Source organism: Hyaena hyaena, unplaced genomic scaffold (assembly GCF_003009895.1).
Source record: "Hyaena hyaena isolate Hyena2069 unplaced genomic scaffold, ASM300989v1 scaffold_229, whole genome shotgun sequence".
Classification (NCBI taxonomy): domain Eukaryota; kingdom Metazoa; phylum Chordata; class Mammalia; order Carnivora; family Hyaenidae; genus Hyaena; species Hyaena hyaena.
The window spans coordinates 2,179,716-2,240,663 of record NW_024080861.1 but is presented as its reverse complement, the minus strand read 5'-3'; the positions used below and the strand labels follow the sequence as shown (position 1 = coordinate 2,240,663).

Below are 60,948 nucleotides of genomic sequence, written 5' to 3'. Positions count from 1 at the left end.
TTCCCTATAGCCAGAATAATTTTACACTATTCTTATGGAACCAACCTTGTTATTTTATTGCACAGGTCGGTTACATGCGACACACCACCATCAAACAGCTTTGTAAATTCGAAGTTTTCCTCAGCTGCCAACGGGGATTGTGGGATGGCTACCTGAGCAGTGAGCAAAGCCCCAGAAGGTCCTCCCTATTATCTTTGCTGATCAAACAACCCCAAACTCGAAAACCTTGAATCCCAAATAAAGTGACACACCGAAGAGAGATACAATGTTAGTTTCTGAAATTTTATTGTTTTTAATACATACATGTCACAAACAGAAACCTTCAAACACCACACACGATTCCATAACCAAATGTTTCAGGTTTATCAACATTCTCGAACTATTTACACCTTCTTCCCTCAACAAAAGTGCAATCCAAGACATCTTGACAAGAAGTGTTTACTGACGAGAATATATTTTTGAGCTGGTTTTAATGATGCCCATCCGTGATTCTTCCTTTCAATTAACCTGGAATAATAACAAAGTCAACAGGACACAGAGATGAGCTGGGTTAGGCAGCATCCTATGAAAGGAACAAAAACACTGAACAGGGGCGCTTACTCCTCAAGTCCTCCCCAAACCTCCGACCAAAATTGCTCTAGCGCTGCAACCAGGAGACCAGAGGGGAGAGCCACGTGGAGGTCCTGACCCGGGAAAGCAGGACAGGCTGTACATGAAGCGTTGGGTCTTATGGGACAAGACATAAGACTGCAGCAAGTCAGGTCTCACGGTCTGAGAAGTTATGCATCAGCCTATCTGTTAGTTCTAGTATTTCAACACCAAATAATATTCTTCCTTAAGATGAGTCCATTTCCCCCCAAACAGATATGAAAATACTTTTTACTCTGAAAATAAGCTTCTTTTGCAAAAACGGGAAAGCAAAGCCCAGGGAGTGCTCTTTCTCAGAGTGGAATAATTTATCCCACTCCGCAATGGCATGGCCAAGGTCTAGTTTTTAATCAAGGAGCTGATAAACTCAGTATTATCTATTACTTGCTTTCAGATGCAACCAGAAGAGAGTGGACAACTGAGTCAGCCTGAAGAGGAAGTAATAAAACCATCAGAAAGAGTTTCTCACTAGAATGAAGCAGTTAAAATGTTATTTGTTCCAAGTATAGAACACTTAAACTAAATGACAAAAACAAAAGTGAGCACAGACGAAAAATCACTTTGAAATTACTAATCAGTGGAAGTGGTTCATTTTACTGAGCGCTACGTGTATCAGAAAAAAAGAAAATGGATCTGTGGTGTGACTAATATCCTTTAACATCCAAACTACAACAAAAATAGTCCTCTTTTTTGACATACTCCAACTTCCACCAAGGAATTCAGAGCAAAGTACTTTGAGAAAGTGTGGCAAAAGTACCAAGGTCAGCAGATCTCCAAAATGAGATTTACTCTCCACATTGTTGCAAACTCAATTATATTTTATTCTCAAATAAGCCAGATTCTCTACTTTGGAGGAGAACGTGATGACTTCAAAGCAAAAGATACTCTCAGATGAGACCTGTGCCTCGACTTTTATATATCTGCAGCAGCCACAGAATCCTAACTTTGTCATCCAAATAAGGACCAAAAGCAAATTGCATCTAATTACAGGGAAAACTCCCCATCCTATTTTTCAGAGAGTAGAAAACAAATATAAGGCGAAAACACTGAATACATCAGACACTACACTCACAGTAGTTTCAGCCCAAGGACCTTGTGAATGTGTAAATGTGGAAGTTTTAAGATCCAGAACAACGATGTAAGCAGGTTTCTCTACAAAATTTTAGGTGGATTAAAAAATAGCATTACCAACATGTATTTTACTATTTGTTTTAAATTCAGAACTGAAATCCAAATGCTACTCTTAGGACAAGAGAAACCAATTTTTTTACTTGGATACATGAGAGAATCAACGGGGAACCAGTTAATTCACAATTACAGCTCTGTGTATTAAAGACAAATTTGCAAGGGCTATGTCTTATAGTCCTTTTACAGTCGCATCAAGTACCATCAGACCAATACCGATTTGCCGCTTCTTAAAGGCATTGAGCATTTCATTTCCCCCTACTGTGAAATATTTCTCAGATCATCAAACAGTAAACCAGATGCAGTAAACCGAATTACAATCATCCAAACTGAAAGATAAGGACATTAGTCAATATACTGGTTCTTTAATGCTCTGTTATTTCAAACAAAACATCAAATATGTCACACAGCAGAACTGAAACTTGTTTGCAATAATAGCTAAACAATTCTGAGAGGGAAAACGCTGTCTTTCTGAGAGGGGGAAAAAAGGTATAAACCAAATGAATAATACAAAATGTTCACATAACCCCAATTTGGTTACCCATGAAACGATTGTATTCTTAGCATTTTATTAGCATACGTGTAGTACTTGAAACTACCAAATCCATTTTTGAGAAATCAGACTCCAATTACAATTCTATATGGGTATGAGGTGTCAGTCTGTTTAAATCATCAAGTCTGTATTTAGGAAAGCCCAATGCTCTGACTAATCGAGGCACACAAATTATCATCTTTTTTCACTGATGGTGAAGTACTACCATGGAGGGCTTCAGAATGACCTCTTCTCAAGCATACTGTTTTACATTACAACACATAATGTTCTGAAAAACGAAACACATTTTAAAAAGAAATATTACCATTATTTTTCCTCAAATCCCCAAAAGCAATTTTTTCCCTTTCCTTCCTAGGGTCAAACCTATGATTTAGGAAACTCAGCATTAAATGGGTAAAATGTGGCCATAAAAATTTTGTGGAAGGCAGAGCATGGTAATAATGGTGGCTCCGAAATTCACCAGTAAGGGTCTACGGCTGTGAGATTTACCTGTAAGAAGGATCTGACATTCAATGACACTTCGACAGTGCAGCCTACATAAATCGGCACCACCCGGATCACGTTATTCATGCATTCTCCTTCAGAGCTCATCTGACCAACCTCAAAGACACAATTCAAATGACAAGGTTCTTTCTGCCTGTTCTTGCCGTCTTAGAGTCACTGGGTATCGCTTCCAAATTCATTTAGCATTGTCTCTCCACTACAGGTTGGCTTACCCACAAATCTCTGCAACACCATTAGTTTTCATAGGTCTTACAATTTGGATATAATTTTCAGTAGGAAAACTGCTAAATCACAACAGTGATAGAAAGAGCACTCGTGTCTACTTTCAAATAGTCTGCAGGCCAGTGCGCGCTGCACATCACTAAACCAAGACAGAGTAGCCCACTATCAGCTCTCCAGGTGCAGGCTTACAGTCACACATCACGTGTTTTTCCCAAGGCCAGGGAAGATCTAAAAGTGGGTCTTGAGACAGTTAACATCTTAACGAGAGTTTCCTTCCAACTCCTACCATGCTTGTCGTTTATAACCAGCTGATCCCTTTGCTAATTTCACCCTATCTCCCCCCCCACCTTCAAAGCTGCATGAGAGAGATACTGGCCCAGACTCACAGGGTTATCCATCTGGGCTCTGGCCATGACCACAGACTAACACTCAGGACTCAAGAGAGGGCCAGGGGCCAACCCCGTGTCAGTGACACATGTACACAAAGGAACTCTCCTTTAAATTAGAAAAGAAAGTAACGTCACAGATGTTTCCCTATAAAAGATATGTCATAAAGAAATAATGTCAATAAAATAGCTATTACTAAAGCAAAGCTTTCATCAATAAGCTTCGAGAACTTTGAAGGAGGAAAATGGCTTCACGAAATGGTAGTCCAGGTTCCCACAGTGCGGACACTGCTGGACATTGCTGTACTCGGAGAAGTACTGCATCCCGATGCGCACGTCTATCACAGGCTTCCCGCAGTGCTTACAGTTCAGGCGGGCCTGGGGGGGAAACACAGACGCGTGAGCCACGATGCCCTTTTGTCTCAGAGCAAGGTCAAAGTCACCCAAACCGCAACGCGACATTGCTATGTCAGAGAAATGGATCAAGAGTTTAGCGAAGCATCCCTTTTATTACCAAAAGCAGGTTATGCAAAGCCTAAGATATATATTCAAATACTCATCACCAGTCCGACACACTGACTCTTACATCTCTCTGGAGGTGCACACCACTAGCAGTTCCACCTCCTGGTAGAAAGCAAGCTCCAAACTTGTACTGCCTGAACATCTCCACTAACACTCCCCAAACCACAGGAAACCCCCCTCCCCTGGACTGTAAAGAGTGGCTGAAGCCGACTTCCTTCATTCAAAGCCTCATGAAACTTCTGGGAACATGCTGAGTTTATTTTAAAACTTCATATACATCTCTCATTCTGCTCCTTACTACACTTGTTTTCTTTGATGCAAAAATAAAATGCCCCTAAAATACTCAAGGAAAATGAACAATCCAGGAAGAAGTGCTATGTTTATCCTGAGGCTTCTGGGAAACCACCGCACAGATCTTCATTCCTGCCTGGGCCTCTGATAGCACAAGACTAGAGTCGTTTCAGCAAAAGGTCCAAGAACTTAAGTGAAAAACCAGAAATGATAAATACAACAGACTCTCAATTTAGATTCATTCTAAAAGTGTAATAGAAAGTGTGGTCTCATTTTGTGCTCAACATACTCTGGTGAGGTATGTGGTAGTATGTAAATTTTAGATGAGGAAACTGAGGAACACAGTGAGAGTGCAACATGCCTAAGACCGCAGTTAGGAAGCAGGAAGGCTGAGAACTGAGCAAAGTGGTTTACTCCAGAGCCCCCATTCTTAGCCGTGACATGGACGACCTTCCTGGAGCCTAAGATAAATTCTCTTCTAGCTGATTAATCTTTCTGAACAACAAAAGCGAAATTCTGGGCAAACCTCTCTCTTTAAACACTCTCTTTCATCTGCCATTCCTTTCAAATAACTAACCATTGCTTATTTTTGGCTCCAAGTCTTCTTAGAAGACTTCCCTTGATTACTTAATAATGTCTAACACTTGTACCTTCACAGTGAATAAACAGTTGACCCTTGAACAACACAGGTTGAACTACACAGGTCCAGTTATAAGGAGTTTTTTAAATAAATACAGTACAGTACTGTAAGTGTATTCTCTTTCCCTTATTACTTTCTTAATAATGTTATCTTTTCTCTACCTTGCTTCATCGTAAGAATACAGTATATAATACATATAATATATAAAATACGCCTTAATCAACTATTTATGTTATCGTAAGGTTTTCGGTCAATAGGAGACTATTTGTAGTTACGTGTTTAGGGAGTCAAAAGTTATAAGCAGATTTCCAACTGTGCAGGGGATCAGTGCCCTTAACCCCGATGTTGTTCAAGAGTGAACTATAGTTAACTGATATATTTTTTTTAAGCCAAAGAGTAATCAAACATATTTTCCATTTCCATAAAATAAAGGTCTGGGCTTACACTGTTTTAAGGAAGAAATACCTAGTGAGTACCCATAGGCTGGGTATGCAGGATGCCATTCTGCTTCCTCCCTAAGGATCAGGAAATAATCCCAGTGCCTTCCAGTCTGTAGAAAGAACACCAGACTGGCTGTGACACGTTTGTAAAGACCTGAGTAAAAGGACTTCTACTCTGTGTGTGGAAAGTGAGGAGGCTAAACAAGATCTCCCAGGTCCTTTCCAGCACCAACATTCTATGGGGTACAGGCCCCAAATTCTTTTATTTCCTTAATTCTTTAAAAGAGAACCCTCTCTCATGTGAGTAAAGAGAGAGGAGCCACCCGCTCCTGTTTCTCCCGTCTCAAAGGCCTGCATCACAGCCCAGTGAGTGTTACAAAACGCTACAGTGCAGAACAAAAAGGCTAGGAGATCTCATTTCCAAGCCTAATGGAATTTTAAGATGGAAATGTGGTCAATGTATCAGAATAGCATAAAAGTGATCAGTCCTATCCGGAATTAAGTGACAGGCCATGCATGGCCATTTAGGTCTCTCATGACCGTACTTCTCTTTTGAGAATACTAGGAGAGACACAGTATGGCTGAAATACCCACTCTGCAAACCTTTCCATTCAACTGGCACAGGCTGCCACTGGGCACTCGCTTTATAAAATCAAGCCATCACGCTAAAGATACAAAACTATGTCATCGCCAATAAAGTGTTTATTAGTTATTTATATTAAAAGCCAGGGTTGGCCACCATAGAGTTAAGGAAAATTCTCCCCTACCCACGAATATCAAGGAATCCTAAAACGACGCTTTCTTTTCTCCAAGCACTTGGAAATAAACCACGATACTTCCAAGAAATTTCTCTGGTCTCTGGTGTTTCCATGTACTTATTAATGTGTTGTTGGAAGCTACCGCTTCTCTTTCTCCTGATGGTGGCTAAGTTTTGGAAAATGCTTTCTCTTACCAGTGATTTACGGATTACAAATCTTTTATGTCGACCTCACTGTACAAAGCAGGCAGCTTCTGGGTAACTACACTATCCCACAGAAGGAAAGGAAAAAGAAAATCCTATCAAAGAATGTAAAAGTTTCTTCTTCCTTTTAAATAGTAACTTTTTCTTTTTTCTTCATTTTCTTTAATGTTTGTTTATTTTTGAGAGAGAGAGAGAGAGAGAGAGAGAGGGAGGGAGACAGAGCGTGAGCAGGGAAAGGGCAGAGAGAGAGAGAGAGAGGGAGACACAGAATCCAAAGCAGGTTCCAGGCTCTGAGCTGTTAGCACAGAGCCTGACGTGGGGTTTGAACTCATGGACTGTGAGATCATGACCTGAGCTGAAGCTTAACTGACTGAGCCACACAGGCGCCCCTATATAATAACTTTTTTCTTACCAGAACCTAAGTATATGTTAGTCATACAAACACAAGAAAATACAGCAAAAAGAAAACTTAAGAAACCACTTAGCACCCCAGCATCCAGAAACAACCTCTGGTTAAAGGTCAGCAGCTCCCTGTCCATATTCACTTTTACAAATGGAAGCATACTATTTTGCTGTTCTATAAACTACCTTTTTGACTTGAAACTACAACTCTTCTCCATGGATTACACATCAGTCTACATCCCCCTGCGAAGGGCTGCAGAGTATTCCAGCAACAGCTCCCTCACACTGTGGTACATCCACCTTCATCTCTGGACTCTGGGGAAGTCTCGGGATTGCTTGCAATCTTCCTCGTCCTCTCCCACACTAACCGCAGCGCCGCCTCTAACTCCCTGCACTCACTGTGGCCAGAAGCCTGCGATCATGCGCAGCTCGCTCTGTGGGGCCAATACCAACCTGACAGCAAGGAGAGGCGGCCAGGATGTCGTAGGTGTACATGGTACCCAGCTGGTGCCAGCTGCCGTCCCACCGCGACTTACACTTGATGCAGATGATCTTGTGAACCCCCTCCAGGCAGTCCACACACACGGCGTACAGGTGCATGAGCCTCCCTGTGCACAGAAGACATAATGCTGAGAGGGGCCGTTAGAGGAGATACAGAAAATGGGTTACCTACCAATTATACAAAAACACGTTACCATGCAGATAAAATACAAAGCAAAATAGGTCATGTTTATCACATATCCCCAAACTGTCCGTTTAGAAAAATGATGAATACTAACGATTATCAATGGGACATATGTACTTGAAGTTCTATTTTAGTAAATATTGCCTCAATTCACTTTTCTAAAAAGAACTGACAGGTTTACAATATGGGCATCCAAACTCAAAGGATCAAGCCACAGATGCAAAAAATCACCCAGTGATCAGAGGACTTTCTGCTCAGAAGTCTGTGTATGGCGTGGGGACTGAACCAGCAACTTTAGTCTGCAGTCAAGGGCTTTCGTCCACTGACAAGTCCCATCATAAAAAAGGCAAGTCTGTCTTGGTATTGGTGGCCCAGAATTAAACCACAGCTACGAGTACTACGTTAACTGTCTTTGTCTCCAAAACTGCTCAGCCATCACCATATTTAATTTAGGAACCAGAATTATATCTTACTTCTAAGTGGTTATTTAAAAGGATGTCAATGATTTGTTACTTACTGGGCTCTTAAAAGACACAACCCCATTCCTCCATTGCCTTTTAATATCTAGTACTTGAGAAAGAAGTCACCACCCTTGTTTACACAGAAGGATTAGGATTCGAATCATTGGGAAAGACTGGGAATGTCCAGCGTCAGCCTAGACAGTGTAAAATAGCAACACTGTTGCTCTCACAGGGCGCTCTGCTGTGCCCAAAGCTACTGTAAGAGGTACAGTAATCCTCCAAAATGTGCTGCACCCTGCCATCCACCAGTCAGCCCATGGCTCTGCACCTGTCAGTGGTTAGGGCCAGCCTGCTCCTTACCCACTGGGGTACTTACAGTACTGTACATTTACATTGCATTTGCTTACAAGGCTCTCTTTCCTCTGGGAGGGTAGGAACATGTTTTAACACACACACACACACACACACACACACACACACACACACACACTGTTCTCAGGACTAATTTTCACCTTTCTCTGCCCATTCCCTTCAGATGTGGTGCTGGGCTCTGCCAATACTTTTCCTTTACTTTCTCTTTTTTCCCTATTCAAGAGTTCTTCCAGTCTTAAGATCTGAACCACCACTGTTCTAAAAGAAGCTCCCCTAATGCTTATTTCTAATGGCACTTGCTACAGAGACCTCACCACCGTAGAGTCCCAACACCCCTTCAAACCAAATACACACCAATGCCCTCATCTTCTTCCCCCTAAGACAAGTCCCTTTCCCAATGTTCCCCACTCCTATCCAAGACAGCATCATTTATCTGGTCTAGAGTTGAAGTAAGCCAACAAGGATGCATTTTCTTCCCTGTAGGCTCCGTGTCTAGAACAATGTCTGCAATGTAGAAAGCACTGCATACTGGTTGTTGGTTAAATGGATGAGATATAGTCATAGCCAAAGATATTATAACCCTGGAGGCCTCTAAGGCGAAAAGAAAAAAAGGGAGTGGGGGGGGTGGAAGGTGACAAGAGCTTCTTGTAATACTGCCCATCTCCGCTCTAGAGCACTGAGAATAAAAAAGTCCCACGTTCCTTGCCCACGTGGAGTGGCCTGACAAGATTTCGTGATATCAATTCAAGTATCCAAGATCACTAGAAAATACTTCATTGCCAGTCTCCCTCCTAGATTTACCACTGGGAAATCTCAAACATTCAAAGACGGCCAGTGGGCTGCCAGGAAGGGCGGGAGAAGGGACAGACACAGAGGTGAGGTGTTAGTGGCAATGACCATGATGACAGAGCCAACAGGGAACCATTACTGAGTGTCCACCAAGGGTCTGGCACGTGCTCTAAGGAAGCCCCGTGAATCATTTCACTTAACCCTCAAAGCAACACCATGAAGCAGGCTGTACTGTTATTCCCACTCCAAACTGGAGGGACTGAAGTTCAGTGAGCTGACTTAACTTACCCAGGCTGGTGAAGGTAATAAGTAGCAAAGTCCAGACTTAAATTCAGGTCTGTCCCACTCTCAACCTCCAGGAAAGCTCCAGGGAACACCGGGCCTAGAACTTCTTGATTTGTTTCAGTTACTATTACACGTTGTCCTAAATACAGAGATTTTTACATTTCTAAACCGTAGGGCTGTGAGTTCAAACAAAAAGTAGACTCCTAAAAGAACAGTCACCTGTGGTTCCAAGTGGTAAAAAAGCACAGCGAGAACTTCCTAATCAGATCAATCTTAATAAATTATTCAAACCAAACCAAACCAAACCAAACCATCTTCTCAGAGGAAGAGTCAGAGAACAGAGGCTGGAGATGGAGGCTGCGGCGGGCAGCGATGGGTAAAGGGCAAGCTGGGGAACAACAATCCACATGGCCCACCCCTGGAAATAACCAGTTGTTCTGGCAGCATATAATAAACTGCAGCCTGGATTCCTGTGGCCTGGACCACGGCCTTTCCATTGTAGTTGGAAATGCTTTTAAGCCATACATGGGTGGGACTCTGTGACAGAAGAAATGATTGCCACTAGCTAGCAATAAAAAAAAAGAGTGGATGGACTTGTATGACATGTGGCAACAAAAACAATGACACAACATCAAGGCCTCACCTGTGACACAGACTGGGTCTGGTCCTAATCTTCAGATTTTATCAGCAGTCAAACTTCTTAAGACCTTTGTAGTATGTGCCTAACTAACACATCCGTTAGCTGTTTGTGGATATATACGTACTTATGTGTATTAAGTGTACACACACACACACACACACACACACACAGTTCTCAGGACTATCTAATTTTCACCTTTCTCCACCCATTCTCTGATAGGCACCCTTCAGACATGGTGCTGGGCTCTGCCACATGCTCTTTCTCTACTTTCTCTTTTCTCCCTATTCAAGAGTTCTTCCAATCTTAAGATCTGAACCACCACTGTTATTAAAAAAAAAAAAAAAAAAAAAAGCTCCCCTAATGCTTATTTCTAATAGTACTTGCAGGGGCGCCTGGGTGGCTCAGTCGGTTAAGCATCTGACTTTGGTTCAGGTCATGATCTCAAGGTTTGTGGGTTTGAGCCCCGCGTTGGGCTCTGTGCTGAAAGATCAGACCCTGGAGCATGCTTTGGATTCACTGTCTCCCTCGTTCCTTGCCCCTCCCCCACCCACACTGTGTGTCTCTCTCTCCCTCTCTCTCTCAAAAATAAACATTTAAAAAAAGAGCTCCTGGAAATTATAATTTATGTATTTACAGAACAGAAAATCTTAAACTCAGTAAAAATACTGGAATATAAAGTTAAAGAAATCTTCCAGAAGACAAGATAAAGAGATAAACAATAGGCTCAATACATATATAAGATCCCTCCATCTCAAAAAAAAGGGGGGGGATCAATTTTAAGAGGTACAATACCTGACTAACAGTTGCATAGTTTTTTTTTTTTGAGTGAAAGAAAAAATCTTCAGAGAAATAAATTAGAAGACCATTCGCCCAAAGTGAAGACCATAAGTTTACAGTCGAAAACCCAAGAGACTATCTTTTCCCATTCTGTCAGTTGCCTATTAGTTTTATTGATTATTTCCTTTGTGTGCAGAAGCTTTTTAACTTGATGAAGTCCCAACCAACAGAATGGGAAAACATAGTTGCAAATGACATATCGGATAAAGGGCTAGTATCCAAAATCTATAAGGAACTCATGAAACTCAACACCTGAAAAACAAATAATCCAGTGATGAAATGGGCAGAAGACATGAACAGACACTTCTCCAAAGACATCTAGATGGCTAAGAGACACATGAAACGATGCTCAGCATCCCTCATCATCAGGGAAATACAAATCAAAACCATACTGAGATACCACCTCACGCCAGTCAGAGTGGCTAAAATGAACAAATCAGGAGACTCTAGATGCTGGTGAGGATATGGAGAAACGGGCACCTTCCTACACTGTTGGTGGGAATGTAAACTGGTGCAGCCCCTCTGGAAAACTGGAGATTCCTCAAAAATTTAACAATAGAACTCCCCTATGACCCAGCAATAGCACTGCTAGGGATACAGGAGTGCTGATGCATAGGGGCACATGTACCCCAATGTTCATAGCAGCACTCTCAACAATACCCAGATCATGGAAAGAGCCTAAATGTCCATCAGCTGACAAATGGATCATGAAGATGTGGTTCATCTATACAATAGAATACTACATAGCAATGAGAAAGAATGAAATCTGGCCATTTGTAGCAATGTGGATGGAACTCAAGGGTGTTATGCTGAGTGAAATAAGTCAGGCAGAGAAGGACAGATACCATATGTTTTCACTCATAAGTGGAACAGGAGAAACTTAACAGAGGACCATGGGGGGAGGGGAAGGGGAAAATAACTAAGGAGAGGGAGAGAGGCAAACCATAAGAAATTCTTAAATACTGAGAACAAACTGAGGGTTGATGGGGGATGGGGGAGAGGAGAAGGGGGTGATGGGCATGGAGAAGGGCACTTGTTGGGATAAGCACTGGGTGTTATATGGAAACCAACTTGACAATAAACTATAAATTAAATTAAATTAAATTAAATTGAAATGAATGAATGAATGAATAAGAAACCAAGCAAGCATGCTTCACAGTGAAGGAGGTAGGGGGGTGGGGCCAAGTCATGGTGAAACTTCAGAACACTAGAGATAAAGAGGAAATCTTAAAACCTTCAGGGGATAGGAGGGGAGAACAAAGGGACAGGAATAAGAATAACATTTGACTTCTCAACAGTGACACTGGAAGACAGGAGACAGTGAAGAAAGGCCTTCAGCATCCTAAGGGGAAAATATTTATAACTTGGAAATATTTATAACTTCATACCCAGTCAAACAGCAATCAAGTATGAAGACAGAATCAAGATCTTATCACACTTGCAAGGTCTGAAAATACCTATTCCCACGCCTGCTTTCTCAGAAAGCTCCTGGGGATGTTTCTTAATAAACTGGGGGAATAAAGCAAGAAAAAAGGAAATATGGGATCTAGGAAACAGAAGACAATGAAAAGAAAAGCAATTATAGAATTCCTGGAAGGGCAGCTATGTGGTACAGCCAGTAATGAGCGCACCAGGACGGACAGGGGCAGGGAGACATAAGGCTCCATGAAGGGGATTTCTGCAAAAAGAAATTCATAAAAAGTATGAGAGGTATATGCAAACACTTCTGAAAGCTTTGTGAGAGCTGCTGGAGAGTGAGAATAACCAGCCGCTGTTTCCGAAAAGACTAAGCCAATGAAATTGTGAAGCAGCTATTACCTTGAAGGAAAACAAAAGATGTCCTAGAATATACTGTACTCTATACAGGAAATGCACCTACACTTCTTGCTCAACCCTAAATATTTACATAATCTAACAATAAAACATAAAGGATTTAACCAAGAGCTGTAATAGATTATCCTGATAGAAAGCGGAAGACTTAAGTCATTGACCTCAAAAGTAAGTCAACAGACAGTATCTAAATTTGGATATGAAGATAGCAGTTTTTTAAATGATGATGGTAAAACCTGACAATCAGTTACAGTTGAAAAGTGCTCATCTCTGGGAAATGAAACAGCAGGCGTTGATGGGAAGAAGGCAGGTGGGGATATATCGTTTCTACTACAGGCTTTTTTAGCACACTTTTTTTAGTTTATTGTTGTTTCTTTTTTTAAGTTTATTTATTTACTTGGAGAGAGAGAGAGAGTGTGTGTACAGGAGAAGCAGAAAGCAGAATCCCAAGCAGGCTCTGCATTGTCACAGGTGCCCCCTTTTTTATCACACTTTTAAAGTTACAAATGTGTTATACATCATGTATCTCATCTACATATAAATTCAGTAATTTAGGGCGTCTGAGTGGCTCAGTGGGGTATTGATCTCACACCACATTGCTGGTGTGGAGTCTGCTTGGGATATTTTCTTTCTCTCTCTCTCTCTCTCTCTCTCTCTCTCTCTCTCTCTCTGCCTCTCCGACCCCCTGCCCTCCACACACATCTATGTGCACTCACTCTCTCTTAAAACAAATAACTTCTTTTAAAAAATTCAGTAATTTTACACGAATTGATAGGTTTCTCACATACACTGACCAACCCCCATCATTTAAGTTATGGCTGAACTACCCCTGCTTTCCTGATCGTCATCCCCGGCGCTAAGCTTCCCCCACTTCACCACCAGGGCAATGTCTCAGCTTTCAGTAAGTAACCCTCCATTTTCCATTTGCTGCTATCCAGAGAGCCTTACCTTCGGTAAACTTTAAGATTAATTCAATTAATCTAAAAACATGCTGGCCCTCTCTGACCCCTACTTTCCCTTACTCCATCATCTTTACAAGGATCACACAGAATATACAGCATGCTGGGCACATTAACACAGGTTTCAAAGGCAACCGATTTATACCAAGTGACATAATTATGCAATTCCAACTCTAAATTCCCTCCCAGTTACGAAAAACTACACACCAGGAATCCTCCCTTCAAATTACAGCAGAACAAACATAGAATTACCCACCAGGACAACTGTAGTTGGTCCAGTGACATCAGGGTAGAGGGGGAAAAAAAAAAAACCCAACCCCACCTCCACCACTCAATGGGCAAAGATGAAACACTCAACCATCACCTAACACCTGACTAAAAAACCAAGAAAGCACCAACAGTTAAAATCAAGCCGGACCAGGGCCATCCCATCGCGTTTGCTTTTCAGCTTGTAACACACAGAAAGCAGGCAAGGTGAACGACCACCTGTACCTTGAAGATGACACGGAACGTCATACTCGATCTCATCGTGTCTCGACGGGCTCAAGAACAGAGTTCCGTCCACCAGAGGGAACTGTTCGAACACCGGGAGCGCCCTGTGGCACAGAGCGCAGTTGACGACGTTCCTGTGGCTGGCGCTGAGGGCCGCCAGGATGAACTTCCGCAGGTCCTCGCCCTGGCCCATCTGGGCGTCGTCTTCCATCCGCACGTGGAAAGTGTTCAGTTTATGCCTGGGGATGTGAGTGAGCAGCTCGGACAGGTCCAGCCGCCGCAGGAACTGCACGGGCGCGTCGAAGTGGCCGCCCCGGTGCACGGATAAGCCAGCCGGACTGTACTCGAAGTGCGTGTTCCGGAACACGTGGCCCCCGGCCATGGCCTTTTTGTGCGGCTCCAGATGGATGGCGTTCTTTAAGAATTCCCCGAGGTACCTGGAGGAGCGGGGGCCGCTGAAGTGGGCGGGGGAGAGGATGGAGTAGCCGGTGGGCGGGGACTGGCCCGGGGAGCCGCCGGGAGAGCGGGCCCCATAGGCCGCCGCGCCCACCGCCTTCTCCTGGGAGTTCTGCCGGTCCATGGAGTGCCGCCGCGGGAGGTCATGGCTCAGGCCCTTCTGGGGCTTGCTGGGCGGCCTGCACTTTTTGGCCTCGTCCCCTGCTTCGCCCGGGGGCCTCCCTGTGTTCTTATCCGACCCAGACTTCTTCTTTTTCTCATCCTGCATCCGCTTCACCTGGTACCAGTCTGTGTCCTTCTTTAAGTGGCCCTGCCCGCAGCGGCAGGAGCAGAAGCGGAAAGCCAGGTCGTAGCCCTTCTTTGTCCACATGTTCTGGCGGCACTGCTTCTCGTTCCAGCTGCGGGCCCGGCCGATGCAGTTGAACTGCACGAGGATGCTGCTCTCCCACTCGTAGAAGCACTGCAGGTGCATCCAGGTGCTGCAGGGGCAGTGCTCGTTGTTGCACAGCACCTTCTGGTAGTCGTCCTTGTCCAGGTCCACCGGCCTGCCGAAGCTGCAGATCAGGGGCGTGGCACAGGGGGCTTCTGGGGGGGGAGAGAGAGAGAGAGGGAGAGGTTCAGCACGCAGGAGCCGGGATCCCAGCGGGAACCTGGTCAGAGAGCAAAGCTACCGTCCCCACGTTAGCCCATTCATGCCAACAGGGCAATTTTCTGGTGCCGAGACTCCCACCGCTGCAGTAACACGAGACAGGATTAGAAGACATGTGCTACTCTCTTCTGGCATTTTGTTGGGCCAAGGGAATTTATTTTCAGGTATCTGTTATCTGTGGAAAAACACACCACTAAGCTTCAAAAAGTCCAAATCCTTCACAGTGCAATTAACCGCATGTCAGTACTAACAACAGTACAGTGTAGCACGAGGTTTTCGTAAGATATGGGTATAATGACAGGCAGCTCCAAGGTTCTTTTAAAAAAAGAATCACTCCAATGAACTAGGAAGTAATCTAATGAAGCCACTTAGCCAACGAGTTCAGATGACCACTCCAAAAGGGCCCGCAGAGCCCTTTATCACTAACTTTAGGTTATCCTGAATACCACAGAAAAGCTAGAAAGCAGACTTACCTCTCCCCAACTCTCCTAGAATGGTCTGATACCTAAGGGAAGAATGCTTGGTCAAACTAATTGTTGGTCTACACAGAATCACACTGCCAGGTCATGAAGGAGAAAACCAGAACTCTCCTCAAGCTATCAAGACAGAAAGCAGGAACGCCAAGATATTTCTACCCTATTTAACCACATGCCCCACCCGCACCCAAAAAGCCAATCAGGCTCCCCAAAAGGAGGGAAAACTTGGTGACACAGAGTAGAATCTATTTCCTAAGAAGTAAATAGGATTTAGAGAGACGGGAATCCCACTGGGTTCTGGTTATTTCAACATCTGTAACATTTTCAAAAGGCCCTTCTGGAAAGCAGTAATACTGCTAGTCAGGAAGCTGGGCTTGATCAGGGAGGTTCTACGTGCCAAGCTTAGTTTCAGCTTTGCCTTTTGTAGCTGAGAACCCTCAGGTTCTGTTTTAGAAACCTTACCCTGGTGGCAGTGTGGGACATGAGGCGGGGAAGATAGGGGGCACTCGTCTGGATGAAAGATGAGTGTCTGTGCCACAGGCACAGCAGCAGAGTAAGATGGTGCTCGCTGTTAGGGATGAGCCAACTCTGGTGGACAGCGAACATGAGAGGGGCAGGTTTGGACGAAGACAACTTGGGGCGGGCCTCACTCTAGACCTGCTGAACGAGAAGCCTGTGTACCAGAGGTGGAGAAAGACAAGCCTGGAGCTAAGAAGACCTGGAGCCCAAATACAGATGTGCAGCCACACACCCAGAGGTGCAGGATAAATCCGTGGACTGAGGAGTTAGCCCAGCAGGAATGTGAGGAGAAGAAAAGAATCCTGAGAAGCAATATTAAAAGGCTGAGAAGACTCCTCCACAGAGGCTGGTAAGGAATGAACTGAGAATTCACTGAAAGACAAGTCAGAAGCGAATTATATCAAGGCAGTTGGAAATTTGTAAGAACAGAGAACGAAGAAATGCACCCAGAGACCACCAGGTCTCAACCTCTGCACTACTGACACTTGGGGCTGGGTACTTCTTTGTTGTACGCAGCGGCCTGTGTACTACAGACGTTAGGAGCATTTCTGCAAGATGCCAGCAATACCACCTTCCTCAACTGTGACACCCAAGAATGTCTTCAGACATTGCCAGCTATCCCCTGGGTGGGGAGAGGGAGCAAAACTGCCTGCCCTCACTGGAAAGTACTGGGTACGTTAAAGACTGAAAAGTCCTCACCAGAATGATCAGTGAGCCAGTCAGTGACACCTTAGTAAGAACAGTTCCAGTGGAATGACAGGAGACAGATCAGAGGTGGATGGTGAAGAGTAGATGGTGAGGTAAAAAAGTAGTAGTACAGATGACCTTCCAGAAAACTCTTCCCAGAAGTACAACTGTGGAAGAAAGGAAAAAGAATGGGAAGAGGCCAGTAAGACCGGAGACCAGCACATGTTTATCTACTCAGGGAACGAACGCCAAAATTTTAGGATAGCTTGAAGAGTAGGAGAGGCAATGAGCTCTGCAACTGCATTACTCAAAGCCCTTCCCAACCTCACCCCTGCCCACTGGATCACAAATAACGCTCCACCAGCACAGGTGATGGCACCCACAAAGCCTATGGTACTCATAGGTTACAATCATTCCCTTCAGTGTGGGACTCCAGAGCATCAGTCAAAGGCCCTAAACCAACTGGTCTACCTCCATTCCTTTGATCACTGTGGCTCTCCCACCTACCACCAAGGAGCCCACAATCCTTAATCTTCCTTTGTCCAAATCCCACTAGCCTCGTGTAGCAATTCACAGCATGGGCTCTCAACCAGACTGCCCGAGCCAGAATCCCAGCAGTGCCACTGCTGAGCTGTGTGTTCTCGGACGAGTCACTTCTCTTTATCTTAATTCCCTGTACAATGCAGGCAACAACTGAATGTACTTTATATGGTTCTTTTAAGGACAAAATATACCAACACATAAGTGGTACTTAGAGCGGGGCCTGGCACGTAGGAAACCTTCTGCCCTGGCTCCCATCCTTCAAGGCCCACCTCTAGACACTGATTTCACCAGAACCGCCCCCTCCCAACCATAGTCTGGTCTGAACCTTGAGTCCCCACTGTGGTCCCACCAGGTGATGACTTCAGAGAGAGGATGCCTCTTACTTATCTTTGTGCTCCTGGCACCCCTGGGCCTAGGCCCTGCACACATCCTGTGCTAATGAAGCTGAATTAAAATGACACTGGCAAAAGAAACCCAACGTGACAAGCTGAGCAGAAGAGAGCAAGCTGAAATCCTACGCAGAGAGAAAGGCCTACGTGTACTGAAGCACACTGAAATGAAGTAGAAAAATGGTCTGTAAACTGAGTAAAATTAACTGCAGTCATCTGGGCTGTGACCTTTAGTCTCCTTTAAAATGTTAATTAGTCAATTAAACCAAGTTCAGTTGCTTTTATCTTCACTCCTACAGAGAAGCAGGCTTGGAGAGAATACCTCTGAAACGTAATGGCAGTAGCCAAAGTGATATCAACCCAGGACTAAAGAAATCAAAGAATGGCCTAACTATACCTTGGCATTCACAACATCCAAAATTTTACATCTTAAATGCTGAGTTGGCTTGGTATTTCTTTTTTTAAAGTAGTTTCACATTAAAGAAGGTAGATTAAAAGGGGGAAAGTCCTATTTATATCTTTGTCAAAAAGCTGCAAATCCATCACGGAAGCAATTTTGAGCATTTCCTATGTGCTGGGTCTTCGGAGCTGCAAGAATCAGCAACTCGTGCGAGGTGCTCTGACAGAAGCGTGTGTGGCTCCGAGCAGGCCAGACAGCTCCAGGCCCTTCTCCGTCACGGCCACCCCGACCACAGCCATGCTCACACGCAGTCTCCCCTCCACAGCTCTGCCACCAAGAGCCCCCACTCCAACCTGCCAGCCTGCTCGTTTCCATCTTGGCCACTGATGTGGTCTTTGTAGCTAGGCCTCCAACACAAAGACGGGCTTGAGACCAAACATACGTGCAACCACCACCTCAGCCTGTTACACACCTCCAGCCTGACGGCGAGGCTCCAAGGATCAGGGTGAGTAACGGGGTGAGACTCGGGTCCCACACGAGGACTCCTGACAAGGCTTCTCCCATCTCACCAGCCTTCTGATGAAGCCACAGAGGGCCGACATCTGCAGCCAGACATGACTGTCTTCTAGGCTTGGCTCAAACTTGCCCTCTCCCTCCCACTGTCCACACTGGAAAGGCAGCTGGGAATAACGCTCGAGGAGTTTGGGTGACTAGCTGTTTGATGTGGGGCAGTTTCCTGCTTCCTCGTCTGTAAAGAGAACAAAAATGCTTACCCTCATTCACAGGAAAGTGCATGTGGGAGTGCGCCAGGCAGTTCTGTAACAACCCTCCCCTGCTACCTCCACGGCCACAGGATACCTGTGTGTCTGGCTCCACAACTCAAGGCAAACTGCTTCAATATATTGCCTACTTTCTCCACCTAATGTCTTGGACACACAAAAGGGGTTCAGAAAGTAAGCAAAAGACAAATGAGGCCATGTCTCTTTTTCAATCTCCTAAGTCTTACGGTAACTAAAACAAACAGGGAAAGATTTTAGAACGCTAAGAAATAGCACAAACGGCTTTCAAATTGCACCCATAACAAATTACAGTATTACAGACATGCATTGGACTCCTTCCTGAAAGTGGTCTCTAAAGTTACAAAATTCCTAGCTCTTAAGAATTAGAGTTCCACAAAGGTGAAGGTACAGAATATAGACTGATGTGATACAACTAAACCTTTAATGGGAGAGAGGGAAGAAGGGAATCCCCTGTTCAGGAAGGGCCCGTGTCACGTACATTCCTCAGGACATCGGTCTAAAGCTGTGATAGTCTTACGGACAAGCAATATGGGGAGCTGTTCCTTCATGCAGTGAGCGTTGCTCTTACACATGTATATAAACCCTCTGGTGCGTTTTTCCGCTTCATCATCAGCTCCTCAGGACTCAGCGGCAATTTCTCCTTGCCTGAGCGAAAATAATTAGGGATCCCTCATTCTGGGCAAAAATCTCAAGTAGTTTCAAGTCTCAACAATGACCTAGGTAGGTGACATCACTTGGGCAAAAGTCTGTCACTGTCCCCACCCCTCCACCCGTGGCAGGTCTCTGTGCTCCCACACCTATTAGAAGGCAAGGGTCTGACAGCAGTCATCTACGCAGGCTGCCCAACAAACCCAAACCCCTCGACACACCCATTGACACTAACTGGAGCCCCATAAACCAGACAGACATTGCCACTGTCAGCTTTTTGACTGTAAAGTTGAATCCTTCACCCCTCTTAAAATAGTCGCCAAGCATCACAAGCAGGTGGGGAGCTCAGCGGGGTGGAGGGGTGAGGAGGGTTTTCTGAAGTCACAGGCTTTCCAGGCAAAATCTGAGGTAGGGACTTGGTCACACGCATCCTTGTAAACCCACTACGTGAAAATGACACTGTTTAATAAACGTCTTGCTGAAGGAAAGCACAGCCCTACTCTGTGGTGACGGAAGAGCTGAAGGACAGGGAAAGGGTGAGGGGTGAACCCTTTGGGAGCACTGTTCTCAACAGGCCTTCCAGTCTCATCCCGGAACTCCAAGTTCAGGGTACAGTGTGGCCCTCCCCCTCACTTCCACAAACTTCCCATCCCTTCCTCCGGTATGCAGTTACCACATACAAACCGCAGGGCTTCCGAACCACAATTTAACTACACGTCTCTTTTCCATACAGTAATTCCTCTTACAAGGGAGCACATCCTGGGTTTTTGGAGCAAATCCCCCTCAGGGTATGAGGTTTCTGACAAGAGGAGCCTCCTCTTCCAGCTTCCTGAGAGGCCACAAAGATCGGTCAATGAGGACAGAGACTGTGGAGACAGCCAGCCTCGATCTGACTTTCCGCTCTGCAACTTACCAGTTTTAAGATCTCTGGCACATCACTTAACCTCCCTGGGCTTCTGTCTTCCCTATAGAATGGCACAAATAACAGTACCAATCTCGAAGGGGTGCTGTGAGGATTAAATGAGTTATTAAAGTAGTTCACAATAGTGCCTGGCACAGATTAACCACCATTTAAATTTAAGGAATTATTATTACAAGCCCTGTCACTTTATATTCTTTGCTATAAAAACCACAGGACTTTGAAAGTATTTAGTGCAAAGCTACAACCAGCTTGCTCCACACATAAGAACGAACAAGAAATGCACTTCTTCCCCACGACAAAGCAGGTGGCAGGCATAAAATAATTCAATAAATGTTTACTGGCAAGTCTTGAAAAACTAGATGCAAAATTTTCTTCTTCTAATCATTTAAAGATGTTCTACTCAGTGTCAGACAAATAAGTGCCTTGCTAAATGCATCTTTTCGACCTAAGCAATCTTTTCCAAGCCCAGCTAACAGGGATTCATAAAGCATGGCTACATTTGATTCATGGGATGTGTCCCTGAAGAACTCACATAACTTCAAGACTGATTACCCCACAGGCTAAGGGAAAGGTGTGGGGAATGCAGCCCCAGAACATATAAATCTGCAGTCATTGTGTTCTATTTTTCTTTACTGTTGCTTTTTAATATCAGCATTCTCCCTAATATTTCTCAGCTGTAGCTCATAAATTAACAGCATGACCTATCACAGTGTGTTTTATCACATTTCTGTTCAAAAGTTACCGATTTTCAGGGTGTTTTCCAGCACCAGAATTAGAACACCTGGATGTTTTGAAAGACAGACTTAAATTGTAATAATCATTTTTAAGATAATATAAATATCATCAAAGTTCTTCAAGAAGTTTTTTTAAGTAGGCTCCATGCCCAATGTGGGGCTTGAACTCACAATCCTGAGACCAAAAGTCACATGCTCTACCAACTAAGCCAGGTGCCCAAAAGCAGTTGTATGAATAAAAAGTCCACATTAAAAGAAAAAAAAGTCTACATAATACTGCCAAGGGTTGGTAGGTATTTCTCTTTATAAGGGGCGCCTGGGTGGCTCAGTCAGTTAAGCGTCCGACTTTGGCTCAGGTCATGATCTTGCAGTTCGTGGGTTCATGCCCTGTGCTGGGCTCTGTGCTGACAGCTCAGAGCCTGGAGCCTGCTTCAGATGCTGTGTCTCCTTCTCTCTCTGCTCCTCCCCCACTCGCACTCTGTCTCTCCAAAATAAACATTAAAAAAAACCTTTATAAGAAAAGGTAATGCCACTGGGTATCAAAGCAGTTTGATTTTATTTATTTATTTATTTATTTATTTATTAATTATAACAGCAACTTTTTTTTAAGTTCTTTTATTTTGAGAGAGAGAGAGAGAGCGAGAGCACGCGCAGAAGGAGCAGAGAGAAAGAAAGAGAGGGAGAGAGAATTCCAAGCAGGCTCTGCACTGTCAGAACTGCAATGTGGGGCTTGAACCCACGAACTGTAAGATCTTGACCTGAGCAGAAACCAAGAGTCAGAAGTTTAACTAAGCCATCCAGGTGCTCCAAAGCATTTTGATAATTCAGCTGAACTGCTAGCTTAAAAATGGCATTGCTTGATACAGTGGGGGAATGGGTCCACTGAAATTTTGCACATCAAATGAAGCTTTTATTGATATTATTTATGTGTCATTAGTTGGAATTTACTTAATTTGCATATAATGGGATCACAGCATACTAGGAAATAAATGAGCAGGCTGCCTTCTCTTGTGCTCAGATCATAGAGGGAGCTGGTCCACAGAGAACTACACAGCATTACATGTACTGCCTGCGCTTACCCTGAAGGAAGATAGGTTCACGAGCTCTTGGAACTCAATCACAGTATCCTAAGATGGGAACACAACTCCAGGTTATGTATGTATGTACATGCATGTGTATTTGTATGTAACTGCAGAGAAACTGTCCAAGTGTTAAACTATCCCATTTCTTTGATTATTGAGGAATACTTAACATACAATGTTTCTCTTAGTTTCAAGTGCACAACATAGGAATTCAACAACTGTATATAATTCTCAATGCTCTCACCACCATGGTACGTATAGTAACCATCTGTCACCATACAAAGTTATTACAATATTATCTATAATATTATCGACTATGCTATATACTTGTCATTCCCATGACATATTTATAACTGCAAGTCTGTACCTCTTAATTCTCTTTGCCTACTATACCCATTCCTTCACCCACTTCCCTTCTGGCTATCAGTTTGTTCTGGGGTTTTAAAAGTCTATTTGTTCCTTTGATTCATTTAGTCATTCATGTTTTAGAGTCCACATATAAGTGAAATTATATGGCATTTATCTTTCTCTAATTTACTTTACTTAGCATAATACCCTATAGGTCCACCCATGTTGTTGCGAATGGCAAGATCTTACCTTTTCTTATGACTAGGACTCCATTGTATATATAATGCCACATCTTCTTTATCTATTCCTCTATGAATAGACACTTGGGTTGCTTGCACATCTTGGCTATTGTAAATAACGCTTCAATGAACATAGGGGTTCAGGTTATTTTTTTCAACTAGTGTTTTCATTTCCTTTGGTAAATACCCAATAGTGGACTTAATGGACCATATGCTATTTCTATTTTTAATTTTGTGAGGAACCTCCATATTGTTTTGCACAGTCATTGCACCAATTTACATTCCCATCAAAAGGACAGGAAGGTTCCCTTTTCTCCACATCCTTGCCAACACTTGTATTTCTTGTTTTCCTGACTAGCCACTCTGAAAAGCATCCAGTGATATTCTCATTTTATTGTGGTCTTGGTTTGCATTTCTATGATGATTAGTGATGTTGAGCATCTTTTCATATGTCTGTTGGCTCTTTGTAGGTCTTCTTTGGAAAAAATGTCTATTCAGGTCCTCTGCATTTTTTAATCAGATGGTTTATTTTTTTAGTGTTAGCTTGTGTAAATTCTTTATATAGTTTGGGTATTAACCCTTTATTAGATATATCATTTGTAATATCTTCTCCCATTCAGAAGACTGCTTTTAAACAATCCCATTTTTAAAAGACCTCATGTCATCCTTCAGTACTATATTCCAATTTTAAGAAATTTTCTTGCTCTTCTGAAACATCACAGAACTTAGATGGTCTTTGTCAATGTCCTCTCCTTTGCCAGCACAAATATTCAAAATGTGGCCATAATCAAAACTCTTAATTTTTATTTATATGTGATACCCATTTACCACCTAAGTCATATCATGGCATCCCCAAAATGATGGACTACCTCTTTTCTCTTGGGTGGGCCCAAAATGGTGCCTGGAGATCAAAGGCCATAGTAGAATTGGCTATCTCCCCTTACCTCTAGATTCCGATGTGGTTCAAGGCAGGCCACTCCAGAGCTTAAGACAATCAAGGCCAAACAGATTCAAGAAGAGCTTTTTACCTTCCTCCACTTAAAAATTCAGACAGGGAGCCAGTACCAGGAGAGGGATTACCAAAGATAAAGATGACTTCCACCACCCCCCTCCCCCACATAAGAAAGACCTTGCTTACCAAACATTTGCTCTCCCCATCTTCCTGTAAATTGTCTTCCTCCCCTCTGAAGTCCCTGACTCCTCCATCTACTCCTCTTTAACTCATGGTGGCATATAAACGTCAATTGCCTGTCAGAAAGCCTCTCATATCTTTGTGTGGCTCTCATACATATATAATTAAATTTGTTTTTCTCCTGTCAATCTGTCTTATGTCAATTTAATTATTAGGTCAGTCAGAGAACCTAGAAGGGAAAGAAGGGACAAGTTTTCCTCCCCTACGATTCCCAGTGGCCTCAGCTAAAAAGACAAATGGCTTCACCTCCTTCCTAGCCTGTCCAACAAGTAACACATACAGCTGCATGATTAACTGGCAGCCTGGGTCACTGCAAACCAGGCGCCTGTCAGAGAACACGACCCACAACTCCCTGCTGCTCGATATCTTCCGAAAGCTCAACTGAAAGAAACCATTTTTAGGAAAGTTTTCGTAGATGGTGTCCACGCACGCGTCCAGATCAGAGTTCCCATGGTGTGTTCTGGCCTGCGGCGTGACTTCTGAACCCCGTACAGGGGGTTCTGTTATGGACTATGCGCCCAAACGCCTTGTGGTGCCTCTCTCCAGGTCTTCGGGGCTCCGCCCCGCCCCACTCACACTTCACGCCAGGACCCTGGACGCGTCTGGCTACGTGACTCCCGTACCAGACAAAAGTTAGCACCGCTCAGGTAAGCCAGGTATCACAGAGTTGGTTACCTAGACCACACTGTTTCACTCTCTGGACAGACTGTGTTTAATGATGTCAACAAGCCTAGGAATTTCTTTTTAATTTGTAAAAGGATAATTGTCATGGACATTTCTAAGTATTTTATACTGAGTATCTTATGGACCCAGTGTTTATACTTTACATATTTTATTTATTTTATACTTATTTATATTTTATTCATTTTATATATACTCAGTATTTTATACTTTATAAACGGCTGAGTGACTGTTTTTGTTTTTCTTGAATCTGATGGACACTGTAGCGAACAGCCCTGCTTCTGTTTGCTTCCTCCTGTGCGAAAAATATGAAAGCCAAATCTGTGACCTACCTCTTGTAATGACTCAGGACATCCACTATTTTTCCTAATAGCATGGTCCCTAATACTAATACTCCCATTTATTATTTATCTTCTAGTATTACAAGCATTTTTGAGAAACACTTTGTTTTAGGAAGAATACATATTCATTCGCCACCTCTTTCTTAACTTTCCAATTAGTTTTGCCTAATATATATTAAAATCTGTACCTGACAGGTGCCAGGGCACCCTCTTCCCCCCTCACTTGCCAAGGCCAACCAGAGAAAGGTGCAAAAGGAGAGGGGAGGCCTGGGTGACCCACTGACCCCAGAGGTCCCACATTTCAGGAGGGCCACCCTCTCTGCCATGGCCTGGATCAAACTCCTAGGAAAAGACCCTGTGGACAAGCTCTCTGTCCTTGAACCACTCACCTCATCCACTGCACACCTCTCCTCCTTCCCCTTGGCTCAGCTCCTGCTGCTTCAGCCTCTGCTATCCACACTCGCCTCCAGCCATTCCCATCATCACTTCTCTTCTCTCAGACACAGGCTGGTCTGCTCCCGTCACTCTATTCTGCCAGCCAACCCAGGCCTCGGTCTGCCTGGTCCATGTGTGTGCCTCCCCCCACCTCCATCCACCTGCTCCCAGCCTCACTGGGGAAGTTGAGACAGTGGTGAAATGGGCTCAGACTGCTCCAATCTCTTCCCTGCCCAGTCTTCTGCCCAGGGGCCCTCTCCTTGGCTCTAACCACAAAACCAGACTTCTTGGGCGCTGGCATCCTCGTGCGGGCCCACTCAGGTCTCCACACAGCTCTTCTCATCAGCACTGTCTTTACATCCACTGCACCCCTTCTCCTCCCTCACCTATCAAACGTGGGAATTCATGTCCTGCGAATATGAAAAGGAAGAGTCCCAAATTTACCTCAGAGACTAGATCTGAGGGGAGAGGCAGAAAAAGGGCAATGAACTGAGAAATGACAAGTGACAAAAATGTGGCTACATAATCTGAACCTAGTCCTGGAACACCTCACCCCTGACAACTAGAGTAGTCTGGCCAATTCCAATCCCATCCACGTGGGATGGCTACTTAAGAAACATCAGTGTTGGGGCACTTGGGTGGCTCCGTCAGTTAAGCGTCCGACTTCAGCTCAGGTCATGATCTCTTAGTCTGTGAGTTCAAGCCCCACGTCAGGCTCTGCATCTCCCTCTCTCTCTGCCCTTCCCCTGCTCGTGTTCTAAGAGAGAGAAAGAGAGAGGAACAGAGAGACAGAAAGGAAGGAAGGAAGGAAGGAAGGAGGGAGGGAGGGAGGAAGGAAGGAAAAGAAAGAACAGAGGGAGGGAAGGAGGGAAAATCAATGTTTTAAAAAAGTGTCCATGTATCAAGCTTATAGGGAGAATAATACATTAGTGAAGTTTCTAGTCTCCATCAGTGGCATGAGCAAGTATAATGGCAACTTGATTCAATACGAAAAAGTTATATTCATTGGTAAACTAACCATCCATATATGCACTCTAATAAATAAGAATTAAAAGAAAAAATAAGTTTATAACAGATGTTGAAATAAGGTGTGGGATGCCTGGCTGGTTTAGTCAGTAGAGCACATGACTCTGAATCTCAGGATCATGAGTTCCAACCCCTCATGTAGGCATGGAGCCTACAAAAGACAGACAGACAGACAGACAGGAAGAAAGGAAGCAGGTGCACACATTCATATACGTGCATGAGTTTATCTACAAATAACTTGGTGTGACCTCATCCGTGTTAAGTTTATACACACGTACCTGTCTACTCTACATGCAGTATGATTTCCACAGTGAAGAAAAAAAAAAACCTTGCACTTTATTTACTTTTACTTGCTCTGGTACAGAAAACCCAAAATGTTCCTTCATAGGAAAATTGTTTATTGTGTTCCTATACATTTACAAAAACAAAATCGTGAAACAAAAACTAGAAAAGACAAGGGCCTTCACCTTATTATAAACCCAAACTAGTCCCAAAAGGGAATATGGTTTGGTTAACCACGTTCTATAACAATTAAGTTTTAACTTCATGATCCATTGTCAACCCCGGTCATTTTGGCCTTGTTTACAACTGCCAGTAAACAACTGTTTACTCTCTGGGTTCCCCTTCCACGCGTCACTCTTGAACGTTGGCCAGCTCCGCATCAGCGGCTGCAGGGATCTATCATCACCACTTGGAATTCTGACCACATTCTCAAAGATCCTAATCAGCCCTTGCCTCCCTGCCTGCCATCAGTGCAAACTCGGTCAGCATCTTCTCCTGCAGTGACACAGGATTCTGAAGCTTGCCAGTCTACAGGTTCAAGTCATCTTTTTTCAGACACTGGAGTGAAAGAGAATGATGAGAAATACACACCAATGAGGTCTGGAAACAGGAAATACTGCTAACACTGTATGCACAGATGTGACGATACCAGTATCTCCAGGTTCCTTTTTATCTGCTCCTGGAATGAATCAATACAGTACATGATAACCTGAATTTCTTCCATCATCACAACTGATGGTGAAAATTGTAAAAGTCTGTCATCCGAAAATATTATAGATTTGAGGCCAGCTTTTTAAATCACCATAAGCTGATAAGCAATCTTAATTCACTAGGTCTGACACACCAAAATCCTCTAAATCGTTAAATAAAGAAGGCGCCTGGGTGGCTCAGTTGGTTGAGCATCCAACTCCTGATTTGGGCATGATCCCAGGGTCATGGGATCGAGCCCCAGGTCAAGCTCCGCCCTGAGCGTGGAGCCTGCTCAAAATTCTCTCTCTACCTCTTCCCCTCTCTCCAGCTCATGCCCTCTCTAAAATATAAAACTGAAAGGAAGGAAGGAAGGAAGGAAGGAAGGAAGGAAGGAAGGAAGGAAGGAAGGAAGGAAGAGAGAGGGGAGAGGGGTGCCTAAGTGGCTCAGTCGGTTAACTGTCCAACTTTGGCTCAGCTCATGATCTCACAGTTCGTGGGTTAGAGCCCCACGTCAGGCTCTGTGCTGAACTCTTGTTCAGAGCCTGGAGGCTGTTTCAGATTCTGTATTTCCCTCTATCTCTGCCCCTTCCTGCTCACACTGTCTCTCTATCTCTCAAAAATAAATAAATTAAAAAAAAAAAGAAAGAGAGAGAGAGAGATTACATGACTACAGGTCACTAGAGATCTGGACACCACAAAATAAAAGTGTAATAGCTGTCTTGTCAAAATGCTTTAAAAATTCAAATTATAAAGATACATTTCATATAGAAAACATTTCGAAGTGACTTAGCAGGTTTACTGTATATAATTGCCTAAGAAAAGAACCTTAAAATTTTCCAAGATATAATCAATACATGTTTGGGCAAATGTATGGCTTTTTAAAATGTCATTTAGGGGCACCTGGGTGGCTCAATCGGTTAAGTGTCCGACTTCAACGCAGGTCATGATCTCGTGGTCCAGGAGTTTGAGCCCCACATCGGACTCTGTGCTGCCAGCTCAGAGCCTGGAGCCTGCTTCTGATTCTGTGATTCCCTCTATCTGCCCCTACCTTGCTAGCACTCTGTCTCTCTCCCTCTCCCTCCCTCTCTCTTTCTCCCAAAAATAAATATTAAAAAAAAAAAATTTAATAAATAAAATGTCATTTAATAAGGACCATATTCTAGGAGATGTTAAAAAAAAAAACAAAACACCCCAGGGTTTGTCTTAAGGCTAAACACTTATTTCAGAAGAAAGAAAATACATACGGTCTCTAAAATCAGCTAATTACAACTACCTGCTAATCACTCCAAGTCCACTCAAATAATGTTTCTGAACACCTGTTATGTGGCCAGTCAGAGTTTAACATGGGATACAAGTAGTGAGTAAGATCACAAGTTATACTTCAATATTTCTCTGAGCACCTTCTTTTTTTAAGTTTATTTATTTTGAGAGAAAGAGGGAGAGCTCATGCGAGTGGGGGGAGGGGCAGAGAGAGAGAGAGAGAGAGAGAGAGAGAGAGAGAGAGAATCCCAAGCAGGCTCCATGCTGTCGGCGCAGGGGCTGTGAGATCATGACCTGAGCCGAGACTGAGAATCAGACTCTTAACATACTAAGCCACCCAGGCGCCCCAATCTTACACCTTTTTTGTTGAAGACTGAACACTTTAATTTGTTGTGTTTTTTTTACTTTGTTTTTTATTTCCAGAGCAAGAAAGACAGAGCACAAGTGGGGGAGGGGTAGAGAGAGAGGGAGACACAAGATCCGAAACAGGTTCCAGGCTGAGCTGTCAGCACAGAGCCTGACCCAGGACTTGAACTCACAAACCATGACATCATGACCTGGGCCAAAGTCGGACGCTTAACCAACTGAGCCACCCAGGTGCCCAGAAAACTAAACACTTTAAAGTATAAGGTGGCAACGGTGAAAATCAGATCCCTCTCCTCATAGGATATGCTTTGCTGCTGTTTTGTTTAGTGATTTTCTTGGGCTAATTCTGTAAAGTCTGTATTTTGTCATGTGCAGACACTGAAGTTTCTGCTCAGTTGCTTAGTGACAATGGAGCTAAACACTGCAGAAAGACTTCTTGAAATGCCCTGAACAAGTCTCCCACCCTTCACCAAGGGGCCCTGTGTGTGTGCTGGGACACGCCTTCCAGGTAAACCGGTTTACTTTCTGCTTGTGCAGAGCCTCAAGGCCAGGGTGAGAAGAGGACCTTTTCAAGTATTTCCTGGGCATGTGTGCAGTCCTGCCCATGGGCATCGTCTTCTAGACCCCCAGAAATATATCAGAGCTTTTTGTAAGCCCCGTATAGACATCTCATTCCAATACTTTCTTAAGTTTTTGGCCAACTTCTTACCTGCCCAGTGGACGTCACTGTCACAGGCAGTTGTGACACTCAACAATGGCTGCTGGCCGTTTTCAACAGAAACCCTAAGGAGAGGGCTTCACCACTGTGTAGCCTCTGAGCCCGTCAAATAGAGACAAGCCCTGTGAATAAGGCTTTCCCAGGAACTTCCAGACACAGCAACAATTCTCCGGCACTAGGGCTTTTGGGGAGCTTCCAGCCTGTCCTTTCCCATCCAGTGACTACGAGGCTACTTGTTTAAAGCTTGTTTAAAGCTACCGCAGAGCCAGGGAGAGGGAGTGCAAACAGAGCAAGTTAAAACGCAGCATGTGCCTTGAATATACGCTCCTAGGATTACTGCAAGACTATGGTTAATTTCCAGAGTTCTGAAAAGTTGATTTTAATCATTTTTGCCCTTGTTTTCATTGCTTTTACAGAGAAGTAACTTTCTAGATGTCCTTATTCTGCCATTCCAGAAGTGCTTCTTAATAGAAACTTGTTGGTACATGTATTTTGTTACAGAAAACTATGAGAGAATAGTCAACAAGAAACTTTCAAGGGGGGCAATACTTGGTCACAGAGTCAAATTCTGGGTACGAAATGAATAGAAATAAAGAAAAAAATGTAGAATTTCTATTATTTTTCAAATGGCTAACAAATGGTTATCAAATTACCATGATAGTGGGATTCTCTTTAAGTACATTTAAATGACGTTTACAATACACTGGAAATGATATCCTCGGCATTTATTTAAACCTCTAAACAACTGGGTGTAACAACATTACAGGTGCAAGAGGAACTTGGTTTTTCAATTCTTTTAGGGGTCACACAAACAAAAATGCTTGACTACCGCTTTGAAATCAGCCTTCTGAAAATTACACGACAGCGACCTCATACACACATTCGGGAAACTTGGAAACTGTGACACCCAAGCCGCAAGTCTTCAGAGCATGGAGGAGCTCCACATCCCTCCTCTCCCCACCCCATCACCCACCGGGCCCAAAAGCAAAGGCCATGTTTCAGCCAGGCTCCCCCACTGCGGCCACAGTCAGATAAGAGGAAAACCAGTGGACAAAGGCTGAGTTGCAGGCTGACCGTCGCCCGCTTTACGCAACACCACACCTCAAATTAACCAAAGGTCTGCGTATCATTTCTTGATTAACTGGTAAGTATATTTTTAAGTGAAAACTAAAAGTCTTTCTTAGTTTACTTTCTCTTTCTCAAATATTTTGAGACCTTTTCTTTACTCCATAAAAAAAGCCACTAAGTCCTATACGTAAAGGGAAGGCAATACAAAAATATTTTGTCAGCTTGTCTTAATTAGTATAGAAGCTACAAATAAGCTCGCTTAAGCACATCTGTCTTAACCCCCGATTTAGTTTATCCTCTCTTCTGTTATTTTAGTAGCTGAGATGGCTCCAAAGTGAGTAGCAAATCGAGTACATGGCGATTACATTCAATTAAACATGTTCTTATTCTTAGAGTGGGGTTTAAACACATGCTTTTACTCAGCCAAGCCACTCTATACAAATAAACAAGGAAGTTTTACATTAAAAAGAGAGAGAGAGAGCTCTCCAACCATATTTAACAACTTGGGCTTTTAACATTCCCTCAATCTATTGTTTACTCTCCTAGACCTACTCTTTTCTTTCAGTTAAAACCCACAAGCTACCTAGCCTCAAGTTCAAACTAAATAGAAAGCTATAGGCTTTTATTTTACCTATTTTTTCTTTCTTTTCTGGCTCTAACATTCTGTTAGAAGAAAAGAAAATCTGTATCAATAATGACTCAAAAATAGAAAATTCATTTTTCCTTTTCTAACAGAGGCCATGTCAAGATCCAAAAGGACGAAGACCCGAATATGCCTGGTTTAGACAATCATATCGAAGCTCGCTTTGGCAGCACATATAGACTATCAGAATGAAGACAATGGGTGCTTAGTTTTGCCAGCATGTTTCTTAAAAATACCAAAGTTAAGGAACACCTGGGTGGCTCAGTCAGTAAAGCATCCAACTTTGGCTCAGATCATGATTTCCCGGTCTGAGTTCGAGCCCCGCGTCAGGCTCTGTGCTGACGGCTCAGACAGAGCCTGGAGCCTGCTTCAGATTCTGTGTCTCCTCCATTTCTGCCCCTCCACCTGCTCACACACTCTCTCTCAAAAATAAACATTTTCAAAAATTTTAAAAAACAAACAAAATACAAAAGTTCCACTGAATAGAAATAAGGCAATCTCTTCATTCAAATTCTACAAACACAGAGCCTGAGCTCACATAGAACCCTTAAGGATTTGCCGAAGGTCATTCAGCTAGTATGCGGCCTTCCCTCCTCCACTCATACCCATACTGCAGACCAATCAATGAAGAGCATAAAACTACTTTATAACAAGAGGCAGTAAACAAGCTTTGTGTAACCAGATGATAGTAAGTCATTCTATAATTTGGAATAGTGTCTTATACAAAATTATAGAACAACTTACTGTGATCTGATTACCCAAAAGCTTATTCAAAATGTTCAACATTCGTATAAATCCTCAGACTTCCCTTAAAACTACATATAACAAAACTCAAGTTAAAGAATTAAGTGCTAGGGCACCTAGGTGGCTCAGTCAGTTAAGTGTCCGACTCTTGGTTTCAGCTCAGGTCATGATCTCTTGGTTCGTGGGTTCGAGCCCCGCAGCAGACTCTGCACAAGCAGTGCAGGCCCTGCTTGGGATTCTCTCTCTCCTTCTCTCTTTGCCACTCCCCTGCTCACTCACTCTCTCTAAACAAATAAATAAACTTGGAAGGAAGGATGGAAGGAAGGAAAAGAGAGAGAGAAAGAGAGAAAAAAGAAGTGCTTAAACCCAATTATGATATAAAGATTTCCTGGCCCCATCTCTGCACTCCTGACCCCATCTTTGCACTCTTGAAAAACAAAAGACAGGCAATATGATAAATCTACTCTAGCTAACAGAGTTCTAAACTCAAAAAACAAACAAACCAGTCATGAGCAATAGTTTACTCTGTCATTAATGAGAATATAGCAATTTTCCTCGGAAAGAATGTAAAGAAACACACCATTCTATTGCTATAAAGACCACTGACCTAGGCAGCAGAAAAAGCACTGACAGAAGCCCAGCCTGTCTTGCCTGTCCCCTGTTTGGGTCAACAAATTAGGTCAAGATCCAACTCTCATGATTATTTAAGACTAGTGTATTTATAGGCGCCTAAGTTGCTCAGTCAGTTAAGTATCCAACTCTTTGATTTCAGTTCAGGTCATGATCTCACAATTTGTGTGTTGAAGCCGTACATGGGGCTCTGTGCTGGCACTGTGGAGCCTGCTTGGGATTCTGTCTCCCTCTCTGGCTCTGCCCCTCCCCTGCTCACTATCTCTCTCAAAATAAATAAAAATAAACTTCAAAAAAAAGATTCGTGTTGAGGCGCCTGGGTGGCTCAGTCGGTTAAGTGTGTGACTTCAGCTCAGGTCACCATCTCACGGTTCATGAGTTGGAGCCCTGCATCAGGCTCTGTGCTGACAGCTCAGAGCCTGGAGCCTGCTTTGGATTCTGTGTCTCCCTCTCTCTCTGCCCCTCCCCCGCTCACACTCTGTCTCTCTCTTCCTCTCTCAAAACTAAACATTAAAAATTTTTTTAAAGGCTAGTGTATCTAAATCAATAAAATAGCAGCACACCATAGCTAAATTCATTTCTCTACCCTATATCCAAACCCCAAACTAAACTATAACCTCCAGTGCCTTGGTGGCTCAGTCAAATATCCTACTTCAGCTCAGGTCATGATCTCACAGTCTGTGGGTTCGAGCCCCATATCAGGCTCTGTGCTGACAGCTCAGAATTGGAGCCTGCTTCAGAGTCTGTGTCTCCCTCTCCTCTGCCCACTCATGCTCTGTCTCTCTCCATCTCTCAAAAACGAATAAACGTTAAAAAATTTTTTTAATAAAATAAAATAAATCCTTATACTCCTTGTTTTCCAAGTAACTTTTCTGCCCTATTGAGCTTCCCTAAAAAATACTTTCTGCCCCCTTGCCTTCCCCTCAAAATCAACCTGGGGAAATGCTGTATAGCGATCTCTCCCAGCCAGGCAGTCACTCTGCTGGGATGCAAGGAGAAAAGACAAAGCTTTTGCCTGGGGGCCACACTGATCTATTTCTGAAATGCTACATCAGCAACCAACACGCAAGTTACAGAATCTGTCGCAACAAGGAAAGACTTGTCAAAGGAGAGAGCATGTTTAAATTTTATACACCCCTCAATAAAAATAAAAACTAGACTCAAGAATCAGTCATGTCTGCATCCTGGCTCAGCAGTTCACTGTATATACATTCAACACAACCTGTAGTATGACTTGTTTTCAAGGCGCTATTTCATAAGATTTTCTACTGTGAAGGAAACTCAAAGTTATAGACCCCCATTGATATATGAAGCCAGGGAGGCCACTGTAACTACACATTCATCCCTTTTCCAATTACTTTGGTGGAACACAGATATAATTTTATAGTATGGCACTTTCAAAGACTCAAAACTATTCATTTCTAAACCAGAGGGAAAAAAATAATGTACCATTTATAAAGCTACCAAAAATCACTAGAAATTTCTTTGCTATAGGAGAATTTGTCAGAGCAATTGTAATTCTATTTATATTTTATAATAATCACATATTTTTATAATATAAATGCCCTACATATTATATAAATTTATGTTATTACATATATTTAACATATATTAATATATTTAATGTGTTATTAATAACTAAAATATTAAACATACATTATATACTAACTGAATTATAAGTATTTCCAAATCTGCAAAGAGAAAACAATTTCCAATTAATTCTTTAAAAATTCTTCCAAGACATCTTTACATCACTCACCTCATGGAACATTAAAAAATAAGTTGTAAGGAAAGCTAACTTAGTCCAAAGTCAAAAATTTCAAACCTGAGCATCTCGAAGATGAAGCTTATAAAGTGTTTTTAACCAACTAAACCCCAAGAAAAACAATCATCCAATACAAGCATACTGATCTATTTCCATTCATATATAAACACTTATACCTATCAAGCATCATATGCCTACAGAAGTTATTTTGATGAAATCCGTAATATAATTTGGTATATCCAAAATTCTTCAATATAATGTAAAATGCACCATCCAGAAGGGAGGTAAGAAAACAAATGAAAGTCATATGTAAGCCTTTCAAATGTTTTTCCAACAACACTTAACCTCTCACTCCACAGGACCCTAGAGGCAGGTAAAGGGAAAAAGCAGAAAGGCCCACAGTGAATCAAGGTACAAACTAAATGAGGCCTGATTACAGATACAGACACACACATGTGAATCAGGCCACACAACAGCCAAAAGCAAGGCTCTGTTATGAAAAAATGACTAAAATCACAGTGGAATCTGCTGCTATAATGAAACGTGGGGCCGGCATGATTCACAGATCACAATAGAATAACCCCGAGGTTATTCTGCTCTAGTCACTGCTGAAAGAGCCCTCCGCAAGGCTTACTAGTCCTTCTTCGAGGCAGGGCCAGAGAGGCTCCTAGGAGCACCCTCCAGGAGGCGGGCCTGCTGGACAACAGTAGGCAAGCTGGAAAGATTCTCTTGGAAAATCTGTGCAGCACAACTCCTGGACCCAAACGTGGAAGAAACTAAAGGCTCACCCAATAAGGATTTTGGAAGAGTAACATTCACAGCAAACTCCGCAGGGGAAAGCCAAGGTCTGCCTTGGGATCTTCAACAAATCAGAGTGCATTCACCTCAGGGGCAGCAGCCACACTACCACTCAAGTTGAACCAAAAACCCAGCAGAAAACATTAAAACCCCCAAATCGTGACCCCATGATTTGTTTTTTCAAACAGCTCTACACTTGGTTTGCAAAGAGTTGATCACAAACAATATATCTATCGTATCATCTTTATTTTCTACAGATGAGAACATTTGAGCTGAGAAAAAAGTTCACATGGTCTTGCAAAATGCCAGATCTCAAGTTATGGCCTGCCTCTCAAATCTCACACTCTTTAGAGCAAGCACTGAGTTTGGGAACCTCTTCCAAATCACAGGCATCTGAGAGGCACAAGGGCTGACTGGATCAGCATGATGCATGGGAGTGCAAACAAACTTCCGTTCAACTGAGTGCTGTATCTTCATTTCATTAACATGCAAATATAATTTCAATCCAAGTGTCACAATGAGAAAAATAAGAACTTTCGTGACTTGGCATTTCAGTTTGTTATCACAATAAAATTAGGGGAGAGGGGCGCCTGGGTGGCTCAGTCGGTTAAGCGTCTGACTTCTGCTCAGGTCATGATCTCGTGGCTCATCGGTTCAAGTCCTGCATCAGGCTCTGTGCTGACAGCTCAGAGCCTGGAGTCTGCTTTGGATTCGGGGTCTTCTTCTCCCTCTACCCCTCCCCTGCTCACGCTTGCTCGCTCTCCCTCTCTTTCAAAAACTGAATAAAAATTTAAAAAAGCAACAACACATGCCTTGTGACCAGTGATCCCACATCTTAGGACTTTAGCCTAAAGATGCTTATCACATCCTAGCTATGAGCGTGACCCATCAAGAACAGGAAGTGTGAGTTCAAATGTTCACAACCTCCACAATTCCAACACCAGGAAACCCTTCCGTCACAATGAGAAGGAATCAGATCCCCGTGAATGGAAAATGTATGAGCTAAGTGCTTCCTTGGTCAAGTGTTTTGTTTCACAAATTTAATTTCAGTTCAAGTACCCAAATGATAAGCATAAGGCCTTTTAAAACTAATATAAACAGCCCTATTGCTTCCCTGATGTTTTCATACTACTGGGTTTAAGTCCTCTACTTACAAGCTTGTTCATTATTTACACACATGTATGTGCATCAGTCAAGCTGGACCCAGTATCACACGGGGCCAAACTGTGGCACTGGGGTCAGGCCCATCTCTCTAACCCAAACATGCCTTTTCTGCAGAAAGGGAAAGAGGCCCTCCCTGGAGCTCAGTGTTCTCATCCTCAAAGCAGACTCCCGACTGCTGGGTGCTGTGTCCGGCCCCCAGAAAGCACTCAATAAATTAGGGCAGTTGTGGGATCATCGTTGTTCCCATACCTGGAACCGCTTCTCCTTTCTGTGGATTTTACGGCCTCTGCAGCCCTAACACACCCCCCACCCGGGAATCTTACCTGACTTGCTCAGTACTGCAGGCCATTACCTGCACATCTAACACGAAATGCCTAACACAGAGGAGCTGTATCACTGCAGGTCTACCAATGCCGCAGCACATAGGCAGTGCCCAGGAAGAGATCTGAGGGGCTGGAACCCACTGGGGATAGTTCCTGGAGCTGCCCCGTTTGTTAGATGGACGCATTTCTGTCTCATCCACAAAGACACTTCCTGTTTCCCAATGCCAGCCTCCCTCCATGGCTCCTGGCAGCACTGGGCCTGTTCAGCAACAACCATCTCGAACCATCTTAGGCTCAGCCTCTCAGATTACAAACGGCACATGCTGCCAATCAAAAATAGTCAGAACTTGATCCTGTACGTTCCCCAGGGTCCACTTCTGCCCAGACACTTGGATTTGTCAGGCGTGTGTATGTCAGAAGCACTGTGTCACTTTAATAAGAAGTTATAATATAATGGAGTTCTACTAAATATTCTACTGAATATTATATACACACTTAGGAGTGCTCATTTGGAAATCTAAAACAGAGTTTGTGATTCAGTTTCACCATTAGTGTCAAAAGGCTCTCCTGAGATACATTTATGACCTGAAAGGTCGTGATCTGAAGTATCATCAAACTTATACTCATCTCTAGGGAAAAATGTACATTTTAAATTTGGCAAATAACTCCCTTACTTATATGAACAATTTGATATCCTGCTAATATTTGCCTAAACTTACCCTTTTTATCAGTTTCATAAAGGCTTATGACTTAAGACAACCTATTTCTAATAAGTTTCTGACAAAACAAAAAATAGAAACTCTGAATTATGACACGGTCTTTCGCTACCAGACTACTTATAACTGCTACTACAGGGGTAACATGATCTGAACTGCAAAATATTTTGAGGAGATCCAGAAGGCGCCACTGTGGCCTAAAACTTATTTTCAGCTACAGGCATTTGAGTTCCTGCAATCTCCTATCTGCCTAAAAGCAGAGCTTCTCAAAGAACTCAACTGACTTAAGTTCCCTCCCTAGAAGCAATCAGGGAACACGGACTCAGATCACTAGAGAGAAGTATCCACACCACACCTAAGCAGACATTGTCACAAAACTATCACATCTCCCATCCATTCTCTAAGGGCCCACTTGTCTTTCCAGAAAGTTATTTCTTTTCCTATAGGTGCTCTTTTTCTTTTCCTCTTCTCTCATTTGTTTTCCCATGAGTGTCCTTCTCCCCTCCCCTTCACCAGTTAAGATGGTAATATAAGCCACAGAATCTAACCCCCACTTTGAGTCGCGTATTTTCCTGTGATTAAATCTGTCTTTTCTCTTATTTATCTTTTGTCATCTTAATTTGCAGGCTCCAATTATTATACCTAAGAGGATGGAGGGGAAAAAAAAAGCTTTTCCTACTGACAATTTAAATCTACAAAATATATCATATGAGTGCATGAGAATCAATGCTAACTTTCTTATTAATTGCAGTCAAAAGCAACTATAATTAACATTTCACACTTCCTCTTTAAGTCTTCCTCCTTTCTCACTTTTCTTTAAACTTCCTATTAATCTTTGTTTCTCTTAGACTGTTTTCAAGTATTACTCTTGTAAGTATAATTTAGCAGAAATAACTTGTTTTCCTTTTCTACTTCTGACAAATCAGAACATATAATAATTGAGCATTAGAAACACTATTCTTAAAAAACAAAACAAAACTACTCTGTCATTTTATAAAAACCTCTCCAGTACAATCAAACTAAACTAAAACATCCTGTTGATTAAATAAAGCAAGTTGCTATTTCACCAACCACTGAGAACTGGAAGCTTTCTGAAATACACAGAATTAAGGCACGCACATCCACGTGCATGCATACACACACACACACACACACACACACACACACAGAGTCACTTTGTAAAAAACAATGAAAGGCAACCACGACCACAGTTTGTTTTAAAGCTGATCCAATAATGATAGAAATAAAATGACAATACAAGAAAATCAGTCTTTTTTTTTTTAATGTTTTTTATTTATTTCTAGGAGAGAGAGAGACAGCGCGAGCAGGGGAGGGTCAGAGAGAGAGGGAGACACAGAATCCGAAGCAACCTCCAGGCTCTGAGCTGGCAGTCAGCACAGAGCCCAACGCGGGGCTCGAACCCACGAACCGCGAGATCATGACCTAAGCGAAAGTCGGACGCTCAACCGACTAAGCCACCCAGGCGCCCCCAAGAAAATCAGTCTTAACCTGGCTCTGAGATACGCACTTTTTACTGAGGTTAGAAAAATAAACTATAGGGACAACTCTCCCTCCAGGGAAAAACCCTTTCTGCTCAGATGGCCCCAGTCACTCCCTTGGCAGCTGGTTCTCTTAAATTAACCTCAATTAGCTAACCTAGCATGGCTCAGAGAGCACATGGACGCTGGTGTCCACAATGACTCTCCACACAGCAGCCTTGGGCACAATAACACCATCAGCCGTGTGCCCACTGCTTTAGGGAAAAGCTACAATCAAGGGTCCCCGGCAAGTTGGGCCAACAATCCTTGACTAGCTTTATCAAAAGAAAAATTGCTGGGGAGCCTAGGTGGTTCTCTTGGTTGAGCGTCCGACTCTTGAATTCGGCTCAGGTCGTGATCTCATGGTTTATGGGTTCAAGCCCCATGTAGGGCTCTGCACTGACCAAGTGGACCCTGCTTGGGATTCTCCCTCTCTCCCTCTTTCTCTCTCAAAAATAAATAAACAAACATTTAAAAATTTTAAATAAGAAAAATTGCTAAAATAGCATTCTGCTGAAATTACAACTGAATAGGGGAAGGGTTCATAGTAGGCAGGGATAGATCAGGGAGCCTTGACCCCTTGACACAGACAAGACTCTCCTGGGCCCTCCTACTCCTCACAGCAGTCACCCGCACCCCTCCCCGCTCCCACCCCTGCAGATTCAAGTGAGAGGCTATATAGCTGCAGGTGGGTTTGGGGGGAAAAAAAGATAAACACATTCCAGACCTGCCCATGCTACGTGCCATGAATAGAGTCTCAGAAACTGTTATCCAGTTCCTGATAAGGTCCCAATAAAAAGTCAGAGACAAAAATCTTTGGCAGAAACCCAGTCAGGACTCCACTCACTCTCGAGAACTTTGTACTTTTGCTCAATAAACTCTATCACTGTGCTCACTCTCTGCTGCCGGAGAGATTCAGTCCTCCCTGACTCCATGAGACAAGGACCAGCGTCTCTCTCACCCGCCAGTATCACGACTTTATAAGCCTGTCAACAACATGAAGACAAACCAAGCTATTCCCTTTCGCAGGTTCCGCTAAGCATGTGCCTACTTACAAACCTCAGGGATGGTCCTCCACTGATTACAAAACACGCAGATTTAACCGTCTGGCCTCATTCCCTTTCCAGGCTTCCTGTCCTGACACCGCACCTCAGACCAGTCACAGACTCCTGGCAGCCATCTTTCCCATCTCCCTCTGCTGGAAACATCCTTCCTCTGCTCTCAGAGCTAACGTCTCTTCCCCCAAGACTTGGTTCAAACGTCCCCTCCTCCAGGAAATAAATCATCACACCAACGGGCATCCACAGCACATTACCATGCTCCCAGTGTGTCCATGTCTCTGTCCCAGCTTCACCATTAGCCTGTAGGGATGGAGCATCTGAAGCCTTCAAGTACAGCTCAACATTAAACTTCTAGTCACACAAGAGACCACAGGCACATAATAAATGTTTAGGAAATGGCTGAGTGCACAGATGAACAGAACAACGAACGAGCAAACAAATGAACACTCCGACTAATGACCCTGCTAGCTGTGGCCTGGAGAGAGGAGACGTTAATACTGCCAGTAGTGTTAAGCCCTAACGGGTCCCCAAAGGGCACCCTGGGCGCCTTGCCTCCCTTCGGCTGTTCTTCAACTCCACACATGCTCATTTCACTTCTCCATATCGTCAGATACAAGCCTCATCTTTAATCCATGTTTTTACCACCTCAGAAGCTCCTGTTCTTTATTTCAGTTGCCCTTGTGTAGCCCATGTAATAACCCACTTGCACTTGTTTCTATAAACGCTCCCAAACAGACGCTTTGGGCGAAATTCTTTTGTCCTTGTAATCCCAGAGCCTAACACAGTGCCAGACAAGTAGCGGACACTCGATAAATGAGACAAATAAATAAATGAAGGAAGATGTAATCATATTCACATTTTGCTTTTTACTTTTTTCTTTTTTTTCTGTTTTGCTCAATCACCTGGTTTTCCCAGGTAAACTATAATAATCAGAAAGAGATGATGAGAGAAGGACAGATCATTTATAATCAAATCAGTACTTGAATAAAAACCTGTATGATACAAGTCTTTTCCTGTATTAATATTCACAGACCCTTCACCACCATCTTATTGTCTCTCAGTGTCTGTTCTCAATGCATAATAGTTTAATTTTTTTCTTACAGAGTACATAAGCAGGGGAGAGTGGCAGAGAGAGAGAGAGAGAGAGAGAGAGAGAGAGAGAGAGAGAATCTTAAGCAGGCTCCACACTCAGCACGGGGCCTGACAGGAAGCTCTACCGCACATCCTTGGGATCATGACCTGAGCTGAAATCAAGAGTCAGACGCTCAACCAACTGAGCCACCCAGGTACCTCTCAATGCATAAATTTAAAAAGTTTTGTAACTGAATAAAATTGAACAAATCACAAAACATATAAAGCTATTACTGATGGTGGCCATATCAGCCAGGCCCTGAACCGAGATCTTTAATGCACTGTTTTTCTTAATCTTTATAAACACTCCAAAAGGTATTTGGAAAATGGAGTCTGACAAAGGTTAAATCCCAAAGTCACTTTGGTAGTAAACTGGACCACCTAGACTTGCACCCAAGTCTGTTCAGACCACATGCTTTTTGACTAAAACTTTAAAAATTCTAGGCCTGGGGTACCTGGGTGGCTCACTCAGTTAAACATCTGACTCTTGATTTCGGCTCAGGTCAGGATCTCGTGGTTTGGGAGTTTGAGCCCCCCATCAGGCTACATGCTGGCGATGCAGAGCTTGCTTGGGATTCTCTCTCTCTCTCTCTCTCTCGGCCCCTCTCATGCTCTTGACCTCTCTCTTAAATAAATAAACTTTGGGTGAGTGAATAAATGAATGAATGAAATTCTAGGACTTATTTCTTAAAATTAGGTAAATGATGCAGAATTTCAAAAGCCTATGCTTTCATCTTCACTATTACCAACTGCTAAAATATCATTCACCACTATTAGACATCTTGTTGAATCCTTGTTAGCCATCAAATCACTCAAGAGTACAGAAGTCCCCAACCGAAATAAATGCAGCCTTGGAACGTCCCCTTAAGTGTGACAGCATCTGCTCCAGGCTCTTCATCCTACTGGGCCCTCTTACTGCTGAAACACAGGGAGTACCAGCAACTCTCCAGCATGCCTTTAAATCAACAAGAACTAGGGACTGGTGAGGCTATGGGGAAAGGGCGCTCTGACCACAGCAGGGTCAAACCGCTACAACTTTCCTACAGGACAATCTGTCAGCATACATTTGACACAGCAGTCCACAGGGAAGAATTTATCCTAAGCAACTAACTGGATAATGTCCAAAGTGGTATAAATAAAAACCTAAAGGTGAAACAATAGTAGAAGGTCAAACAATAGAATGATCAAATTATCCAAGATGCAGACATATGATAGCATATGATACAGCCATTAAAATGGTAATGAACCTGTGTATTTACTACTCTGCTAAATTTCCACAAAATACTTCATATGTAAAAAAAAAAATGATTTTAAAATAGGTGACCCCACAGGGCACCCAGGTGGCTCAGTCAGTTAAGCGTCCGACTTCGGCTCAGGTCATGATCTCACGGTTCTTGGGTTTGAGCCCCATGTCGGGCTCTGAGCGCAGCTAGCTCAGAGCCTGGAGCCTGTCTTCGGATTCTGTGTCTCCCTCTCCCTCTGACCCTCCCCTGCTCGTACTCTCTCTGACTCTCAAAAATAAATTTAAAAAAAATTTTTAAAAATTTATGACGTTAAAAAAAACAGATGATCCTTGGGGCACCTGGGTGGCTCAGTCAGTTGAGCGTCCGACTTTGGCTCAGGTCATGATTTCACAGATCATGGGTTCGAGCCCCACATCAGGCTCTGTGCTGACAGCTCAGAGCCTGGAGCCTGTCTTCAGATTCTGTGTCTCCCTCTCTCTCTGACCCTCCCCTACTCACGCGCTCTCTCTCTCTCTCTCTCTCTCTCTCTCAAAAATAAAACATTAAAAAAATTTTTTTTAAATAGATGATCCTTTTAAAAAAAACTGTACATGTACTTTTGAAATGTATAAGAAAATATTAAAAGCATACAGGACATACAAGAATATATATAACGTTAACAATTGTAATCTAAGTGGTAGGATTATGTGTCTGAATAGAAAGTCAAAGAACTTTGCCCATCTTTATTTTTTTTTTAAGTTTATTTCTTTATTTTAAGAGAGAAAGAGATTGAGCGCACACACAGGTAAGGGAGGGGCGGAAAGAAGGAAAGAGAGACTCCCAAGCAGGCTCCATGCTGTCCACACAGAGCCCAATGCAGGGCTCAATCTCACAAACTGAACCATGAGATCATGACCCAAGTCAAAATCAAAAGTCACTAACTGAGCCACCCGGAGAACCCCTTTAGGTTTTTTTTTTTTTTTTAATTCTCTTTCCACAGAAGCCATTTTATTACTGATAAAATAATGAAACAGAAAAATAGTTTTAATTAAATCTATTCATTAAAAATGCCAAAGAGCTCGTGTGCAAAATCAATCAGAACAGATTTTTTATTTTCCCTAGAGTTCTCCTTTTGATGCCTTCAAGTTTTTTAAATTGTTTATAGATAAGCATGGAGTAAATTCAGAGGAGGATTAAGCTGCAAGAGGCTTCCCAGTTTTATCTCCTATCTTCAATTCTCTACAGAATGATATATATTCTTGAACTTACAGAAAAGCTGACATTGAAGGTTTAGTTTCTAGAATTCAAGCTCAGGTCCTCTAAGAAGTAAAGAAAGAAAGTAAGGATGGTGCACAGAACCCCCATTAACAGATCACAAAATAGTTTTTACTAGGGGCGCCAGGGTGGTTCAGTCAGTTAAGCGTCCAACTTTGGCCCAGGTCATGATCTCATTATTTGTGAGTTTGAGCCCCGCGTTGGGCTCTGTGCTGGCAGCTCAGAGCCTGGAGCCTGCTTCGGAATCTCTGTCTTCCTCTCTTTTGCCCTCCTTCCCTTACTCATGCTCTGTCTCTCTACCTATCTCTCACTCAAAAATAAGCAAACATTAAAAATTTTTTTAAAAAAGAAAACTTCTTACTATAATATACAAAGTGCACAAGATGAAGCCTTGATGGGTGAGGCAATATTTTCTATCAATCCCCATTACAAAGGTGGATCTCAAAAGACAAGGTCCAAAAGCAGCAGATTTTAATTTTTATTCACCTTTGAGAGAGAGACAGAGAGACAGAGCACAAGCGGGAAAGAGGCAGAGAGGGAGACACAGGATCTGAAGCAGGCTCCAGGCTCTGAGCTGTCAGCACAGAGCCCGACCCAAGGCATAAAATCATGACCTGAGCCAAAGTCAGACACTTAACCAAATGAGCCACCCAGATGCCCCATGTAGCAGGGGTTTTTAAAAACCTGACAAATTTAAACTTCTAAATAAGACAAGAAAATGTCCTCCAAGATGATCATACTCTGCATACCTCAGACCTGCAATAAATATTCCTTGATTTGAAAATAAACAGCAGGCAAGCACTCTTCATTTTTCTTCTGATGAATATAGACAATTTAAATATAATAAGAATTCAAGTAAACACCTAAAAAGAGAAACAACTTATAATAAACTACAAACCTGAAGTTATACAAAAGGTGTTTACCGACCTAAGTATGCAGGAAAATACAAATTTTGTTTACAGGGAACCAGGGGCGCCTGGGTGGCTCAGTCGGTTGATCGTCCGACTTCAGCTCAGGTCATGATCTCATGGTTTGTGAGTTCGAGCCCCACATCAGATTCTGTGCTGACAGCTCAGAGCCTGGACCCTGCTTTGGATTCGGTGTCTCCCTCTCTCTCTGCTCCTTGCCCGTTCACTACTATCTCTCTCTCCCTCAAAAATAAACATTAAAAAAATGTTTTACAGGGAACAGGTGGAGCTTCAAAAACTACCTGTAAAGATGTTATGAAATTCAGAACACATTTCCCATCAAAACCATGTTACACTGGTAGTGAACTCCCCGCCTGATCCATGAAGGGTAGTGAGAACGATTTAAGCCACACCTGTGTTTTAGGTGGACGGCACTAGTGGTCTATGGCAAGAAACAGATAATGCTAGAGGAATAAAAAGGGCTCTTCTTCACACAGAGCAGAAGGCTCTCAGCTGAGTCCCTCTCCACAGAGGCTCTCCAGCCAAGAGATCCCACTCCCCAGGTGATACTGTCTTCAGGAGACAGCCCAAGTCCTAAAGGCCAGTCAGCAGAGGAAGGGGAGTTAACGGCCCTGCCCCCATGCCTCAAGGTGAGCTAACTCAGCAAGGCCATCCCAGCTCCAGGCCTCCCTGTAAACTGCAAGGCAGTTCAACTCCTCCCTTCGCTCCATTCTGCTTCCCTCACAACCCCGCTACAACATTCCCAGTAAAACTCCTACACGTAAAATCTGTTTCAAAGACTGTTTCCAGAATCTAAGGCAAATAACTAACACTTAGTAAACTCATAAGTCAAGCACTGTGTGTATACATACACATATAGTGTATAGGTAATATGTATGTAATATATGTGATCATACTGTATATGTAAGGGTAGGTACTAAAATCCCATTTTAATATCCAGAAACCAAGTCAAATCACTAGCCCAAGATCATACCTACGCCTTCCAAATGTACATTCAATCACTATGTAAACTACCCTCGTATACTATAAAGTGTTGCTGAATGGAATGGATTAAGGCAGATTCAGCCACCCAGATGTTCTGGGTACAGTCAGGAATGAGTGGAGTGGTGATCCACAGTCATACATAAAACAGCAATTAATAAAAGGACTTGGGATCCAGGCCCACTGAAAACTGCATACTATGATCAAGGGTCCATATATTTTTAGGCCTTCCACAAAAAAACAGTGGCCTGATGGAACCAGAATTCCAAAATGAAACTATATAGTTATAACCTACTGCATGATTACTAGTTCCTAAAAATGACTGGCGAATCGTGTCCACCTACAATCAAAACGCTATGATATGTACACAGAAATCTACTACGTAGGAAGAGCACTTACTCCAATTCCTGCAAGAAGCTTCATAGCCAGTATCTAGAAACGAAACTAATGAGCCGTACAAAGTCCTTACAATTAGTATTCGTCTTACCCAAGATGCCCAACTGCAATCAGTTCAACCTCTTCCCCTACAACCATACCGTAGCTTCCGGAGCTCGCTCTAACAGTCTTCCTTTATAGATTAAGCAGCTATATCTACACATACTGATAAAGAGTGAACAACTAAGAACTCATATCACCCTCCCCTGGTGGCCATCCCGCACAAGAACTGTAAGACACAAAACAATTCTATCAACTTCAAACAAGCACAAACTACAACTACTACTAACTTCATTAAATTTGCACTTGCAGACGTCAGTCACAGTGACTCGAACGGTGAGAACAAACTGTTTAAAAGTTTAACAGAATTCGGATTTATCACATTCTCAAAATAATCATCTGATTTGTAATATTCATAAACTGCAAAATCTAATGTGACAAGTAAAAATCAAAATATTCTTAGAAATATTACAATATTTCTAATCAGTGTCATTCTAAAATTCAAAAGTAATTGGGCCTTATCAGTTAATTCTCGAGAGTTTGCATATCTGTTGCCCCTTCCTTTAAAATTCACTGATGCCACTTCTCCCACCCCAACATTAGAAAGTACAGCTTTAAGTAGCAAAAAAAACCCCCAAAAAGCCAGAAAAACAAGAAACAAAACACACACACACACACACACACACACACTTGTAATTTCCTTATGTATCAATACTGCACACAGGAGGCCTTAGCACCCACATTCAGTTACCAACTGCAGTGAGAAGTTCTTCAAATGAAAGTGGATCATTCACTGAGACTTCACACCATGTCAAAACCAAATATGGAATCATAAAATACAGCTTGCTGATCAGTCTGTATCTTCTTTAACCCTGACAATGGCAATGTTTGGCCCACTTCTTCCCCTTTTCCCCAGTCACCTCATAAAACAAGCTCCAAGTCAGAAATACACAGCGTCACATAGATATACACAGAACTGCTAAATATACCTGAGTTTGCCACTGCAGAGGAAAGTAATAATAGTGACAATGTAACCAGCTTGAAGTATACAAAGGAGGAGGCATCACCAGCCTAAGAAAAAATATTTCCTCCCGCAGCCTAAGAAAAAGTATTTCCTTGCGCCTCTGTGAAGTGGTCTCATCTTTTGAAGAAAGAAATAGCCATCTTGAAGCTTCACACAGACAAAAAATAAAAAGGTAAGTGAGAACCGGAATGCACACTCCGTGAGGACCAGGATGTCCTCTCCTGGTTACCACTGTGCCCTTTCATACTTAACACAGCACTTGTAACACTGTAAGTGCTTAATATTTTTCGAAGGAATGAATGATAGCTACCATTCATTGATCACTTTTCTTCAGGAACTCTACTAAGCATGTTAAGGCATAACAAACCTTTAAAACAACTTCATGGTCTCCTGGGTGTCTCAGTCAGTTAAGTGTCTGATTTCGGCTTAGGTCATGATCTTGCAGTTTGTGAGTTCAAGCCCTGCATCAGGCTCCGTGCTGTCAGTTCATAGCCTGGACCTTGCTTTGGATTCTGTGTCTCCCTCTCTCTGCCATCCCCCACTCCTGCTCTGTCTCTCAAAAATAAACAAACATTTAAAAAGGGGCGCCTGCGTGGCTCAGTCGGTTAAGCATCCGACTTCACTCAGGTCAAGATCTCGAGGTTCGTGGGTTCAAGCCCTGCATTGGGCTCTGTGCTGACAGTCTGTTTCAGATTCTGTGTTTCCCCTCTCTCTCTCTGCCCCTCCCCAACTCATGCTCTGTTTCTCTGTCTCAATAATAAAAAACATTAAAAAATATTTTTAATAAATAAACATTAAAAAAAAACTGCAAACTGGATAAGAAAGTAACAATCTCACAATAACCTTATGACAGGCCCAATGGAATATATATTCCATATATATATATTCTCTATTTTTTTTTTTTCATTTTATAGTCGAGGAAATCAAGTCTCAGGAAGACTGACCTTCCCAAAAAGACAGAACTTTAAAGGGCTGAACCACCAGTCTGTCTTCCTTCCCCTATGCCACATCAATACCAAAATGAAGTTTAGAGCTAGGAAAACAAAAGAATATGGATAGCGACGGCAGTCTGGCCAAAAACTGTATTATCAAACATTCAAAACTAGGATGTCTGTTCCTGGAAAAAAGGAAAACTTTCCTACATCACTACTGCAGAGATACAGCCAATGGGGCCCATGGTTCTGTTCTTAATTGGCTACACTTCAAGCTTCTTCAGAGCACCGTGGGGTTCTTTCGAGTGCGGATGCCCCTTTAAAAAGTGACTGATCTGCATAAAGAATGCCTTCAAAAGCTGAAAGGCTACAAGTTAAAAGTCAGATGTAAAGATCCTAATTTCCCTTCATTAAAATATACCTTTATCCCCTTCCCTTAAAAACTGCCTGACTAGAGGAATTCAAAGAAGTGTCCAAGTAATAAAAAAGTGTTCGCCCACCACCCCATAAGGAAAACCGTGTCTCTGTAGTGACAACGGCAATCTGTCACATCTTCACTACTTCCTAAGTGCCCCTCAAAAGGTGCACTAAGGTACCACCTAAGATTAGTAGGCTTCCTTCTAAAACTGTGAAAAAGAATCATACAGACGACGTTTTTTTTTTTTAACTCCGGTCTGAGAACGGAAGTCAAGTTCAGATTCTCTTCCTTCCTCAAGCGAGCAAGAGAATTAAAGAGCGCGCGCGCGCACAAGCGCGCGCGCGCACACACACACACACACACACACACACGCCCTGTAGTAAAAATGTCTCAGGCCTCTTCACCTGTGGCAATCGCCGCAGCAACCCTCGATTTGCTGGGATTTGAGGCTCTTGTCCACGCGGGGAGAAGGCGGATGGGGGAGGAGGGACACAGGGAAGAATGAACTGGTGCCTAAGTTTCCAATCGGATCATTCTTTTCAACTTGGGCAGCTCTTTCCTCTCCTCCCCCCTCCCCCAAACCCCCGTTCCCCCAAGGTCCGGGACACACACTCGGCTCCGCCAGAACCCCCAGGGCCGGAGGGGAGCGCTGCTGCCGCCCAGCACCGGAGCACCCCTGGCGTCGGAGGCTCAGGCGGCACCGGGCTCCCGGCCCGGGAGCGGCGCAGACCCCGGAGCAGGGGCCGCAGATCGGTCATCGCCGCCGGGCGTGGGGACCGCGAAGGGACAGCCGCGGCGCGGCGGAGGGGCGGGGTGAGCACTTCCTGACTCTCGCATTGTCCACGCACCGCCCGCGCCGCCCCGGGCCCCGCCACCGCGCCTTCCCCGTCGGGGAGGAAGTTGGCGCTCGCCGCGCCAGCCCCGTCTTACCGTTCTTGGCGTCGCCCGCGGCTGCAGCCCCCGAGGCGGCCGCGGCGTTGGCGGCGCCAGTCCCCGCGCCTCCGGTGCCCGCCGCGCCCCCGGTGCCGGGCGCGCCCGCCGCCGCCGCTCCGCAGCCGGCCGCCGCCGCCAGGCCCCCCCCGGCTGCCGCGCCCGCCGCGCCCGCCGCTGCCAGGGCCCCGGCTCCATTTTCCTGCTCGTCCCCGCTGCTGTTGGCGCGCTTGTTTTTGCGGCCGCCTTTGCTGTTTTTGGGGTTGGGCATCTCGCGAGCGTCCAGGTGCCCGGCGTCAGGGAAGGCGGCTCCCCGCCGCACGGCCGCTCCCGGCCCGCGCGGCGTCGGCTCCGGGAAGAAGAGAATGGAGGGCGCGGGCCGGCGGCTCCTCCGGCGCCCGTCTAGCCGCGCGGCCCGCGCCGCGCCATCCCGGCCGCCGCGCCCTCCCCGGCTTCCTGGAGCCGGCGCGCGGCCACCCGAGGCTCGCAGCCGCGCGAGCGCGGCGGGCTCGGGACCGGGGCGAGACGCTCCCGAGCCGGAGGGAAAAGGCGGGTCTCCGGCTTGTTTTGATTCGGCTTCGCTGACACGCTCTGGCCCCGCCCCCGCCCGTGACGACACTGGGGATTCGGCTTGGCCGCGCCCACCAGGTGACCTCAAGGCGGACCGGCCCGCCCGCGTGACGTCACGCCCCGCGCGGGCCGGCCACGTTCGGGTGACGTCATTCTGGCGCCCTCACCGCCACCGCCGGCCTGCGAAGCCGTTGGGCGTCCGCGAAGCCACCTACCTGAAGTGGCCGCCTACAATCCGGTGGCATCTGGAGTAGTTATTCGGTGGCCTCCTGACCTTCATGTAATTGAGGCTTGGAAAAATAGGCGGGTGACCAGAAGAAGAAGGGAAAACAAAGGATTTTGGATTAATAATCCAAAAGACCTTACCCTTTAAGTACAGTTTTAGGTTCAGTAATTACAGAAACAGGTTCGAGTTCTCAGACGATAAGAATGAACAACAGGGGGGGCGCCTGGGTGGCTTAGTCGGTTAAGCGTCCGACTTTCGCTTGGGTCATGATCTCACGGTTCGTGGGTTCAAGCCCCGCGTCGGGCTCTGTGCTGACTGCCAGCTCAGAGCCTGGAGCCTGTTTCAGTCTGTGACTCCCTCTCTCTCTGACCCTCCCCTGCTCACGCTGTCTCTCTCTGACTCTCCCCTGCTCACGCTGTCTCTCTCTCTCCTAGAAATAAATAAAAAAGTTAAAAAAAAATTTTTTTTAATGTTTTAAAAAAAAAAAAAGAATGAACAACAGGGACCCTGAAGGAGAAGCCGGCACCGTGTAGTTGTGAAACTAGTTATACAAACAGGACCCACCATCCAGGATGAAACTAAATGTTGCCTGTGACCACGAGGCAGGACCTGCCTGGGGGGGAACCCAATCCCTGTGGGTTGATCTGTCCCCAAAGAGAGAGCTGCGTTGGGAGCAGGCTAAGATTAAAACGGGACACCTCTGAAGAGAGGCAATGACCTGAGGGCAGGAGATCCTTGGGGTTTTACGTGGTTTCTCTTTTCTGCAACTTGACGCTGCCTTTTCACAGACCAGCTCCTTCCCATACCTCAGGTTCCAGATCAAACACACTTCCTTCAGGATGTTATAATAGAGACACTTTCGGGGAGTAGCTGTGAGAAGTATCACTGATAATTTTTCTCATCCATCTCTTATTATGTTGTATATGTTTACTTGTTTCCTTTCTATCTCCTGCTCACTCTCATGAAAACTCCATAGGTAGTAGGTTTTATCTGTCCTGGGCACCTCAGGGAGCAGCTAGGATATATTTGTTGAATGTATGAATTAGGTTCATTTCCCCAGGATCTATGGAGGAAAACTACTTTAGTTGACAATTTACAGTTTTCCCTTCCTCTAGTGTAATCTTTAATGAACCCAGCTCTTCAGTAAATGCTCAGTGGCTGGGTTGTAAAGCATAAAGAGACAAACGGGGATGCACAGAGAAGAGAACTCTCTCTCTCTCTCTGTCTCAGGCTCCCCTGATGGAAGGTTCTGACTGGGGGCTTCCAGGTTCGTAGCAGAATCCATAGCAGAGCTTGGAGCTTCAGGGAGGCTGAAGAGGCAGCCTGGATACTCAGGGGCAATTGCTGGTTGGACTTTTCAGTAGGAAAATGATGACCCTTTTGATTCCCCAATATATATTGACAGTTACATTAGAAAGATATTTTGTGCCTATATTTTCACATCTATTTCTCCCCCACGCTGACATCCTTTAAGCACTAGAGGAACAGGGATTGAGTCTATCTTTGTAGCTAACTCGTCAGAGGCTAGCAAAAAAGAAAACCTGACCCACAGTAAGTGGTAGATGCGTAATGTACTTTTCTCTGGCTGTAGTTTTCTGAACCTTGAAGTCTCAACCAAATCAATTCCCTGGGAAGTCTACTCTGACAGCTCAAAGCAAGATCCGCCCCCAAGAGCTCCCTGTACCTTCCCTACCAAAACAGCCCAGCACACAAGGTATTGAAAATGCCTGTTTACGGGGCTCCTGGGTGGCCTAGTCGGTTAAGCATCCGACTTTCGCTCAGGTCATGATCTCACGGTTCGTGGGTTCGAGCCCCGTGTCGGGCTCTGTGCTGACTGCCAGCTCAGAACCTGGAGCCTGTTTCAGAGTCTGTATCTCCCTCTCTCTCTGACCCTCCCCTGCTCATGCTGTCTCTCTCTCTCTCTCTCTCTCCTAGAAATAAAATTAAAAAAAAAAAAAAAGAAAATGCCTGTTTACTTGTCTCTTGCCTGGGCTCCCACTGGACTACCAGCTATGTGATGACAGAACCTGTCTTACTCATCACCGAATCCTTCTTGCCTAGCACAGTGCATGGTAGATAGTAAGTATTTAGTAAGTGCATATGCAGCAGGATTGGGTCATCACTTGGACCCGTGAAATCAAAAAAGTGCTGAAAACAGGAGGAAATGCTGATGGTGCGTAATTAGAGACTTTACCAGGAGGATGGAGGACTGGGGATGAAGATAATGAGTTAATGTGGCCCACTCAGATTTAGCTTAGGTTCATTACTGAGCTCCCTCACTAGAGGTGGCTGAGACACCTCATCTTCCCTTGGGCCTTTTTTTTTCTCTTCTTTCTTTCTTTCTTTCTTTCTTTCTTTCTTTCTTTCTTCCTTCCTTCCTTCCTTCCTTCCTTCCTTCCTTCCTTCCTTCCTTCGAGAGTGGTGAGAATGAAGAAGCTTTACATTAGAATACAGGAAAATTGAGGTAACTATTTTCTTGTATAAGCACATTGCTGTCCTGCCATATTGGTTCAGAGTACGTATTCATGTATCCTGCAGACAGATGTTCACTCCAGCTGCCTCCCACCTCCAGATAACTGAGACTTAAGAACTGGAAGCTCTCCCGCAAAACTACCATAATTAACTCAAAGCACACAGTCATCCAACCAGTTGCTGTTCTTATTCATTGTGTGAGCCACCTCCTTCTCATTCAAACTAAAAATCAAAAGGAGAAGGCACAGCTGGGCCACTTCCTCCATGCTTACCCTTGCTCATCTGTTTTTAGCCTTAGTCAAATTTGATGCAGAGGCAATGGTAAAGGATTCCATTTCCTACTTCCAAACATGTGACATTTCCTTGGAATCCTAGCCCTTTTGTCTTTCCCTTTTTGCATCATTTTTGAAGAAGAGAGAAAGAGAGAAAATGTTTCTAAAGAGCAAAAGCTGGATGGTGGGTGACCCCAAGCCCTCCCCTCAGATGCTTTCAGAAGAAAATATGAAGAGCTTTAGAAACTATGGAAACCTCTATGCTCTGTACAGTCACATGTGGCTTCTGTTTAATTTCCATGATCAACCCATGTGGTGTTTGGAAGTAAACTTTCAAAAAAAGTAGACCTATATAGACCCCAGGTTTCCGTCCCCCAAACCATCATCCACTCCAAACCAGATCTTTGCAAAATTGGGTAAAACACAGCAACAGTCCAGGTCATCAGAGGTAAACAATTGATAGCCCTGAGAAAAAGGACAAGCTAATCTTCAGGACTAGATCAGAATAAATGGCCATTGTTTCAGTGTTCTTGTTCTGTTTGCATTTTTGCTTGATGTGTGTGCCTGTGTTTTGAACTCTTGGGGTCAACTAAGTCCTTTGGGCTAGAATTAGACTGATCTGCTAGTCACTTCAAGTAAATATACCTTGAACAATGCCTATTATCTCTATGGACCAGGTTTTGTTTTCTTTCTTGTTTTGTTTTGTTTTGTTTCTAGAAATAGTCTCTCCTATTCCCAGAGGCTTACTTTGAGGAATAGTAATAGTGTGATTATAAAGACTTTTGACAATTGGAATACTAATGTAAATAATGACCTGAGTTATGCCATGGATCTGCTCCCCTACTAAACTATTCCTAATTATCAATATTAATATTTTTCTCAAATATGCATCCTCATAATCTGTTTCCAGGCCTTTAATTTGAGTTTTACATCATTTCCATAACCTACAAAAGCAGTCAAATAAAAGATCAGAATTATCTCAGTAATCCCGCAACTCTCTGCCTACTCCAGCCTCTATGCCTTCTTTGGCATACTGTTGTCCCAACTCAGTATCAACATGGTCATGAACCCCAGTTATCTAAATAGGACTCTCCTTTCAAGAGATATATCCATAATCTTTCCCGGGACAGACATACCTGGACTCCTACCATTCAATACTCATTTACTTTATACCTCTGTGTGCTCACCACCTGGCTATACCAATGTTTTCCAAAACGTGGGTCATTCATATTCTCTTCACGTGCTGTGAGATCAGTTCAGAGGGTTCCTAACAGCATGTTTTGAAAACTGGAACAGAAGAGAAAATATCAGAATTCATTGCTATAGAAATTAAGTATTGTTTTGTAGAACATACATAATGTTTTTCTAAAATTTAGTTTACACACACACACACACACACACACACACTACACATCTTATTGTGTAGTCCATTTCTTATTGTGGTGGCAAGCCAAAAAAATCTGGAGGCCACTGACTATACCATACCATGGTTTTCTCACCTCAGGGGGAGCATTTTATCTCTCCAAGTATATATTAAATTCTGCAAAGGAAGGCATCATATCTTTGATCTTTTCTACTTCTTCCAATGAAGCTACCGTCACAAGTATTTTGGCTGCATGTTCCATACATATGTAAAAACAAATTAAACTTGGGGCACCTGGGTGGCTCAGTTGGTTGAGCATCAGACTTACACTCAGGTCATGATCTCACGGTTCACAGGTTCAAGCCCCACATCGGGCTTCAGCACAAAGTGAGCTTCGGTTCCTCTGTCCCCTTCTCTCTTCCTCTCCTTGCTTGTACTCTCTCCAAAATAATAAATATAAAAACAAAACTCAAAAACCTGAAATTATATTGGGGGAGGGGTGGGCAACACAACAACAAACATAAAGGAAACAAATACAAATTAATCAACTATTAATCTGAAAGTAAAAAAATAAAAAAAGATAGGTAGGTTATATTTTGTTTTGTTTTGTTACCTTTTATTTCGGAAGGGGAATGGTCCCCTCATATCCCCAGAAGATAGAGGGGTTAATGGAGCCTTCAAGGGGAAGTCATAAAGATTAGCCTTTTAATAGAGCATGAAAGCAAGGGCACTCAACTGGCTCAATTAGAAGAGCATGCAACTCTTGTCTCAGGACATTGAGTTCAAGCCCCACATTGGGTATAGAGATTACTAAAAAATCAATAAACTTTAAAAATAAATAAAAGGACATGAAAGCAAGAATGAGTACAGAGTCTACAGAGAGAAGAGAGGAAGCCATAGAGACTCTGGTGTGTGGTCAAGTTGTGAAAGATCACAGATCACAATGGACACACAGCTGATTACAGTCCAGGCCTTGATAACTGGCACAGAAGTTAGAAGTCACTGGGGTGCCTGGGTGGCTCAGTCGGTTAAGCGTCCAACTTCAGCTCAGGTCATGATCTCACGGTTTGTGGGTTCGAGCCCCACATCAGGCTCTGTGCTGACAGCTAGTTCAGAGCCTGGGGCCTGCTTCGGATTCTGTGTCTCCCTCTCTCTCTGACCCTCCCCAGCCCATGCTGTCTCTCTCTCTCTCTCTCAAAAAAAAAAAAAAAAAAAAGTCACCCTCCTCTCCCTCTCTTGCTTTCTTTTTCCCAATAGTACTTAATCACTATGGTAAATATTTTTTATTTTTATTACTATATGGTATATTTTATTTTTGTGTTTATTTACTTTGTTTACTTTCTGTCTTCCCTCTCTAGAATGGAGGTTTCAGGAGAGTGAAGATCTCTCTGTTAAATTCTCAGTGCCTGAATGAGCACCTAGCATAAAATAAGAGCTTAACATGTAGTTGTGGAATTAAAGAACATATAAAAGAACACCTAAAAGAAATAATCCAAACCTGATCTGACACCCCCCCCAAAAAAAGCCTCCTGAGCCCACATTGCTATGCTCTTGATAGACATAACATCCTTCCCAGCTGGCTAACATTTTTAAACAAAAAAGAGGGGCTCTCTTTGAGGCCAGTTTTTACAGCAAGGAGCCATATCATAGCAGTATCTCCTTTTGCAAGATATTTCTATACTTGTGTTTCTGATATCTCCTCTGGAAGCAGCACTAAAAATACAAAGACTTGTATCACCAGATTTCATCTTCAGGATCCTCTGTGTTTCTTCCCAATGAAATCAGTATTTTTCTTTGCTGCCATTCATTTTTCTAATTAATAATTTATTTATTTTTTAACTTATATCCAAGTTAGGTAGCATATGGTGCAACAATGATTTCAGGAGTAGATTCCTTAATGCCACTTACCCATTTAGCCCATCCCCCATCCCATAACCCCCAAAGCAACCCTCTGTTTACTCTCCATATTTAAGAGTCTCTTATGTTTTGTCCCCTCTCCCTGTTTTTATATTACTTTTTGCTTCCCTTCCCTTGTGTTCATCTGTTTTGTATCTTAAAGTCCTCATATGAGCCAAGTCATATGATATTTGTCTTTCTCCGACTAATTTCGCTTAGCATGATATCCTCTAGTTCCACCCAAGTAGTTGCAATGGCAAGATTTCATTTTTTTTCATTTTTTCATTGCTGAGTAATACTCGTGTGTGTGTGTGTGTGTGTGTGTGTGTGTGTATGTGTGAGTGTGTATCCTATCTTCTTTATCCATTCCATTCATCTGTCGTTGGACATTTGGGCTCTTTCCGTACTTTGGCTCTTGTCGATAGTGCTGTTATAAACATTGGTGTGCATGTGCCCCTTGGAAACAGCATACCTGTATCCCTTGGATAAATACCTAATAGTGCAATTGCTGAGTCATAGGATAGTTCTAGTTTTAATTTTTGAGGCACCTCCATACTGTTTTCCAGACTGGCTGCACCAGTTTGCATTCCCACCAGCAGTGCAAAAGAGATCCTCTCTCTCCACATGCTTGCCAACAGCTGTCGTTGCCTGAATTGTTCATGTTAGCCATTCTGACAGGTGTGAGGTGGTATCTCATTGTGGTTTTGATTTTTATTTCCCTGATGATGAGTGATGTTGACCATTTTTCCATGTGTCGGTTGGCCATCTGGATGTCTTCTTTGGAGAAGTGTCTATTCATGTCTTGTATCCATTTCTTCACTGGATTATTTGTTTTCTGGGTGTTGGTTTGGTAAGTTCTCTATAGATTTTGGATAGTAACCCTTTATCTGATTTGTTCTTGGCAAATATCTTCTCCCATTCTGTTTGTTGCCTTTTAGTTTTGCTGATTGTTTCCTTTGCCGTGCAGAAGCTTTTTATTTTGATGAGGTCCCAATAGTTCGTTTTCGCTTTGGTTTCCCTTGCCTCCGGAGATGTGATGAGTAAGAAGCTGTTACAACTCTATGCTTCCATGCTAATGCATGATTTAACCGTGGTGCTTTAAGTCCTTCTTTTGGCTGTCTGCAAGGTTTGCCTTAGATAATACAACACTAGCCTTCTCCAAATGCCTCTTTTAATTCTACGCTAGTTATCTATTGCTGCCTAAACAAATTACCCTACGATCTAGCAGCTCAGAACACCACGCATGTATTATCTCACAATTTCTGTGTCAGGAACATAGGCATGGCTTAGCTGGGTCCTCAGGCTCAAGATCTCTCTTAAGACTGCAGTCATGTCAACACTCAGCTGGGAAAGGATCCATTTCCAAACCCAGTCCTGAGATTGTTGGCAGCATTCAATTCCTTAGGGTAGCTGGCCAGAGGCCTCCCTCAGCTCCTTATCATAGGAGCCTCTGCAGGGAGCAGCTGGCTTCATCTAAGTGAGCAAGTGAGGGAGGAAGAGAAGGGTAAGTAAGACAGAAGCCAATCTTTTTTGTAACCTAATCTCAGAAGCAAGCAGCAAGTCACCAGGTTCGGCCCACACTCAACAGGAGAGGATTTTACAAGGGCATAAATACCAAGGGATAAGGATCACTGAAATCCATCTTAGAAGCTATCTACCACAAGTAAGTTACTATATCACTTATAATCCAAATTCTAATTTCGATATATATATTGAATGATATATATATATCAAAACACAGGTGTTTGTATATCGTAAATATATACAGTTTTTATTTGCCAATAAGACAAGAAGAGTGAGAAAAGGTATGAACTTATTCTGGTTCTTCCTTTCTAAATTGCTGTTTCGATGAATTAATTTTCAGTGATCTTGGATGATTTGATTTCATGAATCTAAAATAACTTTTGCAAAATAATCTTTACTTAAACTGTTTCAGTCCTCTGTATTAAAAACACGATTGATGCTTAGAAAGAACCCAACAGTATAGTGCATTATTGGACTGAGGGCTTGCTTCAAGGACACCTATTTTTTTAAGTGTTAAGGCTACAGTATGCCTCTTTGTTGAGTTAATTTTGATTGAACTTGAATAGAATTCTTTCAAGATTCCTCCTCCTCCTTTATCTCCACTTAGAACAAGCTCTACCAAAAGTGCCCTAAAGAACACTAGTTATAGAAGACATGCCTCTATTACTGTGGTTGAATAAGTCTAGGAAACCTGTATATTTTATTAGTCATAATACACATTAGTATAGTAAAGACCCTAAAAAGTCCAGTAGTAAAGAAACCCTCTTGCTCTCAGCTTAGAATTTCCCAAGCTTATACAACCCATAAATCTTCTTATGTGTAGCACCCATTAACATCTTGTGAAACTAGAGTTATGCTAAATACTTTTTTGGGAAATAACGCCTTAGAGCAAAAAGTACCTACTTCTATCTTTAGCATTCAGGTGAGTTAATTTTTGCAGTGGCAAAAATTCAAGGGAAAAGATAGACACTGGATCCTTCTTGTAAACAACCAGTTCTTTAGAAAATATCTTGGGAAATATCTTTAAAACTCTATAATCTCCAACACTTATAATGATACAAATGCCTTAAGTACTAATGTAAAACAATTGAACATTCACCATACTGCTTCCATTTTCAGAAACATCAATAATATTATATTGTTCCATTGAAGAACAAAAATTAATACTAGCAACTAAGTATGGACTACTTTTGTTTTAACGGAAAGACATCATTACCAATACTATAACCAAAAGCAACTTCCAACTTCTGTTCATAATCTTTGATGTAATAAATACTATAGGGGCGCCTGGGTGGCTCAGTCGGTTAAGCGTCCGACTTAGGCACAGGTCATGATCTCACGGTTCGTGGGTTCAAGCCCTGTGTCAGGCTCTGTGCTGATAGCTAGCTCAGAGTCTGGAACCTGCTTCAGATTCTGTGTCTCCCTCTCTCTCTGACCCTCCTCTGCACGCACTGTCTCTCTTTCTGTCAGAAATTTAAAAAATATATAAATAAATAAATACATACATACATACTATAGAATTTAGAAATGTGCTGTTTTATACCCTCTACATATGATGTGGCTTTTTCCTTTACCATCACATGAATAATCAGTTTCACCTTTGGCCTAGTAATACTGGCTACTATGTCTGTTTATGCAGTTAATTTTTATTGACATTCAATAGAATTCTCTCTCAAGGTTTCCCTTTCTTCTGTAGAATATTCATACTGACCCCTTGAATGCAAATATGGTACTGAACGGATTAAAGATGGTTACCAGGGGTGCCTGGGTGGCTCAGTTGGTTGTGCGTTCCACTTGGGCTCAGGTCATAATCTCACAGTTCGTGGGTTTGAGCCTCGTGTCGTGCTCTGTGCTGACAGCTCACAGCCTGAAGCCTGCTTCATATTCTGTGACTCTTCCTCTGCTCCTCCCCTGCTCATTCTCTGTCTCTCAAAAACAAAACAAAACAAAACATTTAAATAAATAAATAAATAAATAAATAAATAAATAAATAAAGATGGCTACAAGTTGGCTCTACTCTCTCCAAAAGGTGGAGTCTATCTTCCCTCCCTTTGGATCTGATCTGGGCTTGGCATTCACTTTGATCAACTAGAAATACAGCAAAAGTCATGTTGCTCTGGTTCCCATCCTGTTAGCTTTTGCCCTTGCCCTGTTAAAGCCAGCCACCGTGCTGTGAAGGACCTTGGGCTAGACTGTGGAATGATGACAGGCCACACAGAGAAGGTGACAGTGACTTTCCCGTTCATCAAACTTGAGTCAGGCTCCTCTGGGTCCTCTCTTTGAAAAGACCCTAATCCTGGGCTCTGTCCTGGGTCTGTTCACTCCAATTTTAGCAAAAATCCTGCTGAGTCAGTCTGTTGACTGACTTTTTTTTTTTAATTTTTTAATGTTTTATTTATTTCTGAAAGAGAGAGAGAGAGTGTGTGAGCAGGGGAGGGTCAGAGAGAGAGGGAGACACAGAATCTGAAACAGGTTCCAGACTCTGAGCTAGCCGTCAGCACAGAGCCCAACGCAGGGCTCAAAGCCATGAACCGTGAGCTCATGACCTGAGCCGAAGTCAGATGTTCAACCGACTGAGCCACCCAGGTGCCCCGAAAATATCACAGTCTTGATACCTGATCACCCTCAGTACCTTATCACCCTGGCCTGCCTTCAACAAGAATCTTATCAAGTCAGTTTGGCCAAGATCTCCCTAACCGTGATATTTCCTGGTATTTCCTAATATTTCCTTTTGGAGATTTCCCACCCACTGACCCTCAACCCTGCTCCTTGGCTATAAATTCCTACTTTTCTTTGCTGTATTCAGAGTTGAGCCTAATCTCTGTCCTTTACTATAAACTTCATTGTAGTGATCCCCCTAGATAGAATCTCAAGCAGGCTCCACACTGTCAGTGCAGAGCCTGGTGTGGG

At 43.4% G+C, this 60,948-nt stretch overlaps 1 protein-coding gene across 1 annotated transcript; it reads right to left on the bottom strand.

Annotated features, from left to right (window-relative positions):
- Positions 1-261: 261 nt before the first annotated feature.
- HECA (hdc homolog, cell cycle regulator) lies at positions 262-50,272 on the bottom strand. The gene is made up of 4 exons (XM_039243571.1): positions 49,716-50,272; positions 14,105-15,145; positions 7,208-7,362; positions 262-3,876 (listed from the first exon to the last, which is right to left on the bottom strand). The coding sequence occupies exons 1-4, from the start codon at positions 49,984-49,986 to the stop codon at positions 3,712-3,714; spliced, it is 1,632 nt and encodes a 543-aa protein (XP_039099502.1). The 5' UTR covers positions 49,987-50,272; the 3' UTR covers positions 262-3,711.
- Between the last annotated feature and the right edge of the window lie 10,676 nt (positions 50,273-60,948).

Bases quoted from the DNA above. Each gene is read 5' to 3' on its own strand.
- HECA (XM_039243571.1), bottom strand. From the start codon at position 49,986: ATGCCCAACCCCAAAAACAGCAAAGGCGGCCGCAAAAACAAGCGCGCC. The intron at 15,146-49,715 runs GTAAGACGGGGC...CTCCCCCCCCAG, and splicing joins CGCGGGCGACGCCAAGAACG to AAGCCCCCTGTGCCACGCCC. The intron at 7,363-14,104 runs GTACAGGTGGTC...TTCTGTGCACAG, and splicing joins CGTTCCGTGTCATCTTCAAG to GGAGGCTCATGCACCTGTAC.